The following is a 70,430-nucleotide window of genomic DNA, read 5'->3' as shown; positions in this document are numbered from 1 at the left end:
TGACCGGCCACGTTGGGCCCCGCCTTGGGCAGTGAGCTGAAGTATATGCTCTCCATCTAACAGGGAGAACTCATCACAGGTGGCAGATGGCTTATAGTACTGGGCTCCTGAGATCGGAGAGTGCACGTGGTTTAGACCACGTGTTGAGCCAGTTGTTGAATTCCTTTCCTGGGGTTCCACGTGTCAAGAGTCCAGAAGCTTGAGGATCTTGACAGCTCACAGCCTTTTAAAATTCACTGTATTTTCACTTACTTGTTTTGCTTTCGACGCAGGGTCACACTCCGTTGCCTAAACCGGTCACTTTTTTTTTTTTTTAACTTAACACAGGCTGGCCTAAACTCAAGCAGTTTTCCACCCTCAACCTCCCAATTCCGTGGAATTACAGGCATGAGCCACCATGACCAGTTTAGATGTTTCTAATTTTGCCCACGAAAAGAAAAGCATTCTGAGCGATGGTGTCGCACGCTTATTAATCCCAGCACTAGCGAGGCAGAGGCAGGCAGATGTCGGTGAGTTTGAGGTCAGCCTGGTCTACAGAGTGAATTCCAGGACAACCAAGGACAAGAGAAACCTTGTATTGAAAACAAAAAACAATAACAAGAAACAAGGGTAAAGGAAAGTGTTTATAAGAAGTCTAGTGCTTATGTTCTTTGCTTGCTCATGCCCAATGTTGCTTTTTTATTTGATTCCCAAGTTATTGTTACTTTGTGGGAGCAGCATAAACTCTGGCTGCTTGGATCTGAATCCGAAGCCGGATCCTTCCTTGTTGTTGGCTTCAGGTACCTTACTAAGTCCATCTCAGTTCTTACTTTATGTCAAGTGGGATAGTACCAACCTCAGAGGGTAAAGTGTGACTTTATTTACAGACAGATTCTCACTATGTATCTCTGGTTAGCCAGAAATTTGCTGACCTCCAACCTGAGATGATTCTCTTGCCTCTAGCTCCAGAGTGCTGGGGTTCCAAGAAGCCAGTGTGTCTGGTAAGGTTTGTTAATACATGTGTTAGACATAGCTTGAGTGACACTTCTTGGGGATACATGAACAAACATTACATCAGATGGGTGCTCAGATAGGGTACTGATGACAGAACAAAGTAAGGATACAATGAAAATCTAGCTTGGGGAACCAATGACTTTTACTGGGCTTACTTACAGGAACAGAAATGACTTAAAGACACTTTAAAACCTTTTGAGTTGTTCACTTCCTGAGTTGAAAGAGTTTACTTGCAGGATGAAATGTTTCAACTCCCTTTTAATACCTTGTGTCTTAAGGAGCATCCTGCTATAATGAATGGTATTAATCCCAGAGAAAACAACACAGTGAATTCAACATTTAGATTTTGTTTTTTTTGTTTTTTTTTTTTTGTTTTTTTTTAGAGACAGTTTCTCACTATGTAGTTCTGGCTGTCTTGCAACTCAGTCTGTAGACCAGGCTGACTTTGAACTCACAGAGATCCGCCTGCCTGCCTCTGCTGCCCAAGTGCTGAGATCAAAGGTGTGTGCCACTATACCTAGTCCACCATTTAGATTTAATATCTGATTATTTGGTACATACTGAATACAGGCTAGATGCAGTCAGAGACTCCAAGAATAATGGACAGGCTTTGAGTGTTCTGCAAGCCTGTGATCCAGACTCCATGGGAAGCTGAGGCAGGAGGATCTCAAATTCAAAGCCAGCAGGGGCAAAATAGCTATACCCAATCTTAAAAAGTAAATAAAGCTGTCTAGAGATATAGCTCAGTGGTAGTGTGCTCACCTCACATCCACCACCCTAACTTTAATCCCTAGTACAATGGTTGTCAAACTGTGGGTCTCCACCCCTGTGGGGAAAGGGGTTGAATGACCTTTTAATAGGGGTCATCTAAGAGTATTGGAAAATACAGATATTTACATTACAATTCAAAACAGTAGTGAAATTTCAGTTGTGAAGTAGCAACAATAGTAACTTTATGGTTGGGGGTCAGCACAACATGAACTGTGTCAAAGGGTTGCAGCATTAGGAAGGGTGGGATCCATTGCCCCAGTACCACAAAAGACAGCCAACAAAACTTGAGAGTGGAGTGAGGAGGGAATGGAGGAAGTAGAATAAAAGTGGTGTAACCGCTACATTTATTATTGATGTCACTAGAATTCTTTCCGGGGCGGGGTGGGGGGGAGTGTTAAGCAAAGTCCATCTCCTCTCTTTTGAGACAGGATTTTTCTGTGTAGCTTTGGAGACTGTCTGGAACTTATTCTGTAGACCAGGCTGGCCTCCAACTCACAGAGATCGCCTGCCTCTGCCTCCCAAGTGCTGGGATTAAGGGCGAGTGCTACCACCACCACCTGGCTTACCCCTTCTTCTTCTTCTTCTTCTTCTTCTTCTTCTTCTTCTTCTTCTTCTTCTTCTTCTTCTTCCTCCTCCTCCTCCTCCTCCTCCTCCTCCTCCTCCTCCTCCTCCTCCTCCTTCATATTAGTTTATTTTTTATGTTTTAATTCCAGTTCCCCCTCCCTCCTCTCCTCTGGCTCCCCTCACTCCTCCTCCCCAATCTGATCCTCAGAGAGGGTAAGGCCTCCCCTAGGAAGTCTACTAAGTCTTTCCCATCATCTGGTTGAGGCAGGACTAAGGCACCTCTCCACCCACCCCCACACCCCTGTGTCTAGGCTGAGCAAGGTAGCTCTCATGAATCTTTGCATGTACTGTTAACTTTATATCTTGTCAAGATGTTTGAGCACATGTTATACACTAGACACACTTCTTTTTTTTTTTTTTTTTTTTCAAGACAGGGGTTCTCTGTGTAGCTTTGAAGCCTGTTCTGGAACTTACTCTGTAGACCAGGCTGGCCTGGAACTCACAGAGATCTGCCTGCCTTTGCCTCCCAAGTGCTGGGATTAAAGGCGTGTGCCACCAAGGCCCAACACTAGACACACTTCTAAGTGTTTATACATTAATCTTCAACCACTGTAAGGAGGTAGGTACTGTTATTGGTCTCAGTTTTCTTTTCTAAATCATATTTGTCCCTCAGCTTCTTTGTTTTTGTAATGACTTCTCCGTAGTCACTCATTAAATACATCAGTGTCCCAACTGTGTTAGTCAGGATTCTCTAAAGGAATAGAGGGATAGGACGAATATACACTATGTACATGTATATAAAATGTAGGTGTATATACATGTATTATATATAGGTATATATAAAGGGGATTCATTAGAGTGGCTTACAGGCTGTGGTCCAGATAGTACAACAATGGCTGTCTCCAACAGAAAGCCCAAGAATTCAGTAGCTGGATGTCTCAGAGGTCCCGATCTGGTCCTGGAGTCCCTGAGAATTCTGAGAGAGCTGTTGGTCTTCCATTCACATGGAATCTCAAAGAAGTAGCTGGTCTCAAACTCACAGATATTCACCTGCCTCTACCTCCTGAGTGCTGGGATTAAAGGCGTGCACCACCACCGCCCAGCTTCCAAGTCCTTTTATGAGGGTTGTTACCAAAAGGTATGGCCCAGAGTTTGTGTGGGACTTACTAACCTCAAGGGGTCCAATCAAGAAAAATCCCCCCCCCAAGGCCCTTTGGGCTTTAGTTGAGAGTGGACAACCAAGATTAGCTGCTACACCAACGAAACATCCAGTTTTCTTAATTCATACACTTCTTTCAACTGCTCTAATACTATTTCTTTCACCCTTGAAATTCTCTTTGCTCATTATTTCCGGCATCATGATTTTAGGTTTCTTAACCTTCTTTGACTACGCCACTCTGTTTTCTTCAGCCATACTTCCTCATTTTGCTTTTTTACTATTGTCCTTGGGGTTATTTTGCAGTCATTTGATTTTCTTTTGTGTAGTCATGTCCCTTCAGTAGTTACCCATTTCCTTAGTTTCTTTCTTTTTTTTTTTTTTTTTAGATTTTATTTATTTATTATGTATACAGTCTTCTGCCTGCATGCCAGCAGAGGGCACCAGATCTCATTCAAGGTGGTTGTGAGCCACTATGTGGTTGCCAGGAATTGAACTCAGATCCTCTGGAAGAGCAGTCAGTGCTCTTAACCACTGAGCCATCTCTCCAGTCCCCATTTCCTTAGTTTCAACACTTGATGCTAGGCTAATTCCCTGCAGTTAGCTCTATACTTTGGGTTTTTTTGTTTTGTTTTGTTTTGTTTTGTTTTGTGCAACAGCATCTCACTTGGTAGTACAGGCTGTTCTAGAACTCTCTATGTAGCCTTTGAGGGATCCTGAATCCATCTTTGCCTTATGCCCCTCTGTTTCCCAAATCCTGGGATTATAGGCTTTAGCCTCCAGGCTACACACTGGTGCTGTAGACTAGTTCTAAATGCTCTGCACCCACAACTTATTATTGGTTCCTCCCAAGTGCAGATGTTAGAACTCTGATCTCCCCGTGATGGTATTTGGAGGCAGGGCTTTGGGAAGGTGATTAGTGCATAAAGGTAGTGCTGCCTCATTATACAGAAAAGTTCCGTTTTGTTCCACTGGAGGTTATGAGAAAACAGTTCTGAGCTGGATTAAAGGTGGTGGTGGTGCACACCTTTAGCCCCAGCACTTGGTGGGCAGAGGCAGGCAGATCTCTGTGAGTTCAAGACTAGCCTGGTCTTCAGAGTGAGTTCCAGGACAGCCAGGACTGCAGTCACATCAGAAAACTAAAAAAAGAAAAAGCTTCTGGAAAAAAAAAATAAAAGACCTCCCCAACACTGGATCTGACAATACCTTCATCTTGGATTTACAGACTTCCAGAACTTCAAGATATGTTATTTAGCTCCCCCAGTCCTCAGCAGTGTGTTATAGCAGCCCACAGTGACTAGGGCAATGTCTGAAACTTAGGTTGTCCTCTTCACACAATGTTTATCCATGTAGGGGCTGATAGGTAATTGTTTCTCTCTATGAATGTCTCAACATATCACAGTGCCATTACAGTCATTCTTTCTGTTGGAACTAGCTGTGTTTGTTTTTTGAGACAGGGTTTCTCTGAGTTACAGCCCTGGCTGTCCTGGAACTTGATCTAGTATTAAAGGCGTGCACCACCATCACCTAACTTATTGCTAACTTTTATATAAAACATTTTATTTATTTATTGTTCGCAGGTAGGGTGCCCACATGCAGGTGTCAGAGGATTGCTTTCAGGAGTTGGTTCTCTCCTGCTTAGTAGATTCCAGGGATTGAACTCAGGTCATCAGGCTTGGAGACAGAAATCTTTACCCATGAACCATCTCACCTAGGTAGGTTATTCTTTACAGTCACTAACATGGTTTGGTTCTATATTTCTGCATAGTGGTTCCCCTCCTCCACTTTTTTTTTAATTTAAAATTTGACTTTTATTTAATGTATGTGGATGTTTTGTCTGCATGTATTGAAAGGTTCAGGCATTATGCTGGCCTACCCCTGTTACCTGGTGAAATCCACTCAGGCAATACCCTGGTCAGCCCAAGGTTCCATGGGAAAGAAGTCTGCACGCAGGTGCAGAGGACCCCTTTAAAAGAGAGGCCCCTGCCCCTTTACTCTCTCTCTCTCTCTCTCTCCTCCTGTCTCTCTCTCTCTGTGCTCTCCCGTCTCTGTTTCCCCGCTCTGTCTCTCTATGGCGACCGGCCATGGCGGTCAGCCATTTACCCCTGTTCCTCTTCTTAGTCTACCCATTCTGCCTTATAATAAACTTATAGTCTTAAGTCTCATGTCTCAGCAATTTCTCTTTTCTTCTTTTTAAACAAAAGAATAACATTTATGCCTGTGCACCATGTTTTGGAGGCCTAAAGAGGGCGTTGGATTCCCTAGAAATGGAGTTACAGATAGTTGTGAGCCACTGTGTAGGTGCTGAGAATCAAACCCAAATGCCCTGGAAGAGCAGCAAGTAGTCTTAACCACTGAACCATCTCTCCAGCTTATTTTCTTTTGTTGAGACAATTTTATGTAGCTGATGCTGGCCTTCAACTTGTAATCTATAGGGATGACCTTAAAGTCTTGATTCTCCTGGTTCCACAAGCATTCTCAGTGCTAAGAGCACCACACCTAGCTGCTGCTTCTGCTATTTTATATTAGACCCTCAAAGCTCCTGTTGGGTTAAAAAAAAAAAAAGAAAGAAAGAAAGAAAGAAAGAAAGAAAGAAAGAAGGAAGGAAGGAAGGAAGGAAGGAAATCATCTTTAGGTGCTATGATTTGGGGTGATTCTTTCGCTTTCTTCCAAATTTTTGGATATAAAAAGATTCTGTGCTTATATGTTTCATAGTAAAACTTTTAGAAAGTGACTACAGGGCTGGAGAGATGGCCCAGAGGTTAAGAGCACTGGCTGCTCTTCCAGAAGACCTGAGTTCAATTCTCAGCAACCACATGGTGGCAAACAACCATCTATAATGACATCTGGTGCCCTCTTCTGTCATGCAGGTGTACATGCAGGCAGAAAAGTGACTACAAAAAAAGGAAAAAAAGAAAGCCAGGAGAAATAGCACACACCTTTAACCCCATGTTAATTCCAGCATCAGGAGGAAGAGGCAGGTTAATCTATGAGTCTGAGGCTAATAAGAACAATGCCTGCCCTTTTAAATATGTTCTGAAGTTTGTTTTGTTGTGTATTCATAGTTAAAAAAAACAGGCAGCAGCCCTCTATGATATAAGCATTAGTTAGTATTAAGGGAAATCAAATAAATTTAAGCAAATATTCCCCAAAAGCTAGTTAGATCTCATTTCTGCTATTGTTTCCGAAATGTGGCTTGGGCATGGTTGGGTTTCATAAGAATTATTGGCCAAGAAGCTTGTTAGTATACATCCATATATATACTTCTGAAAATTCAGGTTTATTCATCTACCACAGGTATCAAGTATCCATCTTTAGTTTTAATTTGAGGAAATGAGACCAACCAAAGCCTAGTAAGGAAAAAAGCAGCTGGGTGTAGTGCATACACCTTTAATCCCAGCACTTGGGAGGCAGAGGCTGGTGGATTTCTGCGAGTTTGAGGCCAGCCTGGTCTACAGAGCAAGTTCCAGGACAGCCAGGACTACACAGAGAAATAACAAAAACAAACAAACACCCCCCCAAAAAAAAGAAAAAAGCAAAACTTAGAGATCCCTAGACCTGCTGAAAGTTATTTCTAGTTCTCTTTACTGTTACTCCTCTGCAAATAAAGCAAAAATGCTGTTCTTGCAGATGAAATAGCTTAAGAATACTTGACTGGTTTGTGTGAGGTTCAAATCCCAGCAACAAAATAAAATACTCAAATAAATGAATGTTTACTGTAAAATATTGTTCTATTGTGTGTGTAGTGTCCTTGTATTAGACTCTGATCTTCAGTCTGAAGTCAAAAAGGTTAGTGTCAGAGCCAAAGTTAGGGTTTTTTTTAATATTTATTTTTAAAGTTTCATTTTAGTTCCAACCTAAGTTCTCCCTCTCACCTCTTCTGCCTCCTCCCCCTTCCATCCCCTCCTCTGGACAGGTAAGGGTTCCCATGGGGAGTGGACACAGTTTGTCAAATTAAGTTGGGCCACAACCAAGCCCCTCCCTCTGGGTTAAGTCTGAGAATAGCATCCCCTCATAGGAAATGGGCTCTAACAATCTAGCTCATGCACCAGGGATAGCAAAGTTATGCTTAAGTTTTAATTACAGCAGCTAAGAGATCCATGAAACAAAAATGCTTCTAATCTGTAAGCCCCTTGCCCAAAGACAGATACTTCCTGAAATGCTGGAGGATATTGTTTGTTTTTGCTCCTCTTAACAAATTAGTTTGACCAAGATATGCTTGATCACATGTAGATGGGAGCTATGTAGTCAGGAAATTAATCAGGGTATATGCTTGCTCTTGATTGGACCTTATGGGAAATACATAGTTGTATGGGGTTGCCTTTTTTTTTTTATAAAGATTTTATTTATTAATTACACGTACAGTGTTCTGCCTGCATGTATGCCTGTAGACCAGAAGAGGGCGCCAGATCTCATTACAGATAGTTGTGAACCACCAAGTGGCTGCTGGGAATAGGACTCAGAGCCTTTGGAAGAATAGCCAGTGCTCTTAACCCCTGAGCCATCTCTCCAGCCCCTGGATTTGCCTTGTTAAGCCTACGCAAGATGTGGCTTGTGGCCATTTCCTGAGAACCCAGGAATGGACCTGGCCAGAGTTCATCCTCCTGGCCAGTATTTAATTAAAGCTTGCTTCAGATTTGAATAAAGACTGTGGTAGTTAATCCCAATCATTAGGTGGGATTAACACTTATTATCCAGAAGCAACTTCAACTTGATATTTTTTAACTTTAGAGAATGATGGCAGGAAATCATACACTTGTTGGACTTCCTCTAATTTTTTTTTTAAAGATTTATTTTATTTGTGCTGCTGCCTGTGTTCCTGCATGTAGGCCAGAGGAGGATGTCATATCCCTTGGAGCGGGAAGTTAGAGGTGTTTGTGGATTCTTGGCCTGTTATGATGTTGGTCTCTGAACTCTGGTCTTCCTGATTGTGTAACAAGTGCTCTTAACTCTAGCCCTTGTTCTTCAAATAGTGTTCACTGTCAGGTACTTGTTGTTTTGTTCTTTGTGGTTTCTTTCTTTCCTTCTTTCTTTTCCTTCCTTCCTTCCTTGTTTTGTTTTTGAGACAGGGTCTCTCTGTGTAAACCCGACTGTCCTTAAACTCAGTATATAGTATGTATATTAATAGAGCCTTGAAATCACAGAAGTCTACCTGCCATCGCCTTCTGAGTGTCGAGATTAAATGCATGAAACACCACCCCTGGGTGGCACCTGTTTTTTGTCTTTATTTGTTGTAGGAAGCCGGTTCCTGCATTATAATGCTGCCTGAAGACACCAAGGTGTGAATTACTTCACAGGCGCTGGGTAATCTCCATTCCTTTGATCTCTGCCTATCCCGTGGCTCATTCTTGCCTGAGGAGCTGAAGCCATTCATAGGGTAATACGTCCCAGGCGGCTGGTCAGCCTTTTATATAGGGATGGTTTTCTTCGTTCAATGTCTCTGCTTAGTCTCTGCTCAGTCTCTGCTCAGTCTAATGCATTAAAGCTTGTCTGCAGAAGGATCCGAGTGTCCTGCGTGTGTTTCTTGCTGGCGAGGAATACAGAGCGGGCGCGGGACAATTTGTTCTTTTTTTTTTTCTTGAGATGAGTGTTTATGTAGGCCAGGATGGTCCTGAAGAATCCTCCTGCCCCTGCCTGCCAAGTACAGTCAGTGGAAGATGACAGGCACATTGCCATCATGCGTACCTAGTCTTCACTTTCTTGATTTTATACCTTCTGCAGTTCTGGGAATCAAAGCCAGCCTCCCTCATGCTATCAAATCCTTTATGATGGGGATGTCCTTCTGTGTGCTGTGAATATATGTTTCTCTAGTTGGTTGATGAATAAAGCTGTTTCAGCCAATGGACAGGAAAGATGTAGCCAGGCAGGAAGCATAGGTGGTGCTGCCAGACTAGGAGAATTCTGGGAAGAGGAAAGAGAGTTGCCAGAGAGACGCCATGTAGCTGCCGAGAGAGCAAGAGGTCCAGACATCACCAGTAAGCCAAGATTATGTGGAGATAAACAGATGAATAGAAATGGGTTAATAACTAAGAGAGATAAGGAGGCCTGAGCCATAGGCCAAAAAGTTTGTAATTAATATAGCCTCTGTGTGTTTATTTGGACTAAGCGGTAGCAGGACCTGGAGTGGGACAGAAACTTCCGTCCACACCTTTACCACTGAATTACAGCCTCAACCCTGCTTCTAAATTCTTTTCAAGCTTTGCTGATGATAGCAGTGCTGTGGTACTGGAACTCTTGGTCTCATTTCCAGAAAGGGAAACAGAGTTGAGTGACTTTCAGGTCATTTAGTTAGAGTGGGAGGGCTGGCATTTGAACCCAGTTTGATTGCTTTCATGGTGTTATTCTCATAATTTCTGTGCCTTCAAGTTAATTCAATCAACTGACCCTGGATGGAGGCCCACCACTCTGTTTTGATGGTAGTCAGTGACTGTGCCTTTTGAGGTTCTCCCCTTACAAGTAATGCTCCATTTTTTTTTCTGGTAGGAATGTTTATCAAATGCTTGGTTGTGCAAAATCTATGCCAAATGTTTCTTGAGTTTGGGCAGGCTTAGAAGACAAGGAGTAAGTGCTTATCTCTGGTGTTTGCGTTAGATGCCCATGGAAAGATTAGAAAAATTTAGGGGAACATGGGCACCTCAATGTCTGCAATACTCTCTGGTCCTCACTTCCCATCTTTGGCAGGCAGGGCAAGTGTTAGCAGGTTCCTCTCACATACGATGAAACTTAGGCTCCACAAGGTTAAGTGATATTTTTTTGGGGGGGGGGAGGGAGTGCAGGTTCAAGACAGGGTTTCTTTGTAGCTTTGGAGCCTGTCCTGGAACTCTGTAGATCAGGTTGGTCTCGAATTCACAGAGATCAGCCTGCCTCTGCCTCCTGAGTGCTGGGATTAAAGGTGAGTGCCACCACCGCCAGACTGGTTAGGTGATCCCCCCCCCCTAAAAATCTCACAGATAGTGAGCAACAGGGTAAATGATCTAATCCAATCCTCCTAGCTCCAAATCCAGTAAGCTTCCCTTTGTGGTTAACCCCATCCCTGCAATCTGAACTTTGCTGTTGCCCTGGCAACGGTGTAGTACATTGGGTGCCTGGAAACCATGACACTGCCTTCTCTGTGAGTCGCCAGGCTTAAGTGAGGTCATCACCAGTCACATTTTTGTGTGCCTCATTTTAAGGTGCATTAAGGTTAATTTCTTGGTCACTGGAAGCCAATTGATTCCTAGTGGGCTTTTTGGCACACACAGCAGGTGCACTGCCATTTCTGGTCATGGCCCAGCCATTCTGTTTGTCCTGGGAAGTGGGGTATGAAACAAGAAACCCAGAGACAGAACAGTGGTCTGAAGTGAGTCTTTCCCCCTTGGTCTTCACTCTCTACCTCTGTTGTTATACTCGCTTGTCACCGAGCTGCTCTTGTGGGGGTAACTATTAGGCACAGGTGAGGGTTTGCCTTTCTATTGGCTTCAAGTGGCAATGGGTTTTTGTAACCATGACTATCCATAGGAGTCAGGTAAACTCTAGGGAAAGTTTGAGATTTCGCCAGCAGGTGGCACTTGTTCCCTAGTCTTACCAAATACGGTCTAAGAAAAGAAATAATGTGTTCTATTTATTTACTACTGCTTTGTTTAACTAGGCCTAAACTTTTCTTTCCCTAGTGTAGTGGGTTAGCCCACAATATCTACATTGTTATACATTGCAATACATTTATACTCTTCTCCCACAATGGATTTGGAATTGTTTACAATATTCAGTATATAATAAACAGAAAAGATTATATGCTTTCATTGTATCTTTTCCACATATTTATTTTTGAGGCAGGGTCTTGCTATGCAGCCCAGAACTCATTACACCAACAAACGCAGAAGACCTCCAGTTTATGGCAGTCCTCAGGCCTCAGTCTCTGGAATGTTAGGCTTACAGGTGTCAGTGTCGTGTGTAGTCATCCCCCCACCCTCTCCCGGGCTCCATCCTCAGGTCTTTAGATGGATGGGAAGGGGTGAGGGAAAAATGGCTTTTCTAGGATTTGAAATAAAATGGGAATGCACACCTAAGGTAAGTATTTGTTCCCTTCTCATCTCAGTAACCTAACAAACCGTGCTATTCCTGGCCAGCAAGCATGAAGCCGTACCTTTATTGCTCTACATCTCTGGGGCTACATAATCCACATCCTTCAACCCATCAGCTTTGATTTCCAGAGGGCTCTTCAACCATCATCCATTTTCCACATTGCGAATCCGAAGCAATTTACGAGTCCCTTTGAGGCAGAGTCCTGCGTCTGGAATAAACTTGGAAAGTCTGTGTTGTGGTCATATAAACCAGGCAGTGTTCTGGTCAAATGCAAAGTCTGTCATTATAGGATTCTCAAATCGGTAAAACTCGATGCTTCAAATTTCTCTTTAACAGAAAGTCAGACTAAAACTGGCCTCTGCCGGGCTCTGGTGGCACACACCTTTAATCCCAGCACTCGGGAGGCAGAGGCAGGCGGGTCTCTGTGAGTTTGAGGCCAGCCTGGTCTCCAGAGCGAGTGCCAGGATAGGCTCCAAAGCTACACAGAGAAACCCTGTCTCGAAAAACAAAAAACACCCCCCCCCAAAAAAAACCAACAACAAAAGAAACAAAAAAACAAAAAAAGTGGCCTCCATTATCAACGGAGTTTGTATGGGACTATGTGGCTCAGTAGCTGGACAGGGGCTCCAGACCCTTGAGGGGTTCTTGGTTATCAATCAACCCTGCGTAAATGACCTTAGTCGCCCCGCCCCTCGTTGTGGAGGGTGCTGACAAAAATTAAGGGCGGGACCGGGCGGGGCAGGGGGCTCGGAAACCAGACGGCGGAGCAGGTTTCTGGAGCTGGTGGACCGAGGCAGTCGGCGCGCGGCTTTGTGGCGCGCGCGGGTTCCACTGGGTGTCGTGGAGGCACAGCCAGCTGGGACACTCTGCCTGGCCTCTGTGCCTCATGGCCAGCACCGCGCGGTCCGGCTTCCCGGCGCGAACGAACAGCCGTCTGGACGCGTTCCTGCGGCGGCACCTGGCGCCCGAGGTCTACGACGCTGTCCGCGCCTACGAGCCGTGCATCGTCTTGTCCGACGCGGAGAAGTACACGTTCAAGTACGTTGTTCTCAGCGACCGGCTCATCTACCTGACCGAGAACCCGCCCAAGTCCATCCGGAGGGTCGTGGCTCTGCGGGACGTCGTGGCCATCGACCTGGTGAGGAGCGCGCGGCGGGCGGGCGGGCAGGCTGCTTGCTAAGCTCTTGCATCCCCCTCCTGCACCAGAGAAAGGAGGGACACCCTCCTCATCCCGCACACGACCACCCCACCTCTTACTGTCAGTGGAAGCAGCTGCGCGGAGAAGCTGGGGATGGCGGTAAAATAGCAAATAACGATGTCCCCCCTTTCTCACCCTGTCTACCCCCTGAATCCCACATTGGGCCTGAGATTGACAACTCTCGACCCTCTGTAGAAACACGCCTTCAAGTCAGCCTCTCGTTCATTAAGCACCTTGCCTGTGCGGGTGTGTGGGAGGAACGAGAGCCCACACCCGCGCAAACAAATTCTACCAGCTGCCGGGTCTTGTTTACTTTCTAGGCGCTCGAGTTCTGTTTACTTGCGGGAACGAGTGAGTTTGCCTGATGCGCGTAGGATACTTGCCCCTTTCAGGCTGCCACTTGATCCAAACTGGATGGGGAAACTTCCTGGAAGGAGTGTCATCAGAACCCGGTCTCAGGAGGTACAATCTGGCCTCTCTGAGCTTGCGGCAGTTTCTAGAGTGTTGCCACCATATCCCTCTCCTCTGGGAACAGGTTGTAAGAACTAGCATCCTATTGGAGACATAGCCTCATCTCCGGTTTCTCCTCCCACTGCCTCCTGGTCTCCGTGTCTGAACTGCTTTCCAGGTGTTTCTTCTTTCTCCACTGGGACAGGTGTCTCGTCTCCTTTTGCTCTCGCTTGCGAGTCTTGTGTCCCCCGAGGGAGAAGTCGGTGAGGCTCCGGACTAATGGTGCTGTTTTGCCGAGAGAATCATAACCTGGTTTCAACACAAAAGAAAATAATAAAATTAAATGTTTTTTTTCAATTCAGATTAACCTCGCCAGCCATGTTCACACTGATTTGTCACTCTTTTATTTTGTATTCACATGTGTATGTTTGTGAGTGTGTGTGCCATGGTGAGAATGTGGAAGTCAGAGGACAGTTAGTGTAAGTCACCTCTCTCATCTTGAGGGGGCCTGGTCTCGAACTCAAGTGTTCAGTCTTGGCATTAAGCACCCTTAGCTCCGAAGCCCCGTCACCAGCTCTATTTACTTCTTTTGTTGAGTAAAAGAAATAAATCTTTGCCGTTACTTCCAATCTTTGGAGCTAATTACAAAAATAAATTGCTTTTACATTTTTTTTTAATCGAACAGCCCAGCCAGGATGTGGAAGACTATTAATGCATGACAACTAAGTTTAATCTCCCATTTTGCAAACAAAATGAAACAACTCCCCAAAGCAAACAACCAAAAACCCCAGAAGAATATGAAATATCTATATATGGACTGTGCAAATCTAAGATATAAACACTTCAGTAGGGTCACTGTCCCTTATGGGCATTGTCCCTTTTGGAAGTTGTGATAGCAATCCCTCCCCAAAGATAACCACACTCCAAATCCTTGGAGTCTGTGACTGTTATATCACATGACAAGGGCAGGAGTCCCCCAGAAGGGTACAGTCCTGCCTGGAACTTGCTTATCTATGTAGGACTTACTGTTGTAGGCTATCCTTCAGTTGCAGAGATCTGCCTGCCTCTGCCTCCCAAGTGCATAGGTGTATACCACCACACCATGGTGGAATTTCCCTGTTTTTAAAAGTTAATATTTTACTAGTTCTTTGAGAATGTCATAGTCCCCAATTTCTTGTATTATGCGGAGTCGCCCTCTGAGTTACGTCAAGGCAGTCACACTGTGTGACATTTTGTCACTGCCGAGCAGCTGGAGAACCAGACTTCATTTCCTGAGAACTAAACTAGTCCCCTTCCTCCCTGGGTACTCTCCTCTCTCTGAGGCCTCTTCTTACACGCCCGTTCCATTGCTCTTAAACGTCTCACCTTACTCTACAAGCCTGTCTTCTGGTTACTTAACTTGTCCACTTACTTGTCTCAGATTCCCTCTCTGCCTTTGTTCTCCTGTCACAAGGATTTCTGTAAGCCCCAGAGGGTGCTAGCCCTAACTCTTCTGGGCTCCAGCTCTCCCTGTGTGCTATGTGGCTAGACACCTTCTGTGATTCTAAGGCATAGTTACACTTCAGGAAAAAAGCCAAAAGACCAGCCAGACAGCCAACCAACCAACCAAATAAACAATAAAAACAACAACCCTGCATGCAGGTAGATGAAATCCCATTTTCTCTTCAAAAGAAAAGAAAAAAGGATGAAGGTAGTGGCTACAAAAAGTTAGATCAGAAATCTACACATTTTGGAGAGGGTGAAATTTCTCTTTTAGGAAAAAAAAAGTTTAAATGCACTTTAGGTCTTTACAAGTGTTTGCTATGGTCCATCTCAGTTTCCTAGAAAGTGTGGGCAAACCTTGCTAAAGTGCTGATGTTGTCATTAAAACTGCTATTGAAGGCGCTTTCTAGAGTTCTGATGTTGTATAGACTACACACACACTGTTGTATAGCTCTGCTGTTACATAGACTATAGTCTGTTAAAGTCCCTAAGGCTAGACACGTGTTTTTTTTCTTTACACTTATTTTTTATTTTTATTTATTTGTGTGGGTCCCTAGGAAGCCAGAACAGGATTCCCTGGAGCTGGGGTAACAGGTGGTTGGCAGCTTCCAGTGTACCAGTTTGAGTGCTGGGAACTAAACTCTGGCTGATTTAAATTAAGAAAAGCTGGCTAGAAACAAGCCAAGCTAAGGCCGGGAATTCACATGAGACCCTGAGATTTATTTGGGAGCTGGGTGGTGGCCCCTCTCCCAAAAGCAAAAACAGTAAAAAACATTTACACAACTGCAGGCACACTCTGCTGTGGGTCAAGATGCCTTGCTTCATAGGAAAACCTTGTTCATCATTCTCACCACTGATTGGGACCACATAACCTTTCAACTCTTCATCCAGAGCATCAGCAGCTACTTCTGTGGCCATGTGCATCTCATAAAAATTATGAAGTTTGTGTTCATAATTGTCCACTTCAGTGAGTTTCTGACAGATGGTGGCTGGGAAGGAGATAGTCTGCTTCATCTTGACATAGTCAGCCACCTAGGAGGTGCCACAAAACAGCTATTTAAAAAATTATTTAATTTTATTTGGCATGTATTGGTGTTTTGACTATATGTATGTCTGGGTGACAATGTCAGGTCCCCTGGAAGTGGGCTTACAGACAGTTCTGAGGTGCTATGTGGGTGCTGGGAATTGAGACTGGGTCTTCTGGAAGAGCATCCAGTGCTTTTAACTGCTGAGCCATCTCTCTAGCCCTATCCCCACAAAGCAATTTTTTTTTTAAGATATGTGTGCCTTAGTGGATATATGTGCACCATGTGTGTGCAATGCCCTTGGGGGACAGAAGAGGGTGCCTAATCTCCTGGAGCTGGAGTTATTTAAGTAATATTCTGTTTGCCCTTAAGAAAGTTGCATTTAAAATCATATTTGAGACAGAAATACTTTAAAGTTTGATGTGGACGTGAGGAGTCAGCAAGGTTACTTATGGAGTCTGTTGCTGGCACAGCTGTGCTGAATTAGAAGATGAAGTTCTTTGATTCTCTGGCTCTCCCACACTCCCATGTGGTCCCACACTCCCATGTGGTAGGAGGGACAAGCGGAAAACATTTGTTTGGAGCCTCAGTGCTTTTGGGGTTCTGGCATGTTGGTGCGGGAAGGCTGTCTGTCTGTCTTATAGTTCTTTCCGATGCCTTCTGCCCACCATTGCCTCCTTTGGTCCCGTAGGTCTGGTGAATGGATGAGCAGCACATCCCTTACAACTTGCACTGGCCAGCTCTGGGGTTTGGCTGCTTGGGGCTCAATGGTCTGTTCTCAAGTACGGTCCTTTCTTTAGTTGCCTGAAACCTTCCTGGTGACTAGACACATGGTGATTCATAGGCCTCTACTTGGAGCCACCTGTTAACAGTTGTTTGCACAAAATTGTCTTTCCCACTGTATTAAGCTTGTAGGAGCTAATTAAAAAGTGCTGTGGACCAGGCATGGTGGCACACGCCTTTAACCAGTCCCAGCACTTGGGAAGCAGAGGCAGGTATATATCTGTGAGTTTGAGGCCAGCCAGGACTATAGAGTAAGACCCTGAAAAAGAAGTACTCTGGTCTATAGCTTATTTGGGTGTTTATATTGCTATATTTATCCTCTGACCCAATCAGGCTTCTAAAAATTAATCCTAAAGTAAAAAGACAAGGATGCAGGGGAAAATCATGTAAGTCCCATAAAACCTTAAAAAATAAATTTTCAATTGTATGCTTGCATGTATGTAAGTGCACTGTGCACATTGGGTGCCCACAGAGGCCAGAAGAGGGCATTGGATCGTCTGGAACTGGAATAACAGATGGTTGTGAGCTGCCATGTAGACGCTGGGAATTGAACTCAGGTCCTCTGTAATAGTAGCCAGTGCTGTTAATCATTAAGCCGTCTCCCTAGCCCTGAAAGCATTATTATTATTATTATTATTATTATTATTATTTATTTTTGTTTTTTGAGACAGGGTTTCTCTGTAGTATTAGTTTTTTAAACTTAAATTTATATATATTTTATGTAAGAGTGCTCTGCAGGCCAGCAGAGGGCATCAGATCCTATTATAGATGGTAGTGAGCCATCAAATGGTTGCTGGGAATTGAACTCAGGACCTCTGGAAGAGCAGCCAGTGCCCTTAACTGCTGAGCCATCACCTCTCCAGCCCTTATTATTAGTTTTTAAAGAATTTATTATTTTAGTTATTTATGTGTGGATGTTTTGCCTGCATGTCTGTCTGTGCACCATATGTATGCATGGTGCCCATGGAGGTCAGAAAAGGGTATCAAATCTTCTGGAACTGTTTATGGATGATTATGAGCTACCATGTGGGTGCTGGGGACTGAACCCAGGTCCTCTGCAAGAGCAAGTGCTCTATGCTGCTGAGCCATCTCTCCAGCCACATGGAAAGCGTTGTTGTTATTATCTATTTATGTTCTTCAGGGCAGGATTTCTCTGTGTAGCTTTGGAGGCTGTCCTGAAGCTTGCTCTGTAGACCAGGCTGGTCTCGAACTTACAGAGATCCACCTGCCTCTGCCTCCTGAGTGCTGGGATTAAAGGTGTGTGCTACCCCACCATGACCAAAAACATTATTCTTAATAATAGAAAGTTTGAAGTAATTCAAAGGCCCAGCGCAAACTGGCCAGATGTTTAACATTCAAACATTTAAACTTATTTGTAGGGTTTGAGATGTAGCTTAGTGCTTGCATGTTTTCTTAGCATGTTCAGGGCCTTGGGTTTGATGCTCAGAACCACAAACTAAAACTCAATAGCAAACTCCATATAGTGGTATGGTTCAAGACACAGGTTCTGGATTCAGATGGTGTGACTTTCTAATTGGTTCTAACATTTGGAGCTTGCAAATTCCTTTTTTAAAAAAAATTTGTCTTATTTTATGTATATTGGTGTTTTGTCTGCATGCTTGCCTATGTAAGAGGGTCATTTCTTGGAATTACAGACAGTTCTGAGTTGCCATGTGGATGTTGGGAATTGAACCTGGGTCCTCTTGGAAGAGTAGTCAGTGCTTTTAACTGCTGAGCCATCTTTCCTACCCTGGGCAAATTCCTTAATGCAGTTGACAGCTCTTATATTGTCAGGAAGTTACTAATTCATGTAAACTGCTCAAAGTGTATATAGTCCATCTCCATATGGACTAGCAATAGCCATGGCTATTTTGAAAAGTATCCCATGAATAGATGCCCTCTTAGTGGTTCCACTGCTATGATAAAAACACCATGACCTAAAGCAACTTGGGGAGAAAAGAGTTTATTCATTTTATATATTCTGGGTCATAGTGCATTGAGGGAAACCCAGGCTAGACAAGAACCCAAAGGCAGGAGCTGATGAGCAGAGGTCATGGGGTGTGTTACTTACTGGCTTGCTCCTCCTGATTTGCTCAGTTTGCTTTTTTATAGCAATCAGGACCATCATCCCAGAGTGGCACTGCCCATAGTGAGCTGGACCCTCCCACATCAGTCATCAATCAAGAAAATACTCTACAGATTTACCTATAGGCAAATCTTATGGAGGTGTTTTCTCAATTGATAACTCTAAGTTGTGTCAAGTTGACAATAAACTAGCCAGGACAGATGTATGCATGCTTGCTTGCTTGCTTGCTTGCTTGCTTGCTTGCTTGCTTGCTTGCTTGCTTCCTTCCTTCCTTCCTTTCTTCCCTCCCTCCCTTCCTCCCTCCCTCCTTCCTTCCTTCCCTTTCTTCTCTCTCCCTCCCTCTCCCTCCCTCCTCCCTCCTCCTCCCTCCCTCCCTCCCTTCCGTTTCATTCTCTGTCTCTTCCATTTCCTTCCTTCCTTCCTTCCTCCTATCCTTTCTGTAGATAATATGTATCCCTGGCTGATCTGGAATTTAGAATGTAATCTAGACTGGCCTTCAACCCACAGAGATCTGCCTGACTTTGTCTCTACGCCTGACCTCACAAAGTTTTTAAATGAACAAAGTTTGAAAACAGAACAGGACGTGTAAGCAGGGCATGGTGGAAGTCCAGCACCCTGGAGGTGCAGGCCGAAATGGCTCTGAGAAATGAAACTCTTCAGATGCTCTTACCCTGTCTGAACTGTGTGACAACATCCAGCCCATGAAAGACTGCTGAGCTACAGTAAGCACTCACGCAGGATTTCCCACACCATCTTCCTCCTGTGCTGCTGAGAGAAGGTGATGGGTTGGCCTCTGGAAATACAGTTTTCGTATTTATAGGCAAACATCCCACAATCGCTCCCATTCTGCTGCTGAGGAATCTCCTCTGCTGTCATACTGTATTGCTTCCACTCCAAAGGGTTCAGATCGGTATTCCTCTGGGATTTGCTCTCATTCTGCAGGTATTGGAAAATCATCTTGAGGATATCTGGTCTTTTCAGTCCCATCGAATCCAAGTAGACGATGCTTTTTTTTTTTCTTAGGTCTATTGCCCCCAGGCTCCAGTACACATGCAGGTAAATTGGCACCAGAATAAGTTCCTTTGCAAAGAGGTTTACTGTCTGTGTCAATTTTTTGTCTGAGCTGTAGCCCCCACATTTTAATTTTGTGTAAAAAAAAAGGTGCTAAATGCATGAATTGACAGATATCCTTGATTTTGATTTCTTTCCATGAGGAGATTCATGTAAAAATTGACGACTTTGTTGTTGAGCCACTGGGTATCCTTTAGTGTCTGTGTGTCTCCTCGAGTAATTTGCAGTTTGAAGGCGCAACTCAAGATCTCATCTTCTGGCTCTGGGTCTTGTGTACTACTAATTTCCTTTTCCTTGTCTTCTGTGACATCAAGGCCATGATCCAGCCCTCTGCCCTTCTCTTGGTCTGCAAGAGCCTTTTCCTTGGCCTCAGGTATGGACATTTTGCTGTTGAGAATGCCACTGCTGACATTGTCTATACAGATTTGGGCCTGTGCCCCTCCCAGAAAGTTGAGTTGGGGGTGGTGTCCCCTACTGTCATCTTTGAGGTTTGTTTCAACTATCTCCTCTGAATCAGAAAATTTCTTCTCTGAACAGCTCTTGTCACTTCTGAATGGTGACTTATCTCTCGTGACAGCACAGGCAGATTATTCTGGCTCAGCATGAGTTGGGTCAGAGTTGTGAATCTGCCCTTTACACGGCCTTTGATCTTCTTCCTGGTGTCCACAGGGCTTGTATGAACACTGTGAGGGTCAGAACTCACATGACCACTGGGTTGAAGGTGTTCCAACAGCCTTCGGTATTTTCATTGTGGTGTTTCTGAACCTTCCTTTATGTTACAGTAGGGATGCTTGTGACCCTTGCCACCATCCACAGACTTCACCTCAGTCACAGCCTCTTTCTGGGACCCTTTGGCACACTCATGGGACTTTAGCTGTAATGGACCCTCTTCCTGGGGTTTCTGTACCTGACCCTTGCCAGATTCTTCACACCCAAGCTCAATTTCACCCTGGACCTGTCTCACCCTCTTCTGAGGCTCTGCTGGCTCTTGAATCTGCCCATCGGTTCTTCCCTCCTCCTGCTATTTCCTCTTTTGACCTTACCCTGGATGCTCAGGGCTCACGGTTTCATACTGCTGGCAAGGTTGACATATGTAGGGACTACTTGGATCACCTTTGCTCCAGTGTCTGCTGCTGATGTGGTACAGTTTTCTGATTTCTGTGTCAAAGAGTATGTCGGCCTGACTCTCGGTGGATGCTCTTGGGTTGTTGTCCTTCTGTTTGCTGAAGGATCAGTTATATCACTCCCAGCTGTCTTATCCACACTGAACATGTTGATCCAAGGTCAGAAACTGTAGGGTGAAGAGATCAGATTTCCTCTTTATCAGAGGAGGTTGCCTTTGTTGTTTCGGTCAGTTGGAATGTAAAGTCAGATGGAAGTGACCATACCAAAGAATATCTTTCTCTTGGTGAATGAATCAATGTAGTATCTTTAAGGTGGCAGTTCACCAGTCCCACTGTCAAACGCTTGGTGGAGTTCAGGCCCTGTCTCTTGGGGCAGGACCTCTGGGAACACAATCCAGAAATCACACTGAACCAACTGGCTAGTTGCCTTAAGACACCAGTATGCTGTGCAGCCAGCATGCGAGAGACATGCTCCAGAACTGGTGACCAACTCAACTGTTGCCTTGGCCATTGCTTCAAGGTTCCAGAACTCGTTGTGATGCACTTTGACAGATCATAAATCAATGTTCCATGCTGGATTGAGGCCCAGTCTGGTGGTTTGAAAGAAAATGGCCCCCAATAGGAGTAGTACTATAAGGAGGTGTGGCTTTGTTGAAGTAGTATGGTCTTGTTGGAGGAAATGTGCTACCATGGGGGTGGGCTTTGGGGTCTCCTGTGCTTCAAGCTACTCCCAGTATCATAGAAGGCTTCCTGTTATGTGCAAGATAGAGGATTTCCAGCCTCATATCTGCAGGCATGCTGCCATGTCCCACTATGATAATAATGGTCTTTCCCCGTTGCAGGTAGGAGGCTTAAAGTTTACTGTTCATAGAAGATGTTAAATCCTGAAAGGAAGTTGAAAATGTTGAACACCTTAGCTTCTCTAGCCTTAGTTCTACTACCTAATGTCACATTAGATAAATGGATCTAAGTGGGGCCCAGCTTGTGTACAGTCGTCTACCTGTACATATCTACTAACTGGGTGGTAGATTTTGTATGGCCATCCCACTAATATTTTGAATTTCCAGGAAGTAAAAATGAGACTTTTAAAACTTTTTTCATTAATTTTAAAGGAGAAACAAGCAGTTAAGAAGAAAAAAGTTATAACCAGGCATTTATAATAAAATGTGAAAACATATACTAAATACAACATTGCAGAGCCCAGAAGAGGAAGTGATATTCTGCCAAGAAAACACCATAGCTACTTACATGAGGAGGTGAAAGCTTAAAGGACAAAGTGACTTTTCTAAATAGAATAAGAGGGCATGTGTGTTCCAGAAGAAGATAATTGCATGCCAGCACTTTACACTGTAAGCCCAAATCAGCAGAACCAAAGAGGGCCCTTTCAGGGATGGCCTGTGGCCTTTCTATTTCAGCATGTTTTGTTTGTTTTGTTTTGTTGTTTTTTTTCAAGACAGAGTTTCTCTGTGGCTTTGGAGCCTGTCCTGGAACTAGCTCTTGTAGACCAGGCTGGTCTCGAACTCACTATGTGTTTGTGTGGGTATGTGCACAGGTCTGTGGTCATACAATTTGTGCCATGTGTGTGAAGGCAAGAAGTTGATGTTGCCAGGCAGTAGTGGCATACGCCTTTAACCCCAGTGCTTGGGAGACAGAAGCAGGAGGATCTCTATGAGTTCGAGACTACCCTGCTCTTCAAAGCAAATTCCAGTACAGCCAGTACTGCACAGAGAAACCTTGTTTCGAAAACAAACAAGCAAACAAATGAAGTGGATGCTCTGCACTGAGCCTGAAGCTCACAGATTTGGCTAAGTTGACTGGCCACTGAGTTCCAGGAATCCTCTACCTCCCCAGCAGTGGGCTTGCAGACATGTCCTGTCAGACCCAGCCTTCACATGGATTTTGGAGATCTGAATTCAGGTCCCCCGAGCCTGTGTGGCAAGTGCTGCACCATGTGAGCCACCTTCCCAGCCCACTTATCTTTGACTACCCCTTTCTCACGGAAAATGTAACCCTAAACCAAATAAAACAAGAGTATAAAGAATCTCCCAAGTACCATCATCACTCTAGTAATTACAGACAGCTGATCATTTTACTGACCTTCATCTAAATTTCTCATCAGAGTGTCATTTTAATACAACTCTGGGACCTCATCTTTCTTTCTTTCTTTCTTTCTTTCTTTCTTTCTTTCTTTCTTTTTTTTTTTTGAGACAGGGTTTCTCTGTGGCTTTGGAGGCTGTCCTGGAACTAACTCTTGTAGACCAGGTTGGTCTCGAACTCACAGAGATCCTCTGCCTCTGCCTCCTGAATGCTGGGATTAATGGCGTGAGCCACCAACACCAGGAGGGCACTCATATTTCATCTTGAGATACTTCAGTGTTGGACAGTAAAAGGAAAAAATTCTAAAGCAACTATAGTGCCAATATCGCACCCCAAAACAACAGTACAAGGCACATGTGGTTGTGTGCACTTTAAATCCAGCATTTGGGAGCCAGAGGCAGCAGATCTCTGAGTTTGAGACCAGCCTGGTCTGCATTGAGTTCTGGACCAACCAGACCTTCGTAATGATACTGTCTTAAAATTAAAAAAAACAATAAACAAACAAACAAAAAACAACCAAAAAATCCCCCCAAACTAATAGTAATTCCAAATTGTAAAATTCCATCACTTGTTCAGAAATATTTTTGCTTTCCTTTTAAATTCCCCAACCCCGTGTGTGTGTGTGTGTGTGTGTGTGTGTGTGTGTGTGTGTGTGTTGTGTGTGCTCTCATGCACATGCCTGTGTATTGATGTAAGCATGCCATGATGATGTGTGTTTGCAGGATGGAGAACAACTTACTGGACTTATTTCTCTCCTTCCACCTGGGAGCTCCACCTGGGAGCACTCTCTCTCTGTCTCTGTCTCTGTCTCTGTCTCTGTCTCTGTCTCTGTCTTTCTCTCTCTCTCTCTCTCTCTCTCTCACACACACACACACACACACACACACACACACACACACACACACACACACGAAGTGGAGACACACACACACATTAAAATATTCAAACGGTGAAGTAGAGGGGGATGTGTTTTAACAAGAACACCATTGCTATTTATTGAATAATCCAATAGTGTAGATGGTTTCTTGGCCTCTGTTGCCTGTTGCATTTTTTTTTTTTTTGTAGGAACTAGAACAAATGGAGGAAGAATTGAGATCAAGAAGAGAAGACATGTCCCAGTGGAGAATTGTGAAAACAACTCACATTAAACATGCCCTTAGTTTGCGGGATTTATTTTCCTCAAGTGAGTAGCTTTGTGTTCAGTGAGATCAATTTTTTTTTTCCAGATTGCCGATTACCCAGAATTTTTGAATTTGCCAGATAGAGAAATCAACCAGCACATTCGTATTGTTTATTCAACGGTTTTGAAAAAAGAGTGTGAAAAATCCAAAGGTGTTGGAAAATTCCTATTTTCATTTCACCACAGCAATGCTAACAAAAAAGGTATGTAGTACATGACATAAGAAAAAAAAATCAGCTGTCCTTTTTTTTTTTTTCTTTTTTAAGACAAGGCTTCTCTGTCATTTGACACCCATAGATTAAAAATATTTTTTTTTTTCTGGTGAAGTATATCTGGTAAAGAGAAGGCTTATGAACCTGGGTCAAGAGTATCCATTGGCCATCCTTAGAGCCTTAGGCCTCCCACCAGGAAGGGATGGTCATTTAAAAGCATTTGTTCTGGGCTGGAGGGATGGCTCAGAGGTTAAGAGCACTGATTGCTCTTCCAGAGGTCCTGAGTTCAATTCCAGCAACCACATGGTGGCTCACAACCATCTATAATGAGATCTGGTGCCCTCTTCTGGTCTGCAAGCATACATGCAGACAAAACACTGTATACATAATAAATAAATCTTAAAAAAAAGAGCATTTGTTCATCAAAAGTAGTTTTTAGAACTGGGTGTGGTGGCACACAACTGTAATCTCAGCACTTGGAAGGCTGAGGCAGGAGAATTGCAAGCTCAAGACAAGCTCCCATCTAAAAAAAGTAGTAGAAAAACAAGAGAAAAATTGCTGTTAATGCGTCCCTGGCTGTAGTTAAAGAGGTAAGACAAGTTCTATTAGATCCTTTGAAACTTAGTATCCTAGAGACTTAGTATCTAGGATAGGGATTAACTCTGGCTGTGGCATGGGCAATGGGGATTTATAACCAAGAAGCAGGATGGGGTCATTGGATAGAAAACTTAGCAGGAGTAGCCTCAAAGCCATGGGCATTCAACTAATTTGACCAAGCAGGATGCTTACTGAAGGCAGGCTGGGGTGGTCAGACATTACGTGGGTAATACGGAAGATGGAGACCCAAATTAGACACATAGAGTGACCATATATAGATGATGGAGAGCTCTGGGATTCTTAGTTTTGAGATAGTGTTTGCTGTAGAGCTCAGGTGTGTGGTTGAGAAGACTTGCTGTTCTTACTGAAGACCTGGGTTCAGTTCCCAGCACCCACAGTTGGCTCACAGCCATCTATAACTCTGGTTCCTTGGGCACCAGACACAGAGGTATGGTGGGCATACATCCATGCAGTCAAAACACTTACATACATTAAATAAATAAATAAATAAATAAATAAATAAATAAATAAATGATTACATTCTTAGTGTAGAAGAAGTGAGGAATGAAGGGCTTGAGGTAGCCTGTGGACAAGCCCTTCTTTGGGTATCAAAGTAGAGCAACCTGTTCACTGTCTACCAGACTCCCCTCCAAGTCCGAATGAGGGCCTTCCAGAGTGTCAGACAGCTACCCAGTGGAAGGAAGTCGTATGATGTTTTTCCCCCTTCATGGACAAGCGCTTCTGCACACAGGTAGCTACAGCATGGAAACTATTTGTCCTAGGCATAATTAACAGGGTTATGAAATCCCTGGTTGCTCACCAGGTCTCTTGTCACACTAATTAGGGTATCGAACTGGTGTTGCTTGCCTTAAATGCATATTCAACCTGCACACAAGCACAGTTTTCTTGGCTCTTTTTCAACATGGATAGGAGCGTGAAAACATATTAAAAGAACGTAATGAAGTGGGCTGAAGTTTAATGAAATTGCAATGCCTAGAAACTTTGCAAATGATTATTAAGCAGTGAAGACGTTATGTTGTGTCCATGTGCATAGCTAGTCAGAGTTCTTTAGTTTCACTTGTTCTTCTGTCACTTGTTCTTTAGTTTCACCCCCAAAGATATTATCTGATACCTTTTTCAGCAAACTGGCCTTGAGATCACAGAAATCTTCCTGCCTCTGCCTCATGAGTGCTGGGATTAAAGGTGTGCACTACCATTCCTGGCCCCATCTGACATTTTTGTGCAGATGTTCTTTGAAACACAATGCTACCACCACCACAAGAAGAAATGATACATATTGTAAGATAAAAATCCCTCATCCTTTCCATCTCATAATATTGATGTGCTCTGTATTTTCTGTTGTCCTGTATGCTGTTTGGTTAGGGTATTCCTATATGTGTAGGGACCCTGTGGTTCACCTCCTGTAAGACTCTGTTGTTCACCTTCTGTAGGACCCCATCATTTACCTTCTGTAGGACCCCATGGTTCACCTCCTATATGATCCTGTGGTTCACCTTCTGTAGGATCCTGTGGCTCACCTCCTGTAGGACCCCCTGGTTCATCTCTTCGATGATCTGTTATGTGGTCCTACAGGAAGGACCAATAGGCTCATGCCTGTCTGACCAGCTGTGTGAAAATAGCCATCACAAAAGTCTTTAATATTAAGGCTGATGTCATGACCAAGAGAAGCCAGCAAGCATTAACTGCTAAGGAGTTAAGTAAAAGATAATTATTAGGACTGACTTGTAACCTCTTGGGTGAAAGCCCAGGGAATATTTTTATCATGTAGCAAAGTTGTCCACTCTCCAGTCACCTTCATTATCTGAACAAATTAAACTCAAAGCACAGATCATCCATAGTAAAAAAAATACCTGGTTTATATCACCAGTTATTAGGCCAAGCTTTTTCTGGAGGTACAGAGAAAAAGCAGTTTTTCCTGATGAGCATATGTGTGTCCTTGTGTGGGCCTCTGTCAGAATTTTAGATTTTCTGTGTTTAGATGCAGAGTGGTTATTCAGGGTGACTTGTCAGGTTTCCTTTACTGAACCAGCATCTGAGATAAAGGCACCAAAGGAAAGGCTTAGTTTGGTGCACACTTAGGGTCCACCGCCAGTTGATCCTGGTGTCTTGGGACTTGGCATGACAGCATGGGGTGGAAGGAAGCATGACAGAGCAAGATGTTCACCTCAGGCCAGTCCAGAAGGATAGAACAAGGCAGGAAGGGGTTCAGGTCCCAGTATCCCCTTCATTGGCATGCTTTCATTTATTTCTTCCCGATATCCACCTTGTGAAAATTCTGCCACTTTCCAGGAGTGATTCAGGCTTGGGAGTTTTACTACCTTCCAGGAGTGATTCAGGCTTGGGAGTTTTACTACCTTCCAGGAGTGATTCAGGTTTGGGGGTTCTACCACCTTCCAGTAGTGATGATGGCTTGGGAGTAAACCCTTGGTAAACAATGCATCCCAAACTATAGCAAACTCTACAGGAACAAAACCTCTGGCAACTGAGTGACCATGGTAAACTCTTCTGAAATTCTGGAATAGATTGGATCAAGAATCACTTAGTTTCAGGTACATTCTAGAACAGCCATCAGCTGCAAAACTCTCCGCCATCATGGACATACTTTACATCGAGTTGAAGTATGTCTAACAATGCCACATTTGGCCATCAAACATGAATGCTGTTGAGTAACTGAATTTCGATTTGGGTTTAAACAGCTCCATGTGACTAGTGGTCATTGTCATAGCTCTAGAACCACAGAGGACATCTTAGAACTTGAAGAAAACCAGAGTAAACCCCATAGTAGACAGAAATATGATTTAAGAAAATCGAACTGAACAAGGTGTGGTGGTACTTGCTTACGATCCCAGCAGGTACCCGGGAGGTGAAAGCAGGAGGATCAGGGAATTAAAGGTCACCCTTATCTGCATAGTGAGTTTAAGGCAGGCCTCAGCTACAGGAAACTCTGTCTCAAAAAACAAAAGCTTGGGCTGGAGAGGTGGCTCAGCAGTTAAGAGCACTGACTGTTTCCCCAGAGGATCCAAGTTTTAATCCCCAGAATTTACATGGCAGTTTACAACTGTCCGTAACTCCAGTTCCAAGGGATCTGACAGCTTAATCCCAATGCACATAAAATAAAAGCTAAATAAATTATTTTAAACAACCCCAAAAGCCAACAACAAAAACAAAACAAAAGCAACTTTTTTTTTTTTTGGTTTTTCGAGACAGGTTTTCTCTGTGGCTTTGGAGGCTGGACTGGAACTAGCTCTTGGAGACCAGGCTGGTCTTGAACTCACAGAAATCTGCCTGCCTCTACCTCCTGAGTGCTGGGATTAAAGGCGTGCGCTACCAACGCCTGGCTGCAACTTATTTTTTGAGATGAGACCTCTCACTGAACCCGGAGTTTACCAATGCAGCTAGTTCCAGGGATCCTGCCCATAATCCCCATCCCAGACCTCGGGTCACGAACACATGCCACTACCCCCAGCTTTTACGTGGTGCTGGGGCTCCCATCTCAGGTTTTTGTGTGGCAGGCACTTTTCTGACTGAACCATCTCCCAGCCCCCTGAAAAATGTTTTCACCTGGGTAGTACCATGAACATTCCACCCAAAATCCATGGGGCTAGCTGATTGAAGACTTAGTGTCAAGCCATTTGCCCTCTGAAGAATGGAATCGTTAGGATTTTGTCACTCTTGCCTTTACCCACAGACTCAGGTACTAGACACTCAGGTGTCTAGAGGATCAGACATTCCATCAACCACAAAGCCGACCAAGTTCTTTCTACTTCACTTCTGGGCCCAGAGTGCAGTCTCCTTGTCCCCATTACAAATGAAGACCTAAAGTCAACAGAAAGAGGCAGTGACATTGGCACTAGAGTTGTGTCACTACCCTTTAATGACATTAGGTCCTCATGAACTCAAATTATTTAATTAATGACCACATTACATTTTGTTTTTTAGTCAAGCAAGATAGTAATGGACCTAGCTTTTGGAGAAGAAAAGATTCTAGGAGCCCAGACAAATCCTCTCTCAGGTAAGATTATTTTGACTTGCTGATCAAAACTTAGATTGCAGTTTGAATTGCTTTAAAGATACATTTATTTATATTGTATATGTGGAGTGTGTCCACATAAGTGTGTGCACCACAGTGTGCACATGGAGGCCGGAGGGTACTTTGTGAGAGTAGGTTCCCTCTTACATTGTGGGTCCTGGGAATTAAATTTAGGTCATCTGCCTGCCTTGGTGGTTGGTACCTTCACCTGCTGAACCATCTCACTGGCCCTCAATTTTATATATTTTTATATATTTTTTATATTTTTTTATTTTATATATTTTTCTATTGCTTGCTTTAGATTTGTTCTGTGTATCTCGTGTATGCAGCAATGAAAAGAAGTATTTTGAAAAAACTTTCCCAAATTAAAATCCAGTTAGTTAAAAATAACACAATATATTTTTTTCATTTTCACAGAATATATAGATGCTACAATGTTACTTTAGTAGATTAAAGTTGAATTAAAAATAACTACTGACCTTGAACTCTGTGTAGAGCAACATTTCTCTTGGTTTTGCTTTTTCTTTTTGAGACAGGATCTCATACAGCCAGTGCTGGCCTCTAACTCATTATGGAACTAGGGACCTTGAGCTCCTGATTCCCTGTCTTCACCTCAGTAGTGTGTCGATTACAGGCTATAACAGCTTTTTAAAAAATGCCATGGTGCTGGGGACCAAACCCTGGACATTGTGCATTTGAGGCAAGCACTCTTCCAAGTGGGCTAAATCCCTAGCTCTGAGCCCTGTAATGTACACAAAGGTGAGTGAGGCATAGTTCTTGTCCTTGAGAAGTCTAGCCAGGTTTTATAGCGTCTGTCTGGAAGTTACGAAATGGTAAATATGCTAGGTACTCTAGGTGAATTGAAGCATTTGTCTAAGAGATTTAAAGAGGGGAAAATTAAATTCAATTGTGGGGATAGGTCAGGTTTCCAGGTGACAGTTGGTAATGGGATAGTTCACAGAGAGATGGGCTATCCAGGAGAGTGGCTGTGAAGACTCGGGCAGATAATAGATGGAACATGAATTATGCTATGGTGACTCATCTTGATTTTCAACTTGACACATATCAGGGAAGAGACCTCAACTCAAGAACTTCCTCCATCAGATGGGCCTGTGAGCATGTCTGTAGGGGCAATTTCTTTGTTGGTAGTTGACGTAGGAGGGCACATTCCACTGAGGGTGGTACCATCCCTTGTCAGGTAGGCAAGCCTGGGCTGTGTAGGAAAGCTAGCTGAAGAAGCCAGATGAAATTATTCAGTAAGCAACATTCCTCCATGGTTTCTGTTTCAGGTTCCTGCCCACACTTCCCAGTGATAAACCAAATAAGTCCTTTCCTCCCCTTAGTCACTTTTAGACATAGTATTTATCACAGCAATAGAAAAGAAAACTAATACGGGAATAAGCAGTGCTGTGTGGATTCAAAATAGAACACAAAGGTAAAATTGGGCTCATACTTTTAAAAGGCCTTTAAAATTTTTTTGTTTCATTAATTAATTATTTGTGTGTGTGTGTGTGTGTGTGTTTTCAAGGAGGCTGGAAGAGGACATCAGATATTGACTTCCCTGAAAGTGAAGGAAACGTCAATATAAAATTTAAAAAGATACTCTGTTTTCATAACTTCAAGTGAAATACTATCATACAATGGAGTGTCTGGACCAGAAGGAAAGGGGATTGCTGGATTCTAAGAGCTTCCCCTTAGAATAGATGGGCATGAGATGGGCAGAGATAGATGGGCATGAGGAGAATTCCTGTGGTGGGAGGAGTTGTTTACATTGGCACATTACCACAAAATACCGGACAAAGTGACCTCCTGCCTGGGGACTGTTGGAAGCCCATGGTCTGCAGGACAGGTGCTGGATGCAGCACGGGGTGGGTCCTCCATGCTCTTTCTCATTTCATTTTCTGTCTGGGTTGAACCACAGGATCTCCTAGTGTTCTTCTGTTTCAGGTGGGGTTACTTTTGCAGTAATGAAACACCATGACCAAAAAGGCAACTTAGTGCCTTAGTCATTGTTCTATTGCTGTGAAGAGACATCATGACCACAACTCTTAACAAGGGAAGCATTTACCCGGGGCTGGCTTACAGTTTAAGAGGTTTAGTCCAGCTAGGTGGTAGTGGTGCACACCTTTAATCTCAGCACTTTGGAGGCAGAGGCAGGTGGATCTCTATGAGTTCCAGAACACTCTGGTCTATACAGAGTGAGTTCCAGGATAGCATGGTCTACAAAGTGAGCTTCGGATCAGTCAGGACTACATGGTGAGACCCTGTCTCAAAACATACAAACAAAAAAAGAGGTGGCCGGGGAGATGGCTCAGTGGATAAGAGCACTGACTGTTCTTCCAGAGGACCGATGTTAAATTCCCAGCACCCACATGATAGCTTACAACTTTCTCTAACTCCAGCTCTAGGGGATCCAACACCCTCACACAGACAAAAACAACAATGTGCATGAAATAAAACTAAATTAAAAAAAAAAGAGGTACTTTGGGGATAGGGTATAGGACAGTGGTAAAGCACTTGTCTAGCCGTGAGTTTAATACCCAGAACTGGAAAAAAAAATCAAAAAACCAAAAAAAAAAAAAAACCCCAAACAGTCAAAAAACCAAACCTTCCAACCATCCATTTTGAACAAAATGTTGTCTACAGTAACTGTAATCTTCATAAAGGTGTTTGTATTGCAGTGTAAGACACAAAGAATCTTCGTGTTCCTGTCAGTATGCTCCAGACTTCTGAGGTTCCAAGTTCCAATTCTATTTGAAGCTAAAACGTCAGGAAGATCAAATGGCTAAGGCAGAATGGGTGTTCTATTTAGTGCTGCACGCCCAGCTCACAACTGTCATCAAGGCCTCTTTAGAATGATGGTGTTGGGGCAGGTGTTGTGCAACTGAATGCCATTCTCCAGATTCCCCATGGGGTGCTAGTGGCAGCTTGTGGTGTACCATTCAAGGTCATATAGGATGGCCCACCCATTGTGCATGGCCAATTTCTCTGACTTTGTCCACTCAGTGCCAGCAGTTCTCCCTGGTCATGGCAAGAACTAAAATTGCCACCAGGTATTTTCTGTGAACTACTCCCAGGTGTGGAACACACTCATCAAGGGGTTGTTTCTGTTTCCCCACACTGCACTGTGTTGCAGGATATTTGTTTACATTGTGTGAAGATGTGTTGTTTTGATTGGTTTAATAAAAAGCTGAACGGCCAGTAGAGAGGCAGGAGAGAGTAGGCGGGACTTCCGGGGAGCAAGAGGAACTTAGTGGATCTTTGGGGCAACAATAAGAAGAGGGAACTTGTTTACTTAGGCTGTATGCTTATTTGTCATGGCTCAGCAAGGGAGGACCACTGGAGATCCTAGGTACCTTGATACCTGCCCCCTTGGCATCAGCTTTGGAGCGCTGCCTGTCCAGGTTGAGTCAGGGCTCCAGTTTGATGTTAATGAGGACCACCCTGAAGTACAGAAGGACTCTAGTCACCAATGCTATTTTGTCCATTACATAAAAGCCGCAGGGCATACATTATCCTGACAACGGTGCCAAGCATCCAGAACAAGGCTTGTCAGCCCACTCGAAGAGCTGGTTTCCCCCAGGCACTCCTGTTGAGCGCTGCTGCTGAGGTTGAGTTGGTTACAGGGACTTAAATTTGTTCATTAGTAAGTCATAGTCTGGGACATTCACATAACTTCCCAAGGTGGGATTGCTGCTTGCCTAGTGCGTGCTTGGCTAGGTCGTGTGAGGAGATAGCCTGGGTCAGCTGGAGTGTGAAGTAAAACTGACCTGTGGTAAGAGCAAAGCCCTATAACTTCCCAAGCCTGGCTGTGTACCTTCATCTCTGTTGCAGGCTACCGAATCCTCAACTCTTCATCTCTGTCCCAGGCTACTGAATCCTCATCTTTGGCTGTGGGGCTCAACCATTTGACTTTGTTGGTTCCTGGGAGGACTCTGTTAGTGAGTCCCCAAGGCTGGGTAGTTACTGTCCTGCATAGTCTACAGTGTGTTAGTCTTCTTGACTGTGCTCCCTCTGCATGCCATTTCTCCCTCTCCTTCCGTTTTTCCTCTCCCCACCCTGCTGAGGATTGAACTCATCACCTTGATGAGTGCCTGGTAGATGAATATGCAACCACTGAGCCACATACCTTCTCTTTCCTCACTATAGATATCCTGGAACAAGCCTGGGTATCTCCCATCAGCATTGTTGAACCTGTAACCATCCCAATTCCATTCTCAGTAACACCCCCTTTGCCTGACCGGCTTCTACCAGATTCCCAAGTCATCTTTTCATAACATCCGTTTCTTCCTTTCTTTTCTTTTCCTTCCTTCCTTCCTTCCTTCCTTCCTTCCTTCCTTCCTTTCTTTTCCTTCCTGTCTTTCCCTTCCTTCCTTCCTTCCTTCCTTCCTTCCTTCTTTCCTTCCTTCCATCCTTCCGTTCCTTTCTTTCTTTCCCTCCCTCCCTCCCTCCCTCCCTCCTCCCTCCCTCCCTCCCTTCCTTCCTTTTTTTTTCTTTCTTCTTTTTCTTTTCCTTATTTTGGTTTTTCGAGACAGGGTTTCCCTGTGGCTTTGGAGCCTGTCCTGGAACTAGCTCTGTAAACCAGGCTGGCCTGGAACTCACAGAGATCCTCCTGCCTCTGCCTCCCGAGTGCTGGTATTAAAGGTGTATGCCACCACTGCCCAGCTACAACATGCGTTTCTTGATTAAAATTGTTTGGTGGCATCCAGTGTATAGATGCCCCTGAACCCTCACCTGTGCTTAGAGCCCCAGCTTTGTCCCTTGTCACTTCTCTAACTAGTCACAGAGGCAAGACACACCCCCTGTTCCATTTGTTCCCCTCTAACAAGGTTTGTGACTATCCCACTGGGATAGATGACTGAAAAATACCCAGCCTAGTCTGGGACCAGCAGCTCTGAAAACATGGCAGCTTGTGTGTCCCATCTGTGGAATCCGAGAGTCTCTAAATAAAGGGCATGGGGACAGAGGTGTCTATTTTCTGAGCGTGTTCTGGCAGTGTCATCTCCATAATTAAACATCAAGATCAGGAGCCTAAACAAAAGGCAGGGTGGGTGGAAAACACTAATTAGAGGGCCAGAGGATGCACACAGGTGCAGAGCTTCTCGGCACCTCTTAGATGTAGGCTGGAGCCTAATTATGAGAAGCTGCCGGTCAGAAGAATGCTGTTATCTTGGGACATCAGACTTACATAAGTGCAGTCACTTTCAGGATAGTGATAAACAACAGGCTTTCAGGTGCCCCAGGGATGGAAAGCCGACGAGTGATCTCTGGCGGTTTAGGCTTCTCCTTGGGACAACTTCATTAGTGGATAGTTCCATGTATTCATAGATCTTACAAAAGAAAACCCAGGGAGGTTTTTTATTTTTTAAAAAATTCACTTGAGTCTGAGTGAGCATAGGTGTTTTGTTTTTTTTTCTCCCCAAGAGATTATTTTTTTATTAGTTCAAATTAGAAACAAGGCTGCTTCACATGGCAATTCCTTCTCCCTCTCCCTCCCCTCCCCTCAGCCCCCCACTTATCCCCTTCTGCTCCCCAGGGAGGGTAAGGCCCTCCATAGGGGTTCCCCAAAGTCAGTCTTATCATCCTGGGCAGGGCCTAGGCCCTACCCCATGTGTCCAGGCTGATAGAGCATCCCTCCTTGTGGGATGGGCTCCCAAAGTCCCTTCAGGGATAAATACAGATCCACTACCAGGGGCCCCATAGAGTGCTGGGGCCTTCTCATTGATACCCACCATTGAGGGGTCTGGATCAGTCCCGTGCTGGCCTCCCAGACATCAGTCTGGGGTCCATGCACTCCCGTTTCTGTGGGTTTCACCAGCCTGGTCCTGACCTCTTTGTTCTTAACTCCTACCTCTCTGCAACTGGGTTCCAGAGTTCAGTTCAGTGTTTCGCTGTGGGTGTCTGCCTCTGCTTCCATTAGCCACTAGATGAGGGCTCTCAGCAGAGGTCAGGGCAAAGGCTTCTTTTGTGTGTGTGTGGGTGCCCTTGCATGTGTGGAGGCCAGAGGAGGCTGTCAGATGCCATCCTTTGAAACAGGGACTCTCACTTCACCTGGAGCTAAGCTGATGGCCAGTAGGCCTTAGGGATTCACCTTTCTCTGTCCCCCAGCTCCTGAGGTTCTGGGGATCCTCCTGTCTCTGTCCCCAGCTCCAGAGGTTGTGGGGATTTAACTCAGGTTTCTATGCTGGGGCAGCAAGCATCCTTATCTTCTGAACCATCTTGTCTGTCTGTCTCTTTTGTTGTTTTTTTGGAAAAGTATCTTCTGGCCTAGTTAAGAGTTCTGTAACCCTGGGAGTCAGGGGGATGAAGACCAAGCCCTTCTGTGGTTTGTTTATGGAATCTTGAATTGTTTAGGACAGCAGCTCAGCACCACCTCCCTGGTGGCCATTTTTAGAGATGTCACTTGAACATGTCTGTGCGGCATCTGTAAGCTGAAGGCATGTGGACTACATCATGTGATGCACACATTTAAAGACAGACTTTCTAAATGTGGAAAGTATGATGTGTGACACATGATCTCACGTGATGTAGCAGCAGCAATATAGACTGTAGGTTTCTGTAGGTTTCTTACACAGAGGGCTTTGGATATGTACTTCAGGCTTAAGTGACTGTGTGTCTCACATAAACCGGGCACCTTCTATGTATAGAAGCCATTGCAGCTCCAACTTCAAGAAGAGCTTGAACATCCAGGGCATGAACCCCGAGTGCAAACATGTTCTGTCTTCTTTCTACTATGTCTGTACTTGCCTCTTTCTCAAGACTCCATTGCAAGCATTCTCCTTTAACTGAACAAGTATTACAAAGCAAGAAATAAGGAAATAGGGTGGAACTCATAGAAATAAATGACGATAGAGGGGCTGGAGAAATGGCTCAGTGGGTAGGAAGACTTGCTGCTCTTGCAGAAAACTGGAGTTTGCTTCCCAGCATTGGTTGTTGGGTGGCTCACAACTGCCTATAACTCCAGCTCCTGTGGTTCTAGTACCACCTTAGGGCCCCTGTGAGTACCCACACACATGTGCACATCTACATGGGTAAGTTAAAATAGAGTCAATCTTTTAAAATAGGAATAGTGACAGTAAAAAACATTAACCCTTTCATACCCTTTTTCCTCTTGACAACCATAAGGTCCTTTTCTTTATTCTGAGTATTCTCAGCAATGGCCAGCATCTTGGAGAAGGATGGGGGCTCCCCTGATTTCATATATTCTGAATTTCTGTAGTATTGTGCCAGTACATAAATTCAGGAGACAAAGACTCAGTGATCGTTGGAATCTGGTCACTATGTGAATGCCAGGTACTCAGCAGTGTTTGCTCACCTCAGTGCGAGTTCCCAACAGCTGCTTAACTCTCACTTTGAAACTCAATGCCTTGTACACAGCCTTGAGTATTTACAGTGCTGCAGCATTACCTAAGAGGAACTTTTTTTCATAACTGCCATATAGATGTTGTTATGAGTTAAAATGGCTGCTGCCTAAATTTTAAACAAGTAACATTTTAAACAATTGTAGCCACAGACTTTTAAGGTGAGGAGAGGGAGTGGGTGGCTGGATCTTAGAACGGTGGACAGTACTATACAGGAATGGGTGCTGTTTGTTTAAAATTAACCTAAGACATGGGCTGGACGGGTGGTTTAGCAGTTGACAGCACTGGCTGTTCTTGCAGAGGACATAGGTTCAATTCCCAGCAACCACATGGTAGCTCCGAACTGTCTGGAACCCCAGTTCCAAAGGATCTGATGCCCTCTTCTGGACTGCACTAGGCATACATGTGGTACACAGATAAACACGCAGGCAAAACACCTATGTACATGTACAGTAAAATAAAATACTAAAAAAACCCTAAGAACTAATTTTTTAAAAGTGCCTTCCCATTTTTGTGGAGGTTCTAATCCTGTGAGAAAGAAAGGCACACCTTACTATAAGAAGGTAAACTACTACTAACTGAAGACATAAAGGGTGATGTTAATAGCTGGCACTTAAGGTTTTGGTGTTTCAAACTATGGATATTTTCATATGTTTTCCATACAGAGACCCTTGCGATTGGTGTCACTATTGTTCCTCTTTTAAAGTAAGGGGTTCGGGGACAACTAAAGTGCCCAATTCTAAAACTACCACATTAAAATTTGTATTTTTATTTGTGTGTATGTTGGTGTGTGTATACCCATGTATGTGCAGGTGCCTGTGGGCACCAGAAAGGGCAGTGGATCGTTGAGCTGGAATTACAGGTGGTTGTAAACCATCCGGTGTGAGTGCTAGGAACAGATCTCTGCTCTTCTTCAAGAGCAACAAGTAGCTCTTAACAATCACTGAGCCATCTCCCCAGCACCGCCCCCCATTTAAAGACCCAATTGACGTTTAGTTGTGATTTAGAAGCAATCACCACCTCATTCTATGAAGTAAGATTATTCTGATGAACAGACAGAAAACAAAGACTGTGTTGGTCTTCACAGCGCCTGTGGAGGGTGAAAGCAGAAGGCTATCCTCTCAACACTGAGAGACGTTGAATTTGGTTTCAGGGCAACCAAATAGTTCCACACAGCCCCTTCCAGTGCTTGGCAGAGATCATGTGACCATGTATGGGTGAGCCAGCACTTCACATGGCATAGTCCCACACAGCGCCCTCCAGTGCTTAGCAGAGATCATGTAATGCTGTGTGGGAGAGCCAACACCTCACATAGGTCACACACAGCGCTCTCCAGTGCTTAGCAGAGATCATGTCCTACACAGCAAAGTAAATAAATGAATGGCCCATCAAACTGTCTTTACTCCACAAGTATTTGTAAGGGCTCTCATGAACTGCATTCTTCAGAAGGACCCAAAACAAGCCTTGCATTTGGTGCATATAGTGTCAGCTGGGGTCATTATCCCCTTCTGACTAGATAGGATTACCTCAAATCCACCCCTGTGGCCCCCTACACCCATCCCATCTGCAGTGGAAGCTCAAAATGTCCCCAAGATGCCTGGGAATTCCCAGTGGGTCCACTGTCATAGTCACCTCTGATCTCTGATAAATTCATTCATTGCTTCATGTCCCTGTCCACCACCTTGAGCTGGATGCCCATCTTTTCATGCTGGGCAACCCCCATCCATACCTTCCTACCATGTGTGGGAGAGCCAGGACCCCTTTGGGTCTCACAGGATGACTTTCCATCCAGTGACTCTGTATCTCAGATTTTCTAGCTTATTTGCTCTGTGACAGAGTACAGAAAGTGGGGTGGGGTCAAGAGTGAAGAAGGTAAAGGTGGGGCACTGGTTCTGAGGAATGGGGCTGATACTATTCGACAATACTAAAATCAGAAGACTATGAGTTAAAGGAAGCTTTGAAAAAGAAAACCCTCTGTTTATATTTTCACTTGCATTTTTTTCCCCTTTACAGAATCCACTAATGAATGGTTACAAGGCAAGAATAATCAGGTTAAACTAAAATTAGGAAGTCCTTTCAGTGCAAGTATTGGGACTCCAAGAAGGCACAAGGAGTCCATCATAAAAAGTGCCATTGCAGGGCATGGTGGTGCAGAGGTGGATCCTAGTGAGTTCAAGGCCAGCCTGGTCTACATAGTAAGCTCCAGGCTAACCAGTGCTACATAGTGAGACGGTGTCTCAAAAACCAAAATAATGACAAAACTTGAAATCCAATGAAGTGCTTTTTTGTATGTGTGGTGGTTTGAAAGATAATGACCCCTAAAGACAGTGGCACTTTTAGGAGTTGTGGCCTTGTTAGAGTGGGTATGATCTTGTTGGAGGAAGTATGTCATGGTGGAGGCGGGCTTTGAGGTCTCCCATGCTCAAGATACTGTCCAGTGTCTCAGACCACTTCCTGTTGCCTGTGAATCAAGATGTAAGAACTCTCAGCTCCTTCTCCAGCACCATGTCTGCCTGCATGCTGCCTTTCTTCCCACCGTGATGATAATGAACTAGATCCCTGAACTGTAAGCAAGCCACCCCAATTAAATATTTTCCTTCTTAAGAGTTTCTGCAGCCATAGTGTCTCTTCACAGCAATAGAAACCCCAACTAAGACAGGATAACATTGGTAGGGTTTCATTTCTGAAAGCAAAAGAGCACACTAAAAGATAGCCACGCCCTATTTCCATTAGTCAGTAGCAATAGCAAGTGTATTAGTTACCTTTTCCATTGCTGTGTGTTTTGGTGGCTATTCACGTTGTGGTAGACCAGGGAACAGAAAAGCAGGCCAGAATCAAGGCCAGGTGTGGCTTTCAAAGGCCTACCTCTGTGACCTACTTTTACCATGTAGGCCCATGGCAAAAAGGCTCTCTAGCCTTCAAAATGGTGCCATAGCTGGGGAGTAATGGCACTTCAGATTCAAACCACAAGTGGTCTGGTCAATCCCCTCTCATGATTAGCACTGCGTTTACATGAAGTTAGCGGCTTTCAGAGTTGTGGATTGCTGAAACCGGCGGCTGGATTCTCTTGACTCCCCACTGTTGAATTATAGGCATCATATTTAATACTCATTTCTACCCACAGGTCCCACCAGGAGAACGGCATGCCATTCAAGGACTCAACGCCCTGTCCTTCAGACTTCCCAAGTGAAATTCCTGTCAGGGTTGATGGGAACAGGAATGAGATCCGCTCAGGAAATTCTCTCCTGGCTTCTCCTATACACAGCAGCTGCAGCCTGGAGAAGGAGGAGTCAGAACTTCATCTGTATGTTATTTCTGGAACCTCATCGATATTTCTGCACTTGAAGAGTTCATGGAACAACTACATTATAGTAAGTGCCCTCACATGCTAGACTCAGTGTGTTTGGTTTTTGGAGGGATGGTGGTGGGGGGTGGCAAACATGCTTTCCTGTTCTCTCTCTCCATTTTGGGGATTTAGCCTTGGAATTTACTGATTGTTGTGAAAGATAAGAATGCACCAGAGAAATAAGGGGAGATTTTATTCGGGTGTCTGCTGTAAGGAGAAATGCCTATTAGTGAATAATGGCTTGGGGTGTGGAGCTTTGGCTCAGCAGTTTAGAGCACTGGATGCTCTTGCAGACGGACTGGGTTTGATTCCCAGCACCCACATGGAAGCTCCTAACCATCTGTAGCTCCAGTTCCAGGGGATCTGATACCCTTCTCTGGCCTCCTTAGGAACCAGGCATTCATGTGGAGGGAGGGAGAAGGGTGAGTAGGGGGAGAGAGGGAGGGAAGGGGGAGGGAGGAAGAGAGAGAATAATAGTATCTTAGGAAGGAGGAAGAACCTGGGTTTTTGAGGAGGCAAGGAAGCAAGGACAGTCATGATGGAGTCTTCCCAGGGGGGTTTTGCTGTTATCTGGGGGACACAGAACTCACATAAAATTCAAATTATTTTTAGTAGACAAGAACTGTGACAGTCCCTACCGTTTTCCTCTTTCAGAGAGCGACTCTTTCACAAGAGTCTCCAAGTTCTAGTGAACACTGTCACATCATTGGGAATCCAAAGCCATACAGGTAAGGTGCGATTCGTGATAGACTCATTGGAGACTTTCTCTGCTCTTTGCTTCTCCTAGCTCTAAGTTGTGTGTGCCTAGGGGTGTGTGTGTGTGTGTGTGTGTGTGTGTGTGTGTGTGTGTGTGTGTGTGTGTGTGTGTTTAACTGCCATATTTATACTCTTACCTCAACATCTGTAGAAACAAGTATTTATTGAGACAAGTTGAGTGTCAGAGGACACAAGGACTAGGGTGCGTGAAACATAGTGAAGAGATGTGTAACAGGCATCATAGAAGGTGCCCCCTGCTCCTTCCCCAGAGAGATAAGACACACTGAACTTGAGAGGGACTTCGGGCACCAGTCCCCTTTTCCATAAAAACAGCCAACAAAGGGTAAGAATTATGCCTTTCCTGTAACCACTTCTGGGTTACCAAGTGGCCCTAGTTGGTGACGGCAAATTCTCTTTTACCACAGTCCAGCTAATGAATGCAGATTTAATTAGAAAATTACCAGTGTTTGCAACCATTGATGAAATAATAGATCTATACTGTAATCCTCAGTGGATCAAACCAGAGGAAGGTGTTGGGTCCTTTGGAACTGGAGGTACAGACAGTTGTGAACTACCATGTGGGTGATGTGTTAATCCCGAGTCTTCTGGAAGAGCAACTACTGAGCCATCTCTCCAGCCCTGTTAATACTTTATTTAAATGGTGGCTGAGGCTGATGCTATAGTAAATTGTACTCTAAGTTTGTGGAAATTTCAATTCTGTTGTTTCTGGAGTTCTCAAGAGAGTATAAAGATCTTTTAGTCTTTGAAATTGAAATGCAGGTAGCCAGCCTCTAACAGGCATGGCTTACTCTCCCCTACAATAAACTTTGCAGATGACATCATGTTCAAGTATCAGAAGGAGGGACAACCCTATCTTAGATCATGCTCAATGCCTTGACGCGTAGTCAAGGTGAGGTCAGGATGATGTGTGATGGGCTCTTAAGGGACGGCGAGCACCTGGGAGACCCCTTCTGTCTGGCCTCGCTGCTCTGCTGCCCTGGGCACTCTCTGGCTTGTATTTGGCTGGTATTTATCTAAATAAAGATATCTTAAACCTACAGGCTCACTCTTTAGTTTATTCCTAAACTGTTTAATCAAGTTGCAAAACTGAAACTTGAAGCAGGACTCCGGTCATAGCTGTCTTCTCTAAGGAGAACTCAGTGGTCTTCCAACATCTGTTTCCCCAAGAGTGGAGACCTGTGGGGTCAAAGGTTGGAGATGATTTCCCATGGTGCCCACACAGAGGGAAAGACCACTGAGCTCTGTGGTGGAAGAGCAGCTCTTACTGGAAAGTGCCCTAATCAGGAAGCTCCTGTTAGCTTGGGGCTCTGCCTTTTCTGCCAAGCATCAGCCTGTCTAAAACATGGACTGTCAATATGTATGTAACCTTCACGCCCCATTTATGCTGGCCACTTAGGCAAAGTGACACTGTCAAGTAATGACATGGAAATTTCTTTCTTTTTTCTTTCTTCTTTTCTTTTTTTTTTTTTTTTTTATTTTTCGAGACAGGGTTTCTCTGTATATATAGCTCTGTAGACCAGGTCAGCCTCAAACTCACTGAGATCTGCCTGCCTCTGCCTCCAGAGTGCTGGAATTAAAGGCGTGGGCCACTACTGCTAATTTGGAAGCTTCTTTATAAATATATTTATTTCAGCAAAGGAATTGATGGAAGGACAACATTAAACAAATGGTATTACCCAGGGCTCCTGGACTGTGATAATGATATAAATTAGTCCATGGAAGAGTTTGCTGGAGACAGAAAGAGCGTGCCAGCCGGTCAAGAGCAGGGGTGAAAAGTGAGTTAGAGAGTGATAGACAGCATTTTGTGCAGGTGAGGTTTCGATGCTGCTTAGTACTAAGGCTAGGAGTTAAAAGTTCAGTGAGGATTCCAATGGCACAAACTTGTATAGACTTGTCAGCAATTGTGATATTTGTGAACAACCATTCCTTACATTTTACCTGAATCTCTCTCTCTCTCTCTCTCTCTCTCTCTCTCTCTCTCTCTCTCTGTGTGTGTGTGTGTGTGTGTGTGTGTGTATGTGTGTGTGTGTGTGTGTTTCTGTAGATCCGAGGAGAAAATTAAACACTTCAGTCAACTGAAATCTGAGCTTTTCCTTCAAGACAACACTTTGAGGGAGATTCTGTGTGTAGTCACGGAACTTAGAGTAGCAGCCCAGAAAAATTTCATCCTGAAAAGACTTTTCTGGAAAGTAAGTGTCCTGTCTTACTCTTCATCCTTAAAACTTGTTTTATCTGCTTATCACATTTAAGCATAAGTTAAAGTAGAAGTCATATTCTGATGCTGTGTTTTAAAAATGGTGATTACATTTAACATAGTCGTGTTTTAATATTGAAGATTTTGTGAGGTAACTAATAATATGTATGCGTATGGGGGGAGATGGAACGAAATGGGAGCCACTGTACAAAATATAACTGAAGCAGGTTGAGTTGATGGTGTAGAGGGAAAGCCTTCTGCAGGTGAGATGGAGAAAAGGGGACTTTAACAAGTTTTTCTACACATTTTCCTTTAGTAAGAATAAATATTGAGAAATGCTTTTTAAGTACAAGATTGGTATTTTTCCTTTCTTTCTTCCTTTTTTTTTTTTTTCCTTTTTGGGTTTTTTCAGACGGTTTCTCTGTGGCTTTGGAGGCTGTCCTGGAACTAGCTCTTGTAGACCAGGATGGTCTCAAACTCACAGAGATCCACCTGCTTCTGCCTTCTGAGTGCTGGGATTAAAGGCGTGCACCATCACTGCCTGGCCAAGATGGGTATTTTTTCAAAAATGTGATCCCCAGGGAATCCCAACAGCTTGATTCTCACATGGCGCGTTGAAAGTGCTTTGTTTTCAGTTTTGGCTGGGAGGTGTTAAGAAGCCACAGTGAGAAATGGTGAGCAAGTGTGCAGTTACTGCAGTGTCCCTGGCTACACACGTCACCCTGCCTTCTTAGTGAGTAGCTGTGAAGTGCAGGAACACTCCTTCATTCAGATAGTTGCAAAGTGCTGTTTGAAAGGTTCAGATACCTAGGCAGCTTAAAGGGTCCTGTGTTGCATGGCCACATCATGGCTACGTCACTCATATGGCTGTGTAGGTACTCAGTCCTCATGAGTGAGCTCCCCCTTAAAAACCCAAAACATTATTCTCCTCCCTCTCTGTCTGTTTCCAGTGGTCAGCCTCTCCCTCCTCTGCTCTGCTATTCCATTTCTGCCCTATAATAAGCCAGTTAATGTGCTCTCCATAATTCGTCTCTCATCTCTTGCACCTCTTTCTAATTTAAGCAGAAATCTAACATTTTGGCACCCCACATTGGGTGCCAAAATGTTAGATTTCTGCTTAAATTAGAAGAGAGAGAGATGAGACTGAAACTATAGAGAACACATTAACCAGTTTATTACAGAGAAAAGAGACAGAGAGTAAGTGAGAGCATAAGTGAAGAGAAGGGAGGAAGAGAGAAGAAGCAGAGAGAGAGAGAGAGAGAGAGAGAGAGAGGCAGGGAGGAAGTTGGAACTTTTAAAGGGAAGACCGAGCATGTGCACCAAGGTTCCACGCATGCTCAGAGTCCTCACATAGGCCATAATGCATGATGAGTGACGTGATGGCGTAGCAGTCCCTGTGTGTGCCCCACCCATCATCAGGGGGCGGGGTCAGCCTGATTGTAAGTCCTAACACTGTGTATGCAGGAGAGTAACCATGTTGGTTTTCCAGATGACAGTGGCCTGCTGTCTTAGTGTGGGTGGCTCTGAGGAAGTCCCTGGGATGTGGGTTAGCTGGGATGGCCTCAAGCAAATCAAGATGGTCAACTACCCTAATTATATGAAAGAGTGGCAATAGAGAATAACAGGTCAGTTAATGACAACAGGGTAAGGGTGTTGCACCACATGGTCTATAATGGTCAGAAGTGGTAGATTAGTAGGAACATACCATGCACACTTTAACTCTAGGATTTCCTTCATGGGGTTGTGGGAAAATACAGAGGTAGGTACCAGGCACTAGAATAACCAAGGAAGTTGATTATGAAAATGAAATTCATACAGAAAGGCTAAAGAAATTAGATTATCTCCCACCCAACAAAACTGCAGACCACCTTTGCCTGTGCATTATCAATTTAATCTACCCTAATTTTGTAGATTTGTTTGCTCATAGACCTTCTGTAGACTGCCTTACTAAACTGCACACAAACACGTGGCTTTGGTATCTAAAAAGCTTTGTTTCAGCTGCTCAGGGTAATCAACAGCCACGATCTGACTAGGGAAGGCACTCAGAGAACTAATCCAGCTCTCAGTTTTCCTAAAGAGGGGTAAGAGCCCCCTCTATAGAGAAGTGAGAAAATTCAGATGGAAGCTGTTTCAGTACCCGAGTGAAATCACCCTTGAATACCAAGTAATCCCTTAGCACCAAGAAGTTCTGCTTCATTGGGGGCACAGAGGCAGGTTCTCCTGGGAGTGACACAGATGATTGTCAGATGTAGAACCAAGGACTAGAGGAGGACTGGAAGGGCAAAGCTCAGAGACACGTGCTTGGACAACTTGAACACAGGATTTGAAGTGGATTTTTAAGTACAGGACAAGTACTTCCTGGGGCTAGATAGGTGAATGGTGTGGCTGTTGGTAGTGTCACCTGGAGGCTATTTAAGTACCTCCAGTCTTAAAGCAGGCCTGAGCAGTAGTGGCATTGTTGTGGAGCAGAAAGATGGCAGGGAAAGAGTGAGAGAGGCTGAGTTTACCCAACCCACCTGTTGTTTTGGTTTTCATTTGTTTGGCTTGATTTTCCAAGACAGAATTTCTCTGTGTAGCTTTGGAGGCTGTCCTGGAACTTACTTTGTAGGCTAGGCTGGCCTTGACCTCCCAGAATCCGCCTACCTCTGCCTCCCAAGCACTAGGACTAAAAGCGTACGCCACCACTGCCCTGAGCTGGGTGTGGTGACTCAAACACCAGGTAGTACTCTCTGGAGGACTAACTTTTCTATTTAAAAGATTATATTTCATGCCCCCTTCCCCTGAAGCCCTGTCTTCCCCAGTGTGTGATAGGCTTTGGAAGCCAGAGCCTAGGTAACAGTCCCTCCGGAGCTCACACAGAAGTAGGGAGATTAGAAGTACTTCCAATTTTTGGTGCTGGGAAAGAATATCAAAATTTACATCTGTATTTCTTTGTTAAAGGTGAACTTTGTGGGGCAGGAGATATTGCTCAGTGGTTAAGAAAGCACACCACTCTTGCAGTGAATGGTAATGAGTAAAAAAGTATGTTTCCTGTTTGACTTCTGCTAGTTTTAAAGAAACTTGTAAATCACTTGCTGAATTGAAGAGGTGTTTTCTTGTCTTTTTATGTATGGCTGGAGTTTTAACAGCTGGTATCTTCATTATTTCCTTTCTCACTTGCTTTTACAGACCAGTGAGCTTTTCTACTTCCTAGTGAACAAACTTCATGAGTATTTGCCAGAGTCTAGGAATAAGACTACACTTCACAATAAAAGCCAAAGGGTCAACGAGCTAGCGTAAGTACTGACTGTGCAATCGGATATTAGCCCTCTAAGGCAGAGGTTCTCAACCTGTGGGTTGTGACTTCCTTGGAACTGCATCTCAGATATTTATATTATGATTCATAACAGTAGTAAAACCACAGTTATGAAGTAGCAATGAAATAAGTTTATAGTTCAGGGGCCACCACTGTATTAAAGGGTCACAGCATTAGGAAGGGTGAGAACCAGTGCTGTAAGGCGTTAAAGATAAATGGAAGATACTAGACGAAATATATGCACTATTAATGGTTAGTGGTGCTGCAACTTTCACTTCATGTAGATTTTTAAATTTTAAAAATTATTCCTAATAAAATAAATATAAAAAATTATTTATTCATTGTTATTTAATTTTTTGAAACAGGGTCTTGTAGTCTAGAATATCCCAGAACTCACTATGTAGACAGGCTGACCTCAAACCTGTTTCCCAAGTGTTAGGATCACAGTTTATGCCACCATGTCATGCTCTCACATGAATTTTTTTAAAAATAGCATTTAAGGGGCTGGAGAGATGGCTCAGAGGTTAAGAGCACTGGCTGCTCCTCCAGAGGTCCTGAGTTCAATTCCCAGCAACCACATGGTGGCTCAGAACCATCTATAATGAGATCGGTGTCCTCTTCTGGTATGTATACATACATGCAGGCAGAACACTGTATACATAATAAATAAAGCTTTAAAATAAAAAAATAGCATTTAAAAATTGTAATGCACACATAAGGAATAAGTAGTAATGACTGCCCTCAAATGGGGAGATAGAAACTGACATATTTACTCACTAAAAATGTAAATTAGGGGCTGGAGATGTGGCTTAGTGGCCAAGAGCACAACCTGCCCTTGTAGAGGACCCAATTCAGCTCTCAGCTCCCACATCAGGGGCTCACAACCCCCTGTAACTCCAGCTCCAAGGGGACCCAATGCTCCTGGCCTCTGTGGGCACATGCACTCAGGAGCACAAACCTACATTCAGGTTTACACATACAAATATTTGAAAAAGAATCATTGGGAAAAATACGAATTCAAAAATGTTTCCGCCCATGCCTTGTCCCTGACACGAAGCTCTTATTCAGTCAGGAGGCACATTTTGACTGCCCCATGTGTAGCAGCCCCAGACTAGGTACTCAGCCAGAGCTGGCAACTTGATACACAGAATTTGATGGACTTTTGGCTAAATGAGTATCTGAAAGCAATTTTCTGATCCCAACCCATGGCACCATGCCATGTTCACGGTTTTTGCTTTGCCTTGTTTGCTTTTATTTCCTAGGGCGTGTATTGAAATTATACAGACCCTGGGTCTGATGTTCAGGGAAACAGAAATTGAATCATCACGATTGAGCACGCTGGCAGCTAAGAAGTAAGGTTTATGTGTGTGTGTTTGTTTTGTTGTTGTTTTGTGTTTTAGGGAGACATTGGGGCGATGTAGTCTCTGCCATTGCTCTAGTTGGAGGTGTGAACCGGGAAGAGTGGGGCCTAAAATGAACTGGACTAACTCATTAGTCTACTTAAGTCAAGCAATAGCCAACTTAAGTCAGCATCAGGCAGTTTAGACTCTGAGGGTTAAGAAGAGTCACCCGAGTAAAGTGTACAACCACAAGGATAGCTGCACATGGCAAAGACATGTTTTTTCCCGTGGAGGCACGTGAGTAACAGCTGAAGTGAACCCACTCCTCTCCACCACACCTGGGAGGGGCACGAAAGCACATTCCATGAACATCTGTGGTTTTGAAGAGCTTGAGGTCACAAGACTTTTGTTTTCTTGGAGTTTTCTCACAAACACCCAGAATTCTCCTCACACCACTCTATTCTTGACCCATGTCTTCTTAATCCCCTTGCTCTCTAAGTCCTCTGTTCACCCCCTCGTTTGTACATGACACTCCTGTAGATTAATTGGGGCCTGCTGGATTCTTTCTGTCCCTCTGCATCATAAGGGCACACAGATTTTCTCAGCATAACACCTTCTGCTGTAGTACAGTAGACTTGAAAAAGACCAAATTTCCCAGAGAAAGTCCAGGAAACAGAGTCTCCATTGGAAATTATCCATAGCAGAAAATTATATTTGCTAAAGCAAGAGTTACTATAGTCACATTCATAGTTATGGGCTGCTTAACCATGGGGGAATATGTGTGCTTATAGAAATTTAGATGGTACAGCCTAATAGACACCTAGGCTATATGGTACATGTATATGTATACACGCATATAAAGCATATGGAATGTATATGTATATATTTGTACATATATTCATATCATACTGCTTATTGTCCCTAAGGCCATCATAAATTAAACAACAAGTGATTCAATCAAGCAAAAGTTTTTCCATGCTGCTTTGTCCTCATGACAGAAGCAGGATGACCTTCATGGGAAGTAGTAGGGCATAAAGACCAAGAAAATGTTCTTCTAAAGCAAGGCCTGTAACACTCGTGCTCACATTCTATTGGTTTCTGCTTTTCTCTAACCTAATTAAAAACAATGGCCTTGAATTGTTCCAACTTGGTTTGGCCCCGTTAGCTTTATCAAACCTTCCTCCCAGATAAGACTGGTTCTTCTCCGAGCCTTCAGTGTGTGTGTTCAGTAGCGACAGTAGAGTGTGGTAATATTATTAATTTTTAGGCACTTTTGATATGCATATGATTATCATGAGAACAAAGGTGTAACATGACAATATTAAATCTATTGCCATGTAACAAATTACCTAAGCTTAGCAAGTTAGACAGCATTTAGTTATGGGCAGGGATAGCTAGGTCCAAGGCTCCTGAGTTCAGCATTTTCATTGTGGTGTTGACTGGGTTCAGTTTCCTCCTAAGCTCATGTGAGCTGTGATTGAGAGAGCAGCTAATCTGGCAGGTCCTGTCAGTGAGTTCTGAGAAGGGTTCAGTTGACTAGATCACTCCCACCCAGGATCATTTCCTCTGGACTAAGAAGTCAACTGATGTGAAGAGCCCTTCATATTCACAATCTAATATGGCACAATTATCAGTGATAGCCACTTACAGTCACAGGCCATGCCCACACATAGGAGATGGGATCTGTATACTCTAAAGTAGAGCATAATGTATTTAAAATCCATATATTATAAATAATAACAATCTGAATAATAAAACCATGCAATTGTTGGGACAATTTTTAAGTCATTGATGTCAATCCCAGAAGTCTCTATTTTCTGGATGAAGCTACAGCTTGACTACAATTGTTGGCCCAGAGAGTTTTAAATTAAGTCATTTGTTAGAAGGGGTAGATTTCAAATGGAATTCCATTTGAGGAAATAAAGAAGCAGTATTCATTTAACATATCCTCTTTATTATTTCCCAAAGTGGAAACTTTGTTAGTTCAACCCACCTTGCTGCATTCTTGAATGTGCTGTATTCCTTTGTGTGTCGGCATTGTTATGGTTGAATTCATGTATTATCACAGTAAGTGACCTAGAACTTTAGAGTTCTTTCTCTTAGATTGAAAAGAGACTGTTTCTGAAAATAAAGGACTATAATTAAATAGAACAGAGAACGGAATGAAAGTTCAAACTTCATATCTAGAAAAAGCTCCTGAAAGGAGTGTTCTGGGGGCTGAGGGGGTGGCTTAGTGGATAAGAGTAGTTGCTGGGAAAATGTGAGAACCTGAGTTCAAATCCCTAGAATGGACATAAAAGGTCTGGCAAGGTTGTACTTGCCCATAACCTCAGTGCTGGGGGGCAGAGATGGGAAGATTGCTGTGGCCTGCTGACATTCAGCCTAGTTGCAATTTCAGTGAGAGACCATGTTGGAAGGTAGTAAGAGAGACAGTGATAGACTAAGATAACCCTCTCCCTACTATGCCCACCACATGCATGAACACAGGGGCTCATCCAAACTAACGTGCGCACGAACAACGCACAAACACAAACTCACAGAAGAGTACTAGAAATAACAAAGGAATGCTCTTTTGATTGGATGGGTCTTCTAAAAGTGAGTTTGACTGTTTTATTATTTCATTACTTGGTGCCTGCACTGGGCTTGACACTGTGTAGTTGAGGACAACTGTGAGCTGACCCTCCTGCCTCTACCCCCACAGTGCTCAGATTGTAGGCACGTGCCTTTATGCCCAGTTTATTCAGTGCTGATGGTCACACCCAGGGCCTGTACATGCTAAGAAAGCACTATACCAATTGAGTTACACTCCCTGCTGCAAGACTGACCAATTTAAAGTGCATAAATAAAACAGTAGATATTGTAAATGATCTACACAATTGTGTGTGTGTGTGTGTGTAGAAATGTACCACAAATTAAGAATTAAACTAGCTTTTTTGAGTTCAGGAGAACTGTATATTTCTTAGGGTTTGGTTGGCCATGGTAATGACTTAAATGAAAGCCTAGCAAGTTTACAGGATTCTTTGTTTCTCTGTGAAAAGTACATTCATGCTGGGTGGTGGTGGCGCATATCTTTAATCCCAGTACAGGGAAGCAGAGGCAGGTGGATCTCTGTGAGTTTGAGGCCAGCCTGGCCTACAGAGTGAGTTCCAGGACAGCCAGGGCTACACAGAGAAACGCTGTCTCAAAAAATTAAAAAGAAAAAAATGAAGTGTCTCTAAGTTTGACTCCACTACTTTCACTTTATAAGCTTTACCTGTTAATTGCTTTTTATTAATTTTCTAGGGGGACACTGTTTAATCTCTTAGTAATTTTAATTAGCAAGCCTAATGTTCCAAAGTCTTGCTTCCTGTTTAACGCCCAGCAGCCATCTGATTCAACTTCAGCTGAAATGTCTTTCGATGCTCAGGTGAGAGGAGAACTTGGGGGTCAACTGAATGTAACCCTGGGGTTCTTGTTTCTTATGTTTTAACATGAAGAATAGTGCTGTGGAATACAGAAGTATATGTACATTAAAGAGGACATGTTTTTTTTATTAACCTAAGATCTTAGCTATTTGGCCAATATTAATGTATCTCTTTTATGTTTTCAGGTATATAAACTAAGGAAAAATACTGTTTAAAAATGGCATTCATCTGCCCAAATGTCTCTCTTTGTGATATTCAAATACATGTAATTCCATAGTAGAGACTTGATAAAAAAACAAACACAAACAAAAAAAAGCCTCCAAAAGAATGTCTTCCAAATTTCCAGATTCACTTGGACTATATTTTGTCCTAACAAGTGGTTAGTGTTCACTTAGTAAGAGTCACTTCTTTTTCTAATGTTTTAGTAAATAATTAGAAATATCAAACTGTATCGAAGGTGTATTTCCCAAGAAAACACAACAACTTTTAATCAATTTATTTTGAACCAAGTCAACATTGATTTTTTTTAAAGGGTGCAATATGGTTTTACAGTTCTTAAGCATACAATTGGGGCTGTGTTTTAGAAGGTGCATCCATATGTATTCACTGGTTATCTGTTATGAGAAAACAGTGCTAGGCAGAGATTCAAAGAGTAAGCAAAGCGGACACAATTTCTGCAGTCACAAAATCAACAAGTGAGAGGGACAGGTGTCAGTGAGGTGTGACATGGCTGTATGTGGAGCACCTGATGCACACCTTGAAATGGTAGCGTGAATGAATAGCGACTGGAGAGTCGGTGAGAAGCAAAACATACACAAGTAGAGCTGTTAAGCTACTGTATACATGTATGGTGCCATGTACATAGTGACTTCTTACATACACACCTTACGTGCATGGAGTGGCAACTCACCCTTGGAAGTCCAGCATTTAGAGGTGAAGGCAGGAGAACTGAGAGCCGCAGATCAGCCTTGAACTATACAGTGAGATCTTTTTGAGGATGAGGAGGATGAGGAGGACAAGGAGGAGAGGACAAGGACGAGGAGGGGAAGAGTGTAGCTTAGCTGAGGGTTGGCAGAACTCAGAAGGAAGCCCTAGAGTAGAGAGAGCTCAGGAGTTAAGAGCATTTGCTACTCTTGGAGGGGGCCAAGTTCAGTTCCAAGCACCCACGTGGTAGCTCACAGCTATGTGTAACTCTAGTTCTAGACGTCCGATGCCCTCTTGTGTCCTCCAATGGTACCAGGCCCACATATATACATGCAGGCAACACACACACACACACACACACACACACACACACACACACACACACACACACATTTGGCTTTCTGAAACGGGGTTTCTCTTTGTAGCCCTGACTGTCCTGGAACTCACAGAGATCTGCCTGCCTCTGCCTCCTCAGATTAAAGGTTTGCACCATCATTGCCCAGCTAAAATAAATTTATCTTAAAAACAAGAGAAGAGGGATGTTTTCCTTGGCCCCCAGAAGAGACTCACCCTCTTCAGAGCCGTCTGAACTTTTCTATGTTTTTCTTTTGGACCGTTGTTTCCAGTTAGATAGATCTATGTACGTACTTTCTCAATTGGTGGCTTGGTGCCTAATCTTAAATAGGCTGTGTATTCCCCAAGGGTAGGCAGGAAGTCACCAACATCTAACATGATGTCTGATGCATATTTGTTGAATAAATACACAAAGAGAAAGAGAGATGCTAAACCATGAAGAGGGTAGATTCCGGAATATTTTAGGGATCCGAGCTGACACTTGACGTGAACATAAAGTGTGGAGACTAGGAGACAACTTTTAGAATCTGGCCCAAGAACCAGATGGGAGCCACAGCAAGAAGACTGGTTTCAAGGGGGAGCACTGAGCTTGATTTGGGGTTCATCAGTCTGGATTACTAACAATATTTCTCCATGCAAACACCCAGTAGGCAAATGGATGGGTGTTAAGTTTCATGCCTGTAGGATCTTCCCATCTACACTGAGCAATCCGTGAGGCCATCAGGAGACAATGCAGTTTTTGGTCTCCTGGTATAAGAGGAAGGGAGACACTAAGCTAGAGTCCATCCTGCACACTGTATGAGGGCAGGGTCTAGGCCTGAGCGTGTCCATAGGTGGTTCTAGTGCCCAGAGTAGTTATGTGCCCTCTCAACTGTCTGGGGATCTTGTGGGCAGAGGTCTCTGAGCCCCATGTTTACCCATTCCACAGGAATAGAAGTTCAAGCTGGGCACAAGCCTAAATCCCTCAGAGATCCTCCTGCCTCAGTCCTAAGGAACATGTTTACATATTCTTGAAAGGAAGTAGGTGTATAATGTGGACCCCAGTGTGCAGTTGTTTTTGTCTGGGCCATCTTGTCTTTCCCTAATCCCACATGGGTCACTGTTAAATGTGTTGTCTCTTCACAAGAATAGCTTTGTTTTCGGTGGTACTGGGGACTGGCACGTGTAAAGAAAGCACCCTACTAAGCTACATTCCCCAGCTCTCTTTTCACTTTTCTGTTTTTGAGACAGTCACTCTCTAAGTTGCCCAAACAGGCCTTGAACTTGTGCTTCCTGTGCCTCAGTCTCTTTAGTGTCTGGAATAGCATGCCTGAGTCAGCCAGCCTGGCCTGAAAGCCACCTTTCTGGGAATGACTGAACCAAGTGGGATGGAAAGTGGACATTGCAAATAAAAATTTAAATCACAAATCCTTTTTCAAGGCTATAGAGGGAAATGACATTTCTGGCTCAGCCTGTGGCAGCCCACTGATGATTATTGAAAATTCTAGTTACAGAAGCTCATCCTGGAGTATATGGATAAGGCTACAGCCCTGTTTTATGAGATTCTTCTTGCCTTTCAGCAGGTACAGCACATATCTTATTGTAATCCTAATTTGATTATGTTAGGGTTAACAGTGTGGGGGGAGCATGGTTTCTAACACTGGCTGGCCCCAGTGATAACCCATTCGTTTGTCATGGCTATTACAGGTGATTTTTACAGAAACTGGCTTTAAAGATTTGATTGGTTAGGATAAAAAACATATTTTGGAGTGAGAATTCTTTTAGATATGACTCAGATGTAACGAATACGACTAATTTCTTTGAGTCTCTAGGGAAATCTTGGATTGGGATCCACGAAGCTTGCTGTTAGCTGGATGATGTCATCCCTACAGAGCTGTCCTCCCATGGTGAGTATGGAGCAGAAAAAGGCCCGGTTTACTGGATGTTTCATGCTTCATTGGTAAAACACGGGCATTGTCTTATGATTTACTTGAGTGTACAGAGCACAAACAAAAGATGACCTTGATTTCATTATTTAATGAAAAGAAAACTTTTATATTTGAGACCTGAATTAAAAGTATTAAAATTATGGCTTAAGATTAGCTTTATTTAAAACAAAACAAAACGAAACTTTGAAGGTATATGTAACAAACAAAATGTTAAGTTATTGGCTTATAATTGAGTAAAAAGATTGGATTTTGCCATAAGTAGAAACATGAACTTGGGATTGGCTGTGTGCTCTGCCCCTGCAGCCACCACCCTTGTCCCAACGCTGATCTCTTTTAAGGTTTCATTCATGTTCAAATGGTCCAAGTCTGTCATTCTACTAGATCACAGCCAGAGGGAGCTATTTAAAACAAAAATGTGATTGCAGTGCCTTGTTATTAGCTGAATGGTCTCTCAGCAGCTTTTCTTTGCCAACCTTCCCAGGCCTGCAGGGCGGGTCATTTTATAGCTTTGCAGCCTCATCTGGTCCTTCCTTCATCCTGCCATTGCATCTCACAACTCAATGGCCAGCCCTCCTCCCCCACTGATTCCATTGCCCAATCCTTTCCTCTGTGTTGGTCTTAGTATATTATAACAGAATGGGTCATTAATAAAGGGTAGAGGTTCATTGTTTATATTATAACAATGGGTCATTAATAAAGAGTTAGAGGTTCATTTGGCTCATGGTTTTGGGCACTGGTTGGTTCAAGATGGAAGAACCATATCTCAAGAGGATCTTGCTGTGTCCTTCCATGTCTGAAGGCTGAAGGACAGGAGGCCACATGTGGGAGATGAGACAAAGTCATTTTGGTATTTTTGCGAAGGTGTCTTGCTATGTTGGTGAGGCTGGCCTCCAGCTCACAATAATCCTCCTGCCTCCATCTGTTTTTTTTTTTTTTTTTTTTTTTTTTTTTTGGTGTAGCTGGACTCGCTTTTATAACAACCTCAGTCTTGAAATTACAGGTTCTCTCACTGGGTATCCATGTGCATAAACTACATTATTCGTTCTCAAGGGCAAGAGCCCACCATTTAATAATCTCCTGTAAGTCCTCAGCTGCTAACAGCTTCACTTTGGGCATTGGTTTCCTAACACATGAAGACATGAGCAGTCTGGGTTTGAAATACTCTCCCCTACTCTCCCATCTAGTTAAGCCCCACTCTTCTGTGAGTCCTCAGTGCCAATTCCTGGAGTGTGAAATTAGAGGATGATTCCCCGACCTTCTAATTGGGTCAGAGTCCCCATCACACTCACACAGTCGATACGGTAGCCTGTCTCTCCCCTCGCCTTGAGCTTGTCATCATTGCAATTTGCATTGGCTTCTGTTGTCATGTGGTTCCATCCTATGGTAGCTGTCAGTGCCCTATGTCTCCCAGCACAGTTTCCTCTAGGTACATGGTAGGAGTGGGCTTTTCTCTTCTCTTGATTACTTTGGCCTGAGTCACTTCTGGGCAGAGATTGTATAGCATGCTTCACTAGGCTCACTTTCCCTTCTGGAGTGTTATACCTATTGGGTTTCACAGGGTGACTGCTCCACCCACTGTTGCTCCTCAAGTGATGGGGAACAGGACTTCATACTGGCCTGTGAGGGCTGTACGGTGTGAGCAAATGGCAGAGCTTTTCCATTCCATACCGAGCACTGGTAATTTGAGGTTTGCTATAGGTGTAGTCCATCATGGCTGAGACAATGGCTTTCTCCATGGGACATGAAGTCATCGATAGGTCTAGTGTGCTAGATCTTTCCCTCTACTCACTCATGCATTCCGTTAACCAACACATGATTTGTCAGAACTCTCCCTCTACTCACTAATGCATTCCGTTAACCAACATACTAGAAATCTCTTTAAAAGGTAGTGCTCGGGGCTGGTGAGATGGCTCAGTGGGTAGAGGTGATTGTTGACAAGCCTAAAGAACTGAGTTTGTGCCCTGAACCCAATATGGTGGGAGAAGAGAACAACTTCTATAAGTTGTCTTCTTAATTTGACAGGTGGGCAGTGGCCTGCACACCCATGCACACACATGTACACACACACACACACACACACAGACACACACACACACACACACACACAGGTAGTAAATGGAGTACACACACAGGTGAGGTAGCAAGTGGGGCACTTGTCATGAGGTAATGTGTTTTCTTTCCATACGTGAGTGGATGCCCAGCTGTGACCTACTTTTCCAGAGTGATGATGTTGAGTCTGTCCTGAAGAAACTGTCTTCTCTTGTCAGATCCCTATGACACATTTATGCAAAGCTGGCCATGGCCACAGTGTATTTGTACAATGTACATCAATAGGATAACTGCCTGCCCCAAAGAGATTAAGACCATGATGTTGGCTCCTTCAGCAGTGCACAACGCTCAGTGGGTCTCAGATTCACTCCAAGAACATCACAATTTTTACTTGTTCGTATTTGTATGTGCAATATGAAAGACCCCTGCTTATCTTATGCAGTGGTCATAGGCTCTATGATCTGGCTGAGGTCCTAAGGATCTCAAACAATGGGTAAGTCCCTCAATCCATCTTTAAAGGAACAGGATCAATTAAGAGACCAGTCTGGGACCATGAAGCCTGTCAGGGTGAGGCTACCCTGAGGCAAGGGCACACAGAAAGGGCAACGGTATTAAGCCCTCCCTGAACAGTAAGGACAAAAGGAGATCACCTGAGAGAAACTTGCAATAAAGGAAACTGTTGAGGGTGTACCCACTTGTCAGCCATCCCCGGTCGTCTTACCTAATAAAACAAAGGTGCTGTGAGCCAAGGAGATTACTCAGCGGGCAATAAGTGCTTGCCACCAACCTGAGTTCAATCCCTGGGACTCATATATAGAAGAAGAGAACTGACTTAAGCAAGCTGTCTGCCAGCTTCCGAATACACACTGCAGCATGCACGCATAACATGCCACCCCAAATAATTAAAAATGTAATTTAAAAAAAGAATGCTAATCACTGTGGATCTGTGACCTGGTACCAAGTAGCATTTCAGAGAGAACTAGCCCACAAGCATCGGCAAGGACATCAGCCTAGACTTGTCAGTGAGGCTTAAGGCTGAGATAGGGTTCATGTGGGTGGCACCCTGCCCACGAGTAACCACATTCTCCTATTCTAGATGGTTTTTGTGGCCAGTATTATAAAGCAGGTGGTGGACGGGCTTTCAGCCTCGCTCCAGCTGCTGACTCCCTGCCAAGCGGTTCTGTTGTATCAGCGGCTTTACATTCTCAAGAGCTGCCTACAGTACAGCAAGGCTCTTGCTGAGCGTATTAGGAACGACCACAGCGAAGAGTTCAGGTAAGGAAGAAAGAACTCGTCCAACCGAAATGCTCATTGCTCATTTTCTTGGCCACTTACAATAGGGTGTGATATTTAGGATAAATGGTGATGGAAAATTCCACTTTTGTTTTTAGTAATACTTTATTTGACCACAGGTAAGGTGAAATTTGGGACAGTTCTAAGAACCACCGACATTTGAGGATTGTTCCCAGCTCAGAAACTACTTGTCACTCATCGCCTTGCTTGTGTGAAGTCTACATTGCACCAAAGTGTAATGATTTACACTTTGGTAAATCATTTTGTAACCCTAGTGAGTTCAAGTCAGTCGCTGCATGCATGTTGGGGTGACCAAATGAGAAAAAGGGGACAGTAAACAAACGTACTGGGGAGTCTGTTGATTTGTTTCATTGACTCTTTCTCACCCCTAGTAACAGAACAGTAAGCAGCAGTAGCCAGCATTGGTTCTGTCCATCCAGCGTCCTGTTCTGTTGCCCCTTGGGGTTTCCACTTCTCCTTCAAGGCTAGTAAGCCAAGTGCACTGGGCACTACACCCTGAACTAACACGTATTCAAGAAAAACTAAGGTCTTTTTTGCCATAAATGAGAAGGGTGCAACCAGTGTGGCTTCTCCCTTGTTCAGAGGGAGACATCAAAAGATTTGGAGACATACATTATGGCTTTATATTGGCTTCAAAAGGGATAAAGTCAGCCCTCTGTGTAGACTCTGTGTTTCCTCCATGTGGCATTATACCAGAAGGTCCATTCTGGATACCATAAAAGGGATTTATTTGGCTCCGAGTTGATCCCACAAATCAGACCCAGCACCCTCCCTCTCCTGCTTTCTAACTTCCTTTTCCTTCTCATTAGGAAAAATTGACGTAGCGTGAAATTTACCCCTCTGGAGCATATAATTTGGTAGCTTCGAATACATTTCACAATATTTTCTCAACCATCACTGTTGAACTGGAGAACATTGTCATTATCTAAAAGAAACCCAGTACCCATTTGGCAGACACGTCCCATCCCCCCTTCTTCTCATCGGCTGGCAACCACTCACCTATGCTGTCTTCTAGGCAGTCATCCTACAAGTAGCCTTTTATCTCAGATCTTTCATTTATCATATTTCCAATGTTTTCCCGTGTTGTAGCATGGATAGCACAAAGACTCCCTGCCTCAACCTGTTTTTCCGTTTTGAGGCAGGGTCTTGCAGTGTAGCCCAGGCTAGTCTGGAACTCACTGTGTAGCTTATGTTGGCTTTGAACTCATTGCAAGCCTGTTGCTCTAGCCTGGGTGATGTAACTATTGGCATGTGTCATCATACCTAGCCTAATTGTAAAAGACCTAGTTATAAACTTCAAAAACCATCAGGCCAGATATATATATATATATATATATATATATTATATATATATGGTGTCATTCTCCCGGATAGTAGTAGCTGGCTGGAGTTCCCAGAGGGCCCTGACAGGAAGATTGGGTGCCCTTGGTACCATCTCCTCCCCTGCTTGCACTTCCCACCTCACTGGTTTACATCTCTTGTGGACATTCAGGTGTGCAGTTTTATTTTAATCTGATGGTTTCCCATTCATTTTGCACTATAGTCACCTGTTTAGTTACTGATAATGCTGACCCTGCTGTGGCATGGTACCAACAGTTTTTAAAAGCTCCCCCAAGTGATTCTGTTAAACACTCTGGACCAAGAAGCATTTGATGCTACCCAAGCTGAAGTCTCTCTACATCCTTATGTAGAAGCCTCTATGTAGAGGACTCAGGAGATAAATCCCACTCTTTCCTCTTGACTGGTCCTCGTGGGTTATCTCAGCTTGACCCCACCCACCTACTCCTTTCTGTGTATTGTCTGAGGAACCCAACGTTCAGTCAGAAGCCTTGAACATACTTTGGTGAAGACAGCACTGTCCTGTCTTGTCTTCCTGGTTACTGCCTACCTGGTGGATCCATTGTTACTTCCTTTCTCAAGTAAGGTACCTATGCTCACTGAAATGCACACATAGCAGAGATTTTCTAGGTCCTGAGTAGGGGAGGTTGGAAGTCTGCAGATGCTGAGTCTCCCGACCCCCACCCCCAACGGTGAGTGTGAACACACCGGATGAGCCAACATGACAATTCTCATTTTTAAAGGTGTTTTGTTTCTCTGCGATTTGCAGGTACTTCATTTGCATGCCGGCCTTGGAGAAGAGGCTCCCTGTATGGTACCCTATTACGGAGCCCACCACTCAACTGTGTCATGAAGTTCTACAATTGATCAATATGCAAAATGTTAGAGGAGATTAACTATAAAGTGTCCATTTAAGTCAGTAATTATGAGAAACAGCCTTTCTATTTATTTACTATCTAGCTTTCCCTGGGTCTTGTAAAGATTTAGTTAAATGTTCATTGACACCATTTTTAGGAGGTCTTACTTTTGAGGTAACCATGCCTAGGCTGATAGCATGCAGCTCCGTGGGAGCATCCGCACCTAGCTTCTGTGAAAATGTGGGTTCAGTACCAGCACAGGAAAAATGAAACAAAAAACTAAGCACCACAAACACAATCTAAGTCTTTACATAAAGTGGGGTACTGCTCCAGAACAAAAGGTTTCTTGGAGACGTGAAACACAGCACAGGGCACAGAAGCACAGAGAGACTGAGTGTGCACAGTAGATCTGGTGGGCTCCGTTGGTGCAATATGGGTGATTGGTAGAAACCGCTGGAACACCCACAACAAGATGGTTGTAGTGTTAGACCCCCGAAAACTCATGTATCCGGGGTCCCAGGCCACGTTCTCGGTCACCCCAATCACCAGGCGGATCCGAGAGCTTGCTGCAAACTGCACGAGGCTTTATTGTAATTTAACGAGCTAACCCCATGTTAGCTCGGGGCTTTCACCCACCCGCCATGGTGGATGGCTAGAAAAGACGGCTCCTAGGGTCTCCCGAAAGATCTTATAGGGCAGCGTAAGGGGAGTGTCTAGGGGTACGCACAGGCTTACGCACAGGCTCACGATTGGTGTGCTTCCAGGCTTGGAGGGCTTGCCCTGTGTTGATTGGTCAACTGGTTGTTATGGCCCATAGGCCCTCCCAGGGTGGTTGCTATGCTCTCTACGTCATTGCTGTGCGCTTGTCTGTAAAGCACACCCAGAGTCATAAAGCATAGCTGCCATCAGCTAACTTCTGATTGGTTCCGTGTCACAAGACAGGAATCTGACTTTCTAGTGTCTAAGGTTCCTTGTCACGAGACAGACATCTGACCTCTAAGTGACCAAGGCAGGTTTATGGCAAGCACGTGTTTGGCTGTTATGGCTGCCGAAAGGGAAGCTAGTTCCTTCAGTAGGAACCACAGTGAGCTGGAGAGAAGTGTCCAGCTCCTCCACCTGGAAATGTCCCTGTGACAAAAGTATCTGGGTAGCAATGGGTAGGGGAGCAATCAAAGGTGCACAGCTGTGGAAGGGAAACCAGGCCAGACTTCCTGTGGCAGAGCACCTGCTTCCTGCCTGGGGGGCTCTATGGAAGAGAGGCTACTCTTGAGCTTTACAGTGCTCACAAGCACAAGCCTTTTGGCCTCCACAACACTGTGTGTCCATACATGAACTGATTCCCAAAACACTCCCTGTGAGCTGTTGGGTTTGGATGTCTAAGAACACCAGAGCTGGGCTTTCTGTTCAGCACAGGAATGTCCACCTCCAAAGAAAACATTCCCTGGACATTTCTGCCAGTGGTGCGCAGCGGAACCACAGCTAGTTGGGGATTTTGTTTAAGAGATTTAGGTTCTCGCCATTAATTTGTCCAGCATTATTTAAATTAGTTATTTTATGGTGACCGTTTTTTATATTACAACATTTGTATGACTTTTGACTGATTGGCCAAGACATTTTTTTTCTTTTTAGATTTAATACTTAAACCAGCTTTGTAAATATTCTGTGTAAACATAGACCTATCTGCCGCTGTAACTCGAATGGTAAGGCACTTGCCTAGTGTGCGGGAGGCCCTGGTTTCAGTCCAGCACCTCCAGAAAAAAATTAAAATTGGCTTCTAAATATGAGACTTTGTGTTAAAAATGTACACACGGAGATACTTTTCACTTCTCAAAGTGCTCCACTGAGAGGCTGTAGGTGGGTAAGGAGGGAACCTTCTTATTTGTTCCATCCCTCAGCTGCAACAAGGCTGCCTGCACCTGCTCTCAGCGTGGCAGCCTCCTCCTCGCTTTGCTCAGCTCCCTACAGACCATCCTTGCAGCTCCAGTAATGACTTAATGTGCCAGCATCCCAGGCTCCCACCGTTTGCAAGTTCTTATGTGCTTGTTTTATTGTCAGCACAACATTTAATACATAAAGGCAGAAGTATTGTCAGACTTTGCAGAAAAACATAAATGCAATGCCGAGTTTTCAATTTGAAAACAAAAGGAAATAAAAAAAACCTAGTATACTGTTAGATTCAAAATATTGTTTTGACACATTGGTAAAAATATTTTTGTTTGCAGATTGTTTATAATAAATTGTTAGTCTTATTTGTATGAGAGGTTTTTTTTTTTTTTTAGTTTGACTTTTTAAAAGTCTTAGGTATTGTGCTTTTGCAAAAAAAAAAAAAAGTGTAAGAACCTTCATTCAAGAATCTCATTTCTGGTTCTGACTCACATAAATAGCTATGCGACTTGAAGCCAGTAGGTCCTCTTTCTAGGCTTTGTCTGTTTCTGTTCCTTTACTGTGTAGCAGGATGAAGCTGAGTGGTCTCCAATTTCTCACTGGTGTTCTCTGCTTATAAACAATACTTTGCTGTTGGTTGGTTTATTGAAACAGGGTCTCACTTAGCCCAGGCAGGCCTTGTGCGATCAATGTGGCCAAGGATGACTTTGAACTCCTGATCCTCCTGCCTCCATCTCCCAAGTGCTGGTATTGCAAGTGTGAACCGCCAACCTGGCTTTGTACACAACACTTTGTTGTCTTTTATTTTTATTTGTGGGTTTGTAGAGGCCAAAAGAGAGTAGCATTGGATCCCTTGGAGCTGGAGTCACAGGGAGTTGTGTGCTGCCTGATGTGGGTGCTGGAAGCTGAACTCTGGAAGTACAGCAAGTGCTTTTACCCACTGAGCCATCCCTCCTGCTCATCCCTGTATAATAAGAAATGGTGTAGTATGTTCCTCTGCTGTATTGGCTCAGTAGATTCCAAATAATCCTGCATCTTTGTGTCATCACCACCAAGCCTTCTCTCTCATTACCTGGTCTCCTAGCCTTCTCCCTCTTCACCACACAGTCTCCAAGCCTTTTCTGTCATCACCATGCTGTCTCCAAGCAGTTCTTTATCACTCACCAAGCAGTCTGTATGTCTTTTGTTTCTCCTTAGCTGGTAGGAAGGGGAGTAATGAGTGTCCTGGCCTGTTAGATAAAGAATTATTTATAAGATACAGTGAGCCAGAAGAGACTGTGGGACACAGGCAGCACCACTTCAAACTAGGCTATCCTTTAGGGGATGGCCAAGTGCACAGCTTAGACCACAGCAGACACCGGGAAGTCGGTTCTGCACCGGGAAGTCTGTCCTCCAGCTGGTGCCCTGACTCTGAACTGGTAGTGAAGGTTCTGGCCTGGGTCTCTCGGGACCCCATGTGCTTCCCTGTCCATGTTCCCTTTCCTCATGCACTAAAGTCATACTTGCAAATTTGTGGGAGCAAAAGCTCAGTGTGGTAGAATGTACCATCGTCATTGTCTTTTGAAAGCTAAGGCTGTGTATTTTTCCATGTATGACTCCTCTCTTTTTATTTGCCACCTGTGGTGATATCTTGTTTGTACAAAGAAAGCCTGTCTGAGGGTCAAAGAATGGAGCTTGCCATTAGCTAACCATAGAGGTCTGGAGGTCTGTACAGACAGACAGGAAGTGAGATAGCTGGGCAGAAACAGGAAGTAAGATGGCTGGGCAGAAACAGGCTGTAAACAAGGAGAAACTGGAACTCACGCTCTTGCCTGCTGAGACAATTAAAGAGGTAAGGTGTAGCCGTGGCTTCTCCTTCTGTCTGCGCTCTCAGCATTTTCCTCTATTTTCCTCGGGGTTTTTTATTACTTAGACCAATTTAGAACTCCATTTATAGTCACCTGTGGAATTAGGAACTGGAAGTTAGTATTAGAAAGGATTTCTTGAACAGGAATGGTGCATTATTCAGACTCCCTGAATGTGGATGTCAGTTTGGAGGTCTAAACAATCTATGGGGCCACTGGTAGTGGATCAGTATTTACCCCTAGTACACAAATGAACTTTGGGAGCTCTCTCCACATAGAGGGATACTCTCTCAGTTTAGACACAAGGGGGAGGGTCTAGCCCCTGCTCCAAATGATGTGACAGACTGTAGGTCCCCCATGAAAGGCCTCACCCTCCCTGGGAAGCAGAAAGGGATTGGGATCGCAGTCTGTGGGGGGCAGGGGAGGCGGGGAGGGAGAGGGAACTGAGATTGACATGTAAAAGAAGCTTGTTTCTAATTTAAATTTAAAAAAAAAAAAGGAAAAAAAAGAAAGGATTTCTTTCTGTTACTCTTTTATGCTATGTGTATTTCATTTGTGTGGTTCTTGAAGGCAAGAAAAGCATTAAATAATCTCTGTTAGTGAGCACAGTTGACACTATTAACTACATTGTTTTTTGATACAAAATAATGGTTTTTCAGGTGTTGTAATTTCGGAAAAAGCTTGACCCTGAAAAATCCTTTAAATAGACCCCCCTCTCCCAGCCCCCATCATACCCTCGGGACTCAGCCGAGGGGTGTGGACTCAGGTCCCCTCGTTTGTTCTTGTCACCCTCCTCAGCCCTTCTCCTGGCGAATTCCATTCCTTTGTGACTCCCGTTTGACCCACCAAACTGCACAGTCAGGGATTCCACAGTGCTGCCACACTTGTCTTGGACTCAGGAAAGTTACTAGTGTCTTCCTTCCCATCCTCCATTCTGTCCTCTCTTGGGTGCTATTTAGTCCAGTCTAACTGTATACTTTAGTCCTTTCTCCCAGCCTATCTCCATTCTCTCTAGGCTTGATACCATTTGTGGCTGAACCACGGTACCCCTAGTCCTGCCTCTTCTGCCCTTTGTGGAGCTGGACTCCAAGTCCTGCTTAAGAGACCTCCAGAGTTAATGTTCCCTGCACCTGCTAGCCTATGACCCACCCCACTCACTCCACAGGTTGGGGACTATGTGGAATTTGAACCCAGAGTTCCAAACAAAACCTCTGATCTGAGCCCATTCCAAGGCTGAACTCACAAACAAACAAAAAACAAAACAAAACAAAAAAACAGAGTGACCCCAAGACTGAAAAGCATTGCTCTTCAAGTCCACAGCCTATTGAATTGGGGTAACACCCACCCAACAAAGGAGAGACCAGATATTCACACCCAAGAAACACTACAAGCATCATAACTCTAAATGCTTAAATCCTTTTAAAAAATGCAAACATGAACAACAAAGACAATATGAGTCCTCCCAAAACTAGTACCCCTATTGTAATATATCCTGAGCAAAGCAATTTATCTGAAGTGCAAACCAGGAACTTTAAAAAATAGCAATTATGAATATGTTCAAGGACCTCAGGGAGGATATGAATATATGTCTCGATGAAGATTGGAAACACAGATTCACAGGTGAATAAAACAGTGAAAGCGATTCAAGATGTAATCCCTGCTAAACAAAAGCCAGACTGAACTAGAGCTGGAAATGTCAAACTCTGGAAGTCAGACCAAAAGCACGGAGTGAAGCCTTACTGACAGATTGGAAGCCATGAGAATTCCAGGTCTTGAAGACAAGACTGGAGAAAGGGATAGCTCAGTCAAAGAAAAGGTTAAGTCTGAAAAACTCCAGGCATAAAACATCCAGGGAATCTGGGACACTGTGAAAGACCAACCCTGAGAATAAGTATAGAGGAAGAAGAATCCCAGGTCAAACATACAGAAAATATTTTTTAGCAACAACAAATCAGAAAATTTTCCCAATCTAAGAAAAGAGATGCTTTTAAAGGCATGAGAGGCATACAGAACACTAGAGAGACTGGATGAGAAAAGAAACTCCCTGCAGTACATAAAAATGAAACACAAAACACGGAACAAAGAATGTTAAAAGCTGCAAGGGAAAAAGACCATGGCCCAACAGAATAGCATTTTTCTTTTTGTATTAATTTTTTAAAAATTCATTTTACATTCCAACAAAAGTTCTCTCTTCCACCCCTCTTCCCACCTCCCTTGTCTCCCCCCCCCACAGCCCATCCCCCATCCACTCCTCCCAACAGGTAAGGGCTCCCATAGGAGTTGACAGCATCTGGCACATTAAGGAGAGATGGCTCAGCTGTTAAAGGCTAGGCTCACAACCAAAAATATTAGAATAGTATTTTTCAATGAAGACTCTGAAAGCCAGAGGGCCCAGATGGATGGTCTACAAACTCAAAAAGAGCACAGATGCCAGGCCAAACTACTATGCCCAGCAAAATTATCAGTGCAATTAAAGGAGAAAGAAAAAATTTCATGATAAAAATTAAGTAATTTCCACAAATCCAGCTCTCCAGAAGGCACTAGAAATTTTCAGTCTGAAGAGTGGCTAAATATAACCAAGAGGACATAAGGAATAAGTAATCCCAGATCCAGTTAATCAAAGATGAGAAGAAAAACCACTACCACAACAAAATAACAGGAATTAATAAATACTGTTCAATAATAATTCAATATTAATGGCCTCAATTCCCCAGTAAAGAGACACAGAGTAACAGATCGGAAAACAGGATCCATCTTTCTGTTGCCTCCAGTGAACATAGCTTACCAAGGACAGAAAACAGGGTAAAAAGATGGGAAAGGATGTCCTAAGCAAATGGAACCAAGAAGTAAGCAGAAATAACTTTTTAATATCTGACAATAGACTTCAGACTAAAACTAATCAAAAGAGAGAAGGACACCACATACTCATCAAAGGAAAAAAAATCCACCAAGAGGACATTAAAACTTTAAACATAATACTAGCGCAAGAGTTACACAAATGTGTGGGAGCAACCAACCACTTTTTGATTGGATTTAAGGTCCATTCCAAGAAATGGAGCCCACACCTGACTCATATGGTCATGGGCCATAGAGGAAAACATTCTACTATTATTCTGATAAAGGAACATAGCAATAAAATGATTTCTAATGACATATTGCTATAGCCATACATCAGTGAAACATTATCAGAGAGGTTTCTTCCTGTAGTAGATGGTGACTAACAGAAACCTACAACTGGAAGTTGTGCAGACAGTGAGGACTTGGAGCATTCATCCCTAAGTGGGATGTCTTTGTCAAAGCCCTCCCCTCATGGCTTAGGGATTCATGCAAACGGGGAAGCAGAATGATTGTAAGACCCAGAGGTAATGGATGACTCCAAAGAAACATTTTCAAAACACAACAGGGCTGATGCATGTATGTACCATAGATGGTGGCAGTGTGCACAAGATCTGCACAAACTCAAGCCAGACAAAATCCCAGCATGGATAAAGTGAAGAGGACACAAAGCTCTGCCTCTAATGGAGAAGTGGGTTTGACAAAGACATCCCATATGGCTCATGACTATACAGTCAGGTGTGGTTTCCATTTCTTGGAGTGGACCTTAAATAATCATGGACTCACAGGTGTGGGGCCACTCATACCCTTAAAGACAACTGATCCCCCCCACCCCCGCACTGCCATAAACTATAAATAGCTCCTCAGCGAGGAGTGAGGGCTCATGACTACCCTGCCATACTGGTTTGAACCTGTGTAGAAAATAGCAGCTCGTGTGAGGTAGCTGCTTTGCCCCAGTCCCCACGACCTCTGACTCTTACAATGTGACCCCCACTTCTGAGATCATTACTGAGCCTTTGAGTTGTGTATGTGACATAGATTTCCCATTTGTGGCTGAGCACTCCATAAACACGTATTCTCTGTATACTGATCAGCTGTTGGGATCAAATCTTTAAACACATGGGCCTTGGAGGTCCAAACTATAGAAAGTCATATAAAGTTCCCCCGTGCCAGCCTTTGGTTTGAAAAGTTAATTTTCTAGTGAGCAACCTGATATAACCATCCAACATTTACAAAGTTTCTAATTAACTGGTCATATTAGAGGAGATAGATATAGATATATAAGTTAGGATTTTGTTCGTGTTTTGGCCAGTGTTGCTGTCTGTGTGTTGAGTTTTTTGGTCTGGATGTTACTTCCATCATGGAGTCAGTTGTGCTAAGGTCTGAGGGCCTGTTAAATTTATAACAGGAACATGGCATTTTGCTTCCATGAGCAGTTATAACCAGCAGAGGGCACAGGTGGATTAGGAAGAAAGAGAAATCAAGGCAAGAGTATGGTCTAACAATGGAGTAATTTTTAAATCATAAAAAAATCATAATCTTAGGAGGTTAGTTTGATTCACTGCAGAATCAATTTTATTGCATATGCTTCTTATAATATAATGTATATACGTCAAGCATACACAATAAAACGTGTTCATTCACCCTTGGCAAATGCTTATGGGTTCTTCTATTGTTAACTTGTGCACGTGTCCTCTAGAACTTCTCATTTTGCATGACTGAACAGCAATACCCCTGCCCCAAAGCTGTAGTCTTTGGGGACAAGGGGTGGGAAGTTATGGTTTAAAGAGATGTATTGAGTTGTCAAAGAGTGATGTTGTGATGGTTATCTTACCAACTTGATAAGAACTAGAATCTCGATGAGAAATTAGCTTGATTGGATGAACTGAGGTGAGAGGGTCACCCCCACACCCATTACCTGGGTGGGGCTCCTGATGCTGGCGGGGAGAAAGTGAGCTGAGCCAAGGCACGTACTGCTCACTGATGTTATAAGATGGTAATCTGAAGCTCCTGTTGCCGTGGCCTCTTTGCCATGATGGCCCATTCTCTCAAACTATACACTGAACCCCCCCCCCAAGCCTGTCTCTCTGTCTCTCTCTCTGGGTTTTTTAAGACAAGGTTTTTCTGTGTAGTCCTGGCTGTCCAGGAACTCTCTCTGTAGACCAGGCTGGCCTTGAATTTGGAAATCCTCTGGCCTCGGTCTCCCAAGTGCTGGGACTAAAAATGTGCACCACCACTGCCTGGCTGACCCTTCTTCTAAGTGTTTCTTTTTGGGTATTTTGTCTTAACAATGAGACAAGTAACTAATGTGTTTATGTAGGTGGAATCATGCAGTCTTAGTTGTTTTGGCACTAGTTTATTCTACTTAGCATAATATTCTCAAAATCCATACTGTGGCATCTAGCAGCATTCCCTTCTTTTTTAAAGGCTAAATAATATTCCACTGTATATATATGGCACGTATGTACATGTACGTACACATTTTTTATTCATCTTTTGAGTTGAGTTATTTCTACCAGTTGACTACTGTGAATGCTACTGCATTGTTGTACATGTACAAAAATTTTGTAGTAAGTTTTTGGGGTCTTGTTTTCAATTCTTTTGGGCACATACTCAGGTCGTATGATCATTATATAAGGGACATTATATATATGTAGCTCAGTTGGTAGAGTGATCACCTAGCATGCACAAATTCCTGGGTTCAGCTCTCAACACCGTACAAGACTGGGTATAGTGGTATATACCAACAATCACAGCATTCAGGAGTCAGAGGCAGGGAGAATCAGAAGGTCAAGACCATCCTTGATTATTTTGAGTTTGGGGCCAGTCTAGGCTATTCGAGACCTTGTATCAAACAAACAATATAAAAACAACCTCCCCAGGCTTTCAGGTTTGAATTCAGAGACTGTCTCTTGAGAGTCTCTATCAATAGCAGGGAGAGAGACCCATGTTTGAAGCATGGTGATCCACAGGATGACTGGCCTGTGTGGGTCCAGCTTAGGCCTTGTTCCCTGTCACTCCGTTCAGTTTCAAAAGTGCCCTCCCTCACTTTGATGATTTGTGTGAACTTTTATATCTTAGTCATGAATGAGTTCCAGCCCAAGGCTTTTAAGATCAAGGAAGACCCGTGTCATAGCAGTGGGAGGGAGCTATGGAGCCACGCATACTTTCCTCAGAGGATATAGCTAGTTCATAGGAGAGAAACCCTGGGTGTCACACCAAATTCAGACATGTCATTCTGATCGCCTGTTATGTTCTACACTTCAGTGGCTCCCTATGATTGCCACATCCCCAAACACTATTTTAAACCCCAGCTATGAGAAAGGAAAAAAAGTGGAAGATGTCATTTAACCGGGCTCTGATTTTATCTGAGAGAATAAGTCATTCCAGGGTAGGAGGCAAATGTCCGAAAGAGTCCACGTTTACTGAGATGATCTGGAAGATGTGGACAGTTTTGTAACCATATGACACAATTTGGTTGACACTGTGGATGGGGTTGCTACACAACAACACGAGTCTTGATGAAGGCCAAGTTTCAAGACTGAGCCCAGCTGCCAAGATGACTTCAGATAGTTCAGTGTGAACAGTAAGAGAAAGAGGGAATAAAATAGTGATTTTTTTTTAGGAGACTGAGAATGATTTCTCTTTAAAAAAAATAATGAAGTGTTTTGATAGCAAGTGTGCTTCTGTGGTTGGGTGTATGTTTGTGTATGTATGTATGTATGTGTGTGTGTGTGGGGGTGGGTGTGTGGGTGGGTGTATTATGTGTATGTGTGGGGTATATGTGTGTCTATGTATGTGTGTGGTGTGTATTTGTGTGTTATATGTGTGTGGGGGGTGTGGGTATATATATGTGTGTGTGTATGTATGTGTGTGTATGTGTGTGGGGGTATATCTATATGTGTGTGTGTGTGTGTGTGTGTGTATGTGTGTGGGGGGGTATATAGGGTGTGGGTATGTGAACCAGACCAGATCCAAGAATCAGAGAAGTACCCAGGCTGAAGCAAACTGAGATCCGTTTGTTAGAACTAAACCATGTGTGTCTCCTGGCAGCCTCAGGCCCTCACTCCTTCAGAGGTTGGCTATTATTAGCATTACTTTATATTAAGTCCCAACTGGGGCAGCTTCTCATAGTGGACATGTCAAAAAGAGGAGACGTACCATCTGTCCTTGGAGCTGGCAAATGGTGGGGATAATATTAAGTTGTCTGTCTGAAGCCCCAAAGGTTAATCAGGATTTTGAAAGGTCTTACTAAAAATACTTTTTTCCTCCTCCCCAGAGAGAAATCACTTCAACAAGCACTGATTGTGAGTTTGTTGGATGCCTAGGGGGATATAAAAATAAATAAAACCAAGTCTCTCTTGTCAAGGATGAATATTCTAGTAGGTTAGATTTTCTATGGTAAATTAGTTGAGCATAACATTCAAACTTCTTGCCATATCATTTCGATTATTTACCTGATATTTTTCTAATCTTATTTACTTT

At 43.7% G+C, this 70,430-nt stretch overlaps 1 protein-coding gene and 1 pseudogene across 1 annotated transcript; one reads left to right on the top strand and one right to left on the bottom strand.

Moving 5' to 3' along the window:
* Positions 1 to 12,431: 12,431 nt before the first annotated feature.
* CUNH12orf56 (chromosome unknown C12orf56 homolog) lies at positions 12,432 to 59,421 on the top strand. Its single transcript, XM_035451358.1, has 13 exons — positions 12,432 to 12,683; positions 24,088 to 24,244; positions 28,811 to 28,883; positions 39,387 to 39,633; positions 40,263 to 40,336; positions 42,430 to 42,574; positions 45,748 to 45,854; positions 47,137 to 47,226; positions 50,497 to 50,620; positions 53,384 to 53,458; positions 53,708 to 53,782; positions 56,970 to 57,148; positions 59,295 to 59,421. The coding sequence occupies exons 1-13, from the start codon at positions 12,432 to 12,434 to the stop codon at positions 59,419 to 59,421; spliced, it is 1,725 nt and encodes a 574-aa protein (XP_035307249.1).
* LOC100756725 lies at positions 19,287 to 20,068 on the bottom strand (annotated as a pseudogene).
* Positions 59,422 to 70,430: the final 11,009 nt, after the last annotated feature.

The sequence above is a fragment of the Cricetulus griseus genome (assembly GCF_003668045.3).
Source record: "Cricetulus griseus strain 17A/GY chromosome 1 unlocalized genomic scaffold, alternate assembly CriGri-PICRH-1.0 chr1_0, whole genome shotgun sequence".
In the NCBI taxonomy this organism is placed as follows: Eukaryota; Metazoa; Chordata; class Mammalia; order Rodentia; family Cricetidae; genus Cricetulus; species Cricetulus griseus.
This window is presented reverse-complemented; position numbering and strand designations above follow the sequence as displayed.

Excerpts from the sequence above, each read along its gene's own strand:
- CUNH12orf56 (XM_035451358.1), top strand. The coding sequence starts at position 12,432 with ATGGCCAGCACCGCGCGGTCCGGCTTCCCGGCGCGAACGAACAGCCGT. Across the intron at positions 39,634-40,262 it reads CATGGAACAACTACATTATA|AGAGCGACTCTTTCACAAGA; the intron begins GTAAGTGCCCTC and ends TTCCTCTTTCAG. Across the intron at positions 50,621-53,383 it reads AAATGTCTTTCGATGCTCAG|TTACAGAAGCTCATCCTGGA; the intron begins GTGAGAGGAGAA and ends TGAAAATTCTAG.